This window comes from Varroa destructor, unplaced genomic scaffold (genome assembly GCF_002443255.2).
Source record: "Varroa destructor unplaced genomic scaffold, Vdes_3.0 BEIS01000003.1, whole genome shotgun sequence".
Classification (NCBI taxonomy): domain Eukaryota; kingdom Metazoa; phylum Arthropoda; class Arachnida; order Mesostigmata; family Varroidae; genus Varroa; species Varroa destructor.
Genome location: NW_019211456.1, coordinates 55,604,431 through 55,676,519, shown reverse-complemented (window position 1 = coordinate 55,676,519; position 72,089 = coordinate 55,604,431). Strand labels below are relative to the sequence as shown.

At 37.9% G+C, this 72,089-nt stretch overlaps 3 protein-coding genes and 3 long non-coding RNA genes across 19 annotated transcripts in view; 4 read left to right on the top strand and 2 right to left on the bottom strand.

Moving 5' to 3' along the window:
• Positions 1 to 5,756, top strand: part of Ogdh (oxoglutarate dehydrogenase Nc73EF) — a 13,051-nt gene extending 7,295 nt beyond the window's left edge. For both annotated transcript variants that reach the window (XM_022796929.2, XM_022796928.2), the window contains exons 4-9: positions 690 to 881; positions 1,402 to 2,378; positions 2,537 to 2,702; positions 2,928 to 3,150; positions 3,252 to 4,041; positions 4,368 to 5,756. In XM_022796929.2, coding sequence (XP_022652664.1) covers positions 690 to 881; positions 1,402 to 2,378; positions 2,537 to 2,702; positions 2,928 to 3,150; positions 3,252 to 4,041; positions 4,368 to 4,529 — 2,510 coding nt within the window. In that variant the 3' untranslated portion in view covers positions 4,530 to 5,756. The remainder of the gene's footprint in view (positions 1 to 689; positions 882 to 1,401; positions 2,379 to 2,536; positions 2,703 to 2,927; positions 3,151 to 3,251; positions 4,042 to 4,367) is intronic.
• A 9,175-nt stretch (positions 5,757 to 14,931) lies between these two features.
• Positions 14,932 to 29,970, top strand: LOC111247960 (kelch-like protein 10). Of its 9 annotated transcripts, none has more exons than XM_086984422.1 (12): positions 14,954 to 15,071; positions 17,970 to 18,190; positions 19,912 to 20,112; positions 20,587 to 20,730; positions 21,382 to 21,595; positions 23,356 to 23,506; positions 23,636 to 23,812; positions 25,021 to 25,285; positions 26,237 to 26,394; positions 27,860 to 27,969; positions 28,480 to 28,658; positions 29,585 to 29,970. In XM_086984422.1, exons 2-12 carry the CDS (start codon positions 18,040 to 18,042, stop codon positions 29,758 to 29,760), a joined length of 1,926 nt encoding a protein of 641 aa, XP_086840548.1. In that variant the 5' UTR covers positions 14,954 to 15,071; positions 17,970 to 18,039; the 3' UTR covers positions 29,761 to 29,970. The 9 variants fall into 9 exon arrangements, with proteins under 9 accessions (XP_086840550.1, XP_086840552.1, XP_086840548.1 ...); XM_022799570.2 differs by having other exon boundaries at positions 14,979 to 15,405; XM_086984423.1 differs by lacking the exon at positions 14,954 to 15,071 and adding an exon at positions 15,421 to 15,641.
• A 4,356-nt stretch (positions 29,971 to 34,326) lies between these two features.
• LOC147757160 (uncharacterized) lies at positions 34,327 to 42,939 on the bottom strand. Its single transcript, XR_015324421.1, has 3 exons — positions 42,799 to 42,939; positions 36,431 to 41,923; positions 34,327 to 34,888 (listed from the first exon to the last, which is right to left on the bottom strand). It is a non-coding gene; the product is annotated as an uncharacterized LOC147757160 (long non-coding RNA).
• On the top strand, positions 39,093 to 54,279 carry LOC147757158 (zinc finger protein 219-like). Of its 5 annotated transcripts, none has more exons than XM_086984438.1 (3): positions 39,099 to 39,237; positions 48,673 to 48,848; positions 50,387 to 54,279. In XM_086984438.1, the coding sequence occupies exons 2-3, from the start codon at positions 48,720 to 48,722 to the stop codon at positions 50,534 to 50,536; spliced, it is 279 nt and encodes a 92-aa protein (XP_086840564.1). In that variant the 5' UTR covers positions 39,099 to 39,237; positions 48,673 to 48,719; the 3' UTR covers positions 50,537 to 54,279. The 5 variants fall into 5 exon arrangements, 2 of the variants coding, with proteins under 2 accessions (XP_086840564.1, XP_086840565.1); XM_086984439.1 differs by having other exon boundaries at positions 39,103 to 39,232; XR_015324417.1 differs by lacking the exons at positions 48,673 to 48,848; positions 50,387 to 54,279 and adding an exon at positions 46,914 to 47,059 and having other exon boundaries at positions 39,093 to 39,232.
• On the bottom strand, positions 43,958 to 50,469 carry LOC147757159 (uncharacterized). The gene is made up of 2 exons (XR_015324422.1): positions 50,348 to 50,469; positions 43,958 to 45,028 (listed from the first exon to the last, which is right to left on the bottom strand). It is a non-coding gene; the product is annotated as an uncharacterized LOC147757159 (long non-coding RNA).
• An 8,426-nt stretch (positions 54,280 to 62,705) lies between the features above and the next one.
• LOC147757157 (uncharacterized) lies at positions 62,706 to 63,612 on the top strand. Its single transcript, XR_015324423.1, has 2 exons — positions 62,706 to 63,285; positions 63,534 to 63,612. It is a non-coding gene; the product is annotated as an uncharacterized LOC147757157 (long non-coding RNA).
• Positions 63,613 to 72,089: the final 8,477 nt, after the last annotated feature.

Here is a 72,089-nt window from a genome sequence, read left to right as displayed (position 1 = left end):
CCCAACAATTATTTCCTTGTTGAATCGAGCATTTTTACTCTTAAATTCAAGAACATTTTGTTTGTCAGTCTTGCACAAGATCGAGGCTTTGCTTAAACCGGGCAATGGCGGCGCATCTCCTTAATGAAAGCGTATAAAAACGAAACTAATATCACAGACGAGGAGAATGACATCTGGCAAGATTCCGAAAATCTTCTCGATTCCTCTCGATTCGAAAAATCGTAATTCCGAAAATTTCGAAGTCCAGAAGTTTCGATAAAGATAAAAACCGCCCAGATTTTTAGTAATAAACATGTTAGCTGCTCTATTTTCTTTAGACTCGCTTGGCTTCTAGAGTATCCATTACACTGATTCTTGTGCTCACAGCATGAACGAAATTTAAATAAATCTTAGTTTCTCCTGTGGTGTCGTCCAAAAGTCACCGATTGTATTATTAGCTGCCAAACATAGTTAGTTACCATTAGTAACTAAACAGCTAAATTACTGAGTAATAAGGAAGAGAGCTTTTTCCTTACATTTATTTTTCTTAATATCTTTTGTTTTTCTAAAATTGTTTCCTTAGTGGCTGCGTTTGTTTGAAAATTTGTCATTGATTAAACATTATTTGGTGTAGAAAAGGTACCTGTAGTATACGATAGTTTTCGGATCCAGTACTTATATACTTTACTTTCGGTGTTACAATATTTCAGACGATAAAGACATGGACCGCATGTTTAAGTTACCTTCTACAACGTACATTGGCGGAAGTGAAGGGGTACTACCGCTTCGTGAAATTTTGCGTCGGCTGGAAAATGTCTATTGCGGATCTATCGGTGTCGAGTATATGTTTATTAACGATCTGGATCAGTGTAATTGGATCCGTGAGAAGTTTGAAACTCCTGGTTAGTACGGTTAGAACTTGGTCGTATGTATTGCACGGATAGACCATAAAAGAAACAGTTTGAGGCAAACCAGCCTACATGGCATTTCCTGTAAGGTTAATCATTAAAGTCTATACAGATACTTCAGATCCACTCCAGAAGCCCTAGAGAGTCAAGGTTATTTGATATTAAAAAGGCATTACAACAAATAGCAATTAAATGAGCCTAGATTGCTTTTAGTGTAATGTAATCGGATTATTACATGCGGCTTTATTTGGAAGCGGAACGCGTTAGCGGTGGACGTGACGTGCCTCTTCGAGCAACAAATTAATACGAATAATTTAGTTGAGGTACAATAAAAGCCGGTATGATGAATCGGTTTGCCGCTTCTTAGCTAAAACTTCGTCCGTTTGGCGCATATTTTAAATGTGAGTTTCTTTTCCATAATCACTGATATTTTTCATTCTTCTGGGAATGCGGGCCCATATGTTTGTTATTGTCTACAGTATAATGAGCCTATAACCGTGGGTGTCGTTTCCAGGTGTGATGAACCTGAACGCTGACAAAAAGAAACTTCTAATGAAACGTCTGCTGCGGTCGACGAAGTTTGAAGAGTTTCTTGCTAAGAAGTGGGTGTCTGAAAAGCGTTTCGGTCTTGAAGGCTGCGAGGTACTGATTCCGGCTATGAAAACCGTTATTGACCGTTCCTCGGAACTCGGAGTCGATTCTATCGTTATGGGAATGCCGCATCGTGGCCGCCTTAATGTTCTGGCCAATGTATGCCGTAAACCGCTCGAAATTATTTTCACACAGTTCTCATCTCTCACACCAGCCGACGAGGGTTCCGGAGACGTCAAGTATCACTTGGGCATGAGTCACGAGCGACTCAATCGTCAATCGAACCGCAATATGAAAATGTCGGTTGTAGCCAATCCATCACACTTGGAAGCGGTTGATCCAGTTGTGTTGGGCAAGACTCGCGCTGAACAGTTTTATCGAGGTGACACGCAGGGCAAAAAGGTAATGTCCATGGTACTCCATGGAGACGCAGCTTTTTCGGGTCAGGGTATCGTATACGAGACGATGCACATGTCGGAACTTCCTGATTACCGTACCCATGGTACCATCCATATTGTTGTCAACAACCAAATCGGATTTACGACCGACCCCCGTTCGTCCCGCTCTTCGCCGTACTGTACAGACGTTGCCCGCGTTGTGAATGCACCCGTGTTTCATGTTAACGCTGATGATCCCGAAGCTGTGATGCATGTGTGCAATGTGGCTGCTGAATGGCGTGCGAAATTCGAAAAGGACTGTGTCATTGATCTTGTGTGTTATAGACGTAATGGCCATAACGAAGTGGACGAACCAATGTTTACCCAACCGCTCATGTATCAAAAGATTCGCAAACATAAGGGTACGCTCGACTTGTACACTAAGAAGCTCGTTGACGAAGGCGTCGTTACGGAAAGCGTCCTTGAGGAAGAAAAGCATAGATATGAGGCCATACTTCAGGAGGTGAGGGCAAACATAAAAACGGATTTTCATCTATAACATTGCTTTGTATTTCGGACGGACTTAGCTGTTTAGTATATTTTACATAATGCAAGTGTATAATATTATTGGAAACGAAGCAAGGGGTTTAAAAACTAGACTTTTCATTTTGGTGTCAATAGGCCTATACGAATGCTCAAAAAGAAACACAAACGCGCAACCGTGACTGGCTAGATTCACCTTGGAGCGGCTTTTTCGGCGATCGTTCACCTCTTGTTTGCGATCCAAGCGGTGTCTCCGAAGCTGTTCTCAAGCACATTGGATCCGTGTTTTCTTCACCTCCACCAGGTAGCGCATTGTATACTCAAATAGACACATTACTTATTTGCCCTGTTCAGCTGCTTCATAATGATCACTATCTGCTTTTTACAAACTTAAACACGAGTTGTGGAGCCATTATTTAAACTGGATTGTTCGATATTTGATTTGGTGTTTAATGTTGGATTCAATGTTAGGTATTCGTTAACAATGTTAATCGAGATCAAATAATTATTGTAACCTCCCATATTGCAGGCAATTTTGCTATTCACCCTGGCATCAAGCGTATTCTGAAAGCGCGTTTGGACATGGTAGAACAACGAACGGTCGACTGGGCTTTAGGCGAAGCCCTGGCGTTTGGCTCACTTCTTAAACAAGGCATTCACGTCCGTCTTTCTGGTCAAGATGTGGAACGAGGAACCTTCTCACACCGTCACCACGTGCTCCACCATCAAACACAGGACAAGACTACATACAGGTATGCAGCAGCAGAAGTGACAGGTGTTGTGTACATACTGCATAGTGTTATGAATAAACTTGCCTAATTCATGCATGGGCGTACCTGAACATTATTTTCAGGCCACTATGCCACCTGTGGCCGGACCAAGCTCCATACACTGTGTGCAACTCGTCTCTGTCTGAATATGGCATCCTCGGCTTCGAATTGGGCTTCTCCATGACGAACCCGAACGCCCTTGTCATGTGGGAGGCACAATTTGGCGATTTTATGAACACAGCTCAATGCATTATTGATCAGTTCGTGTCATCCGGCCAGGCCAAGTGGGTACGTCAATCGGGGCTTGTCATGATGTTGCCCCACGGCATGGAAGGAATGGGACCAGAGCATTCTTCAGCCCGTCCTGAACGTTTCCTTCAGCTCTGCTCCGAAGAACCTGATCACTTCCCCGACGACGCTGCTAATGCCGAGTTCTTCATGAAGCAACTCTATGATTGTAACATGATTGTTGTAAATTGTACAACACCGGCAAACTATTTTCATGTATTGCGGCGACAAATCATGCTGCCTTTTCGTAAGCCACTAATTGTCTTTACTCCGAAGAGCCTTTTACGTCATCCCGAGGCTAAGAGCAGTTTTGACGATATGATCGAAGGGACAGAATTCAAGCGAGTTATTCCGGACCAGGGATTAGCTGAGAACAACACTTCGTCTGTGAAAAAGTTACTATTTTGCACGGGTAAGGTATACTACGATTTGAAAAAAGCGCGTGCCGATGCCGACAAAGTTTCTGATGTAGCTCTAGTACGTGTAGAACAATTGTGTCCGTTCCCTTTTGATCTTATCAAGGCCGAGATCGAAAAGTACCCCAACGCTCACATTCAGTGGGTGCAGGAAGAACATAAGAACCAGGTTGGTGTGTTTATTATGTACATGATTATGTAAATCTTAACAATGTAAGGAAAATCATGGTAGAAAAAAAAATATTGAATGAATTGTTATGTTTAGCAGAATCTGTCAGAATCTTTAGGTCTGTAGCAGAAATCTTTAGGTCGATGTTAATGGACTTTTTTTCAATAGGAGGTAGTGGGAACGAAATTTGCTCAAATTGTGTTAAACATATTTAATAGAAGCTAAACGTTGTACGATAGCAAAGCTTCGGCGAACTAATTCGCTTCATCCAGTCAAAATTCCTGGTCAGTACATGTGATTACAATCATTTTTTTTTTAACTTCCAGGGATACTGGGCCTTTGTTCAGCCGCGTATTAACATCTGCACGGGCTACCGACGACCTGCCTATTATGTAGGCCGTGGTGTTTCGCCCTCAACAGCTACTGGCAGCAAATACATCCATAAAAAAGAATTCGAAACTTTCATGGAGGATGCTATGGATTACTAGAGATCTATTAAAAATATGAACACATCTGTGGCACATCTAGCTCGCCTGGTCGAATCATATTTAACAAGCAATGATGTGGAAAAGAGCTGTCTTTTTTTTAGATACACTAGAACGGGGTTCCACCATACCAGCTGTACGGTTGGAATTGAGCTCCCATCTACAAGAGACTCCTGCAACGTCAAATCTTAAAAAGTATCCAAAAACAAGAGTGATTTCTTTGAACGACACGGACATTTTGATGTTGTAAAGCGGGTTTAGGCAAAAAAATTTTGTTAGAGATTTCGTAACTTCAGTAATATGGCTTGTTATTATTCTCATTGCAAATTCATATTCTATTTCTTTAGACTTAAGTGTAGATAAATGTAAGATTTACTGTTGATTCTATTCCTGGTAGCTTTAGCAGCATTTGATCAAGTTGTAGCTGCTGTTGAAGACATTAATGATTTATTAATGATAATTGTAGTAATAATAGCGAATTCTAATAAGGGTAAGACATATTAAAACAATTATATATATAAGCAATGAATGGCCATGCGGACAAGTAGATCCAATTAATGTTAAAAAAAGCAAACAAGTGGAGGGGGTAATGGCGCTAAATACTTTAGACAGTACAAGAATGACAAGCGTTAGTGAGATGGCACAAACGAACTGCCCCGGTGTAACATACGCTTCCTATTTTTTTCCGATCAATAATTCATTACTGAAGGAACTTTGATTAACTGAGTATTCCACGACCTGGATTTACTGCTTCTAGTAATTATAGTTTCACGGACCCTAATGTGAAATTTCTAGAACGGAAGCTTATGGAAGTAGGACCTATTGGTCTTCATTATATTATGTTTAGGAAGCAGAATATTCTTTAAGGCATCGTATTGACTAAAAATTATCGCGTCGCTTATGTGTGAGATGTTACTCTTTACAATGTAACCCCACCGTGATTTTTGCGGACATGAGTAACAGCTAGCCGAACCGTTTAGCCTAATTCTGAGGCTTAAAGCATTACTCCTGCGAGTGATGAGAAACTACTGAACCAGCAAAACCGAGAAGGACCATTTATTATTTAATATATCTCTGCAAATATGTACTTACTCCCATTTACGGTGACACTGGCTCAGTCCACCAATTACGACTTACCGGAGATGTACATTAAACTTGTTGACTGAATTAATAAATTAATTGAAAAAGCTCGGAAATAAAGAGCAGCGAAGGCTATTGCACTTCAGTAAATATTGTATTTGTTTTTTGCCTGTGCAAGACACCACATGTATTTGTTTTACCTGCGCAAGACACTACATGTGTTTACTATTATTATTGTAATTTGTTTAGTATACGTGTTATATAAGTTATTTACATTTTCTAGGTAAAGCCTGTCCATATCTGTGCATAGGGAGTTATTGGGGTCGATGAATTCGCAGCTCGCCAACAACAGCTACGCAAAATAGACGACGATGTTCGACGTTGATTAGCTCGTGGGAGACATGTGGATGCATGCGATGCGGGTGCACTAGAAGCAGGCCCCTCGCACATCACGATAGCTTTACCGTTGGCCCCCAGCCGATCCGCCGCAGCAAAATAATTCAGCGCTAGCCAAACGGACTTTACTGCTGTAAACTGTTAGGAGTGGCCACTACATCAGCTTTTTCGGTAGAACTTTCGGACCCAACGTGAGAGGCGACTTTCGAAGCAATTTGAGCACGGGTGAATAAGCTGAAAGATTCTAAAAAAAAGGTGATTCACAGCCAGTCTGAGTAATAAATCCATAAAAGACGCCAGAAAAAGGTTTTCATGCATTCATTCAAGGCCTTCGAAATCTTATAGGACAACAAATATTTATCACTGGGACTGCTCCAGCTAATTTTGAGGATCCTGCAGAACCCTTCGAGAGTTTTCTCGGACCTTACGTAAGAGTATCTCAAAATCCATGAGTGGTGGCGGATACGGCGCAGCGAAAAGGCCCGGCGATCGTTCAGCAGGTGGCGGGGTCATTTAAAAATGGGTGCGAATTACATAAAAGGGATCGCTAATGACTCACTCCTGTTTGAGGTCACTTTCCTGTAGGAAGGTGATCACAGTAATCGATTCTGGGGCGGTTCTCTTTATAATTGATAGATAAGCCGGATATCCTATGGCATTTGGTCTGTATACCTGTTTGATTTGAAGCCCAGCGCACCCCACTAACGGCTCTGCACGCGGTCAACGACGGCTGGGAGAAGCCATTCATAAACAACCTCGTAAGAAATTTAATCCTTATCAAAGGGCTCTTTATACCCTCTCACGCACGATGCTACTGCTGAATGTGGTTTTGCAGTGCTTTTTTAATAAGCAGCAGGTAAGTGTTGCTCGCGCAATTAGATTATCCCATCAGAGTAAGAGATTGCATCACTTTAGGAGTTAAGCCAGATACTAAAACACCAATGAACCAATACAGCTATTTCTTCTGGCAACCAAATACGCCTTCGGTTTGCAACCAAATACGGTTCTTCGCACATGATTCCGACGGGGCATTTACCTCCGATCACTCCCAGTGATGGGGAGTTGCACTTGCAGCGAAGCAAGTCAGAGGATAAGATTCAAGCTATGCTGTGCAACGGCATTATTTAGCCGTCATACAATTCGTGGTATTTCCCAGTAGTTTCAGTGAAAAATAAACACGGAACGGTACGTTTCTGAGTCGGCAACTGCACATTAAACGTGTATTGGCTTCTATACGTCGACGACGTTGTCACGTCCGCTACTTGAATACCCTGGATCTGATGAGCGTGTACTGGCATATCAACATGTACCCTGCCAAGAGAGAGACGGCTTTCTCAATGCTAGAAAGAGGTTCGGCCAGTGCAAGCGTACGTCGTTCGGTCTCGCCAACGTATCCGCGATGATTCAGGGACTGATAGACAAAATCGTCAGAGCGTTAAACTACTAGATAGCTTTTCCAGCTTGATGTTTTTGCTTACTCATCTGATTTCAACAACCTTATGACCCACCGGCAGAAAATACTGGCGGCTACGAACTCCGCCGGCCTACATTTGAAGACAGGCATATGCCTTTTTTGTGGAAATTTTCACCCAAGAAAGTATGGGTACTGAAAATTTTGTCTATTCTCGTATCTGCCAGGAAGTAGGAGCTTCCGTTGTTGTAGTCCTAAGATCAGAAAGGAGCCTTGTACAGTTTTCGGCAGGATCTAGCAATCGTGCAGCGGGGCAGGGTTAGGGCGATGCTGGTATACCTAAAGGCCGGTTTATGTATATCACTTACACCACCGTTCGAGTTGTGCTGAGGCTAGATGTCATTTATAGAGCCCAAAGCGGCGTGATGCGCATTGCACTGTGTTGACCTCGGGACTTCTTGTCAAAAAAATTGAGGTGCATATTGTGGGCTGGCATTGCCAGACGGTAATAAGTTTCCAAGTCTTCGTATTCTACTAGCAGCAGTTTTGTTCAGCTGGTACCTGTCGAGGACGCTGTCACATGCCGTGATTAGGGCTTAGTAAGCCGCGCAGTGCTCTTTTGAGGACTTCGGCGCGATGACCGTCAACGCAACCTACTTTACAGGGCGCGCGGTCGCGGCTTGCTGCCAGCAAAACTACAAACACACAGGTGCGATAGAGTGATGGAGCGTGGATTCAAACGGTCACACAAGGAAAAGCTGAAGGCCCTGGTGGCCTGAAAACGCAACTTGCTCCTTAAGCTGTTGCTGCGGCTCGCCTTTTCATTTAGCCCATCCACAAACGAGAACCTTTGATACCGCTTTTCGGTCACCAAGTTGTACTGCTTGGAGGGCCTTCCGGCTATGGGAATGCTGGAAATCTGGATGCCGGGGAAGTGCTCTGAAATCAACAGAAGCTCACGAAAGCCGCCATTAAGTTGTGAAGGAATTAGCTAGGTGAGCAGCTGGCTGAACGTGAATCCTCGTGGCTTAATTGCTTGTAAAAGTTCAATCAGGTGTGTGACTTGTGAAGTACATACGGCTACTAGCTTAACGGCGTTAGATCGAGCAGACGGGTATACTTATGTATCTAGTCGTAATTATGTATATAAATATACATAATTTTATATATTGACGTAACTCATGAAGCTTAATAATTCTTAGTGGAAGCTGCGACGACTAGAAGGCAAAACTGGACATCAACAACCAACAGCAAAAAGCGCAGGGGTGAGGCGAACCGATTTACTGCAACTAAGTGGTGAGAAAGAGAGCATCGCAACTAGTTAAAAAATCAATGACATGAAAAAACAAGCACTTGCGACCGAAGTACCAGTTCTTGACAGACGAGACGAGCTAACACGAGGTGCTCAGGCTTGTAAAAGGAAACATCGGTTGTACCGTTCTCTTGCGCTGAATGTTTCGTTTGTTAAAAAAGTGCTTTTGACCTTCGCCTCTTTCACAAAAAATTCTTTAGAGGTTGCAGTACTTTGAAGAGAACAATTTGTTTGACTTGAATATTAGTGGAGTGAGGAAATCAACCCAGCGATGGGCATATATCAGGACACGCTGTGTGAGACATCACGTAGGGATTGCTAAGAAAAGCTAGTCGACTTAGTAACAACATCAAGACTCTGCACGACTCTGGATGCGATCAGGGGTGAGAAGTTTTGTTTTTTTTGTTGTTGAACAGTTTCTCAAAAGAGTTAACAAAGACCAGGAAGGCCATCTGTACACTATGGTCCTTAGGAAAATGAAAACTAAAAGGTTGCGCTCAAAACAGAGAAAAAGAAACGAAAACTATTCCCTAGTCACTAAAAAAGATAGATTTGTCTAAACCCTCTTAAAAATTCTTCCGTTAATGGACTTCGAGAGAGGGAGCTTTCTTCGAAGCCAAAATCGAGCGAAGCAATGATTTCGAGCGGACACGGCTTCTACAAATTTTATTTTCCGGAAATTATAGCTAAAGAAATGTAATCTATCATAGAAAAATGAGGTTTTGCTAAGGAGTTCGGTTATGACTCTTGCACAGTATGGTTTCCAGAAGCACCGCTCCGTTCAAACAAATTTTAAGTCGTATTGTTGCGATCTGAAACGTGTTCGTGGTTATTCTACTACTAGACGCTAAAAGGCTTTCAATAGCCTGATATGGGGCACCACCTGGATATCGTCATATCGACTCTACTAGTTTTCTAAATATCTTGTAAGAGCGAAGTGACGAGACCAACGCGTCGAGCCCCAGCCAAGCAGCAGAGGTTCCTCTGAGTTACATCTTAGGCGCGTTGTTATAGGATCTAGCTTGTGATGTCCTTAGTCTTAGGAGCCGCGTTAGCAGCCGTTTAATTGCTTAGACCATTCACTTGGCTATCTCAATGAGAGCACAAAGACTATTATTTGGAACGCGGGCCAAAGAAGTATTTACGAAGGTTTACATATGGATGACAAAAATGGCCTGGCCCTAGCCACAGCAAAAAGTAAAAAGCTTGCCCTAGTTAGAAGGAAAGTGTAGGAGATTTTGGTCTTTCGGTTAACTAAAATTAAAATGTTAAATGTAGGTATATATTTTGCGGTGCATAAATACTTTGTGCGAAAAAGCGAGACTTCGACGAATATCTGCGTAAAATAAGACAGGCACTGTCGTCAAAATGTATACACGGTTGCCACAGTACTGATGATGCCGTGACACTTTGGTGAATTGCTCCGGGATGGAATTGGCAAAGAGTCGGCCCGCTGACTGTGAGCTCACAGAAGCGATAGGCGTGTCCGCGGCAGCAGTATGTTTGCTCCACGATACAAGAAAAAATAGTAGTGCAGATGGCCTCGCAGGATTTTAAATGATGGGACCTGATGGGACACTGCTACACAGACGTTCCAAACTAAGATCCAAGCATGAAATATTTGGGGTTTAGTGGGTGAACAGAACCGAACAAGCATCTTATTAACAATATTGAAGTTTGCATGCTGCATTAGTCATTAACCTCTGAAAAAAGCACCGGTTGAATGTCGCTAATCAGAACAGAACATGGTCTCCAGTGAAATACTAGAGGACCTGTTATTTGTGCACCCGAGATGGCTACAAAATGGCTCGCTACCCGCAAAGGCCTGCACAATCGACCGACTCGGCCCCTTCGTTCTTGACTACTATATGGTTGGTCTCGACGAGGTCGTAGCAACTCAGGGCGCCTTCAGTGACCCAATACCAGTAGCGAATACAGACAGGGATTTCATCGACCAACAACGATAGTACCTCCATATCAGCGATGGGGCAGTAGCAAATTATGCGGCTGCCAGCGCTTAAAACCACTTAGCACAGACCGTCATCGCTCCACGCGGACTAGGGGCAGACAGCGAACGGGTATGCTTAGAATTACGAGGAGACACGACAACCACGTCGATTTTGTAGTGAAAGCAAAGATCATCAACGGGCTAGAATGCAATGTCAATAAGCACATTGCTACAGACACGTCGCTGTAGAATTACTATATGTATTGTAAACCATATGTAGTACGAGTCAAGCAGTTATATAAAAGTTATATAAACGGAAGCCGAAAGCGTGGAAACGATAGCACGACAGAACAAAAATGCAGTTGAGATCCCTTTATATTTGAAAGTGCCTACTGTAGTGGAATCCTACTAGCCGGGTACGAAACACCGAAGCAGCACGTCAAATACCCACTGATAACTAACCCAATTAAACGAAGGTGACCATCAGGCTAATAAATTCCAAAAACAAATCACAAAGAAAGGAAAGTGACCTGCTAAGAGAGACTAAATATCGGTAACTGAAACCGAAAAAGAGAACGAAGAATTGACTACAAGTATAAACAACAAGTAGATGCTTAGCGAATGACACCAGAATCTAAAAATTAACTCACTTGACAACCTACTGGTGTCACCAAGAACGACCTCACGATTTACAAAAAGTGAGAGATAATAAAAAATGTTAAAAAAAGTCTTTAGATAGAATCAGTTCAAAACTGCATGATCTAATAGTAAGAGTCAGTTGCCGCTGCGCAGAGTAGAGGTTTAGTATTTAGTGCATTCTTCCGGCTTTGAATATGTAACGTCAAACATTTTATCTTATTATCTTTATTTAAAGGCGAGCTGAGATACATAGCAACATCCTGACAAGATGTTATGATATACATTTGCACCTGCGGAATTGCGTCATTATTCTTGATAATGCTATGCAATGCGTTATTGTTAACAATTGTAAGGTGAAGGTCAGTAAGTAGAAGATCGGCCAATAAATCGAGGAAGTATATCAGCTCTAGCTAAGCTTTTAACTTTAGAACTTAAAAGAAAAAAAGTTTTGGAATAACCACTTCATAAACACTTAAAAATTTGGATTCGAACCTAGGTCCAAAACTTTGTAGATCAGCAGTTAAACGATCAGCAGTTAAACTGATTCATAGCCCGAAAAATACCGGCAATTCACCGTGTACCAGAGACAATCAATGCTCGAAGAGCTAATGACAGCCATAGCCCTATGAGAGCACCCTCTATGAAGAAAGTTCGTTCTTTCACATCTAGGTAACGATTTTCCCAAATAGAAGATTTCGTAGGCTTCAAAAGAGAACGAATAATGTCGTCCCAGCTCTGGAGGCAAAGACTGTGGTCCGCATGATCCTTTAAAACTTCGTGTTCGTTACTAAGAATTATATAACAAAATATTTTTATATAAAATTATTTGTATGCTCGTGAAGATAATTTTCAACTGTGCATTCTTCATCAATAACCGGAATCTTCACTACTTGAAATGAGTAGTTCAAAGGTTGTCTATTTCGGTTTTTATGCAAGTAGTTATGACGAGCAAGCGAAATGCAAACTGAGCATCGTAAAAATGTGTTTAGAACGTTTGCATCTATATATCTCACATTATATTCATTTATGTTCGTTTTGTTGACGTATGGAAAAGTTATCGAGGAAGCTGTAACAAAAAGGGGTTTAAAAGTGGGTTTTAGTCCTACCAGGCGTGTTGCCCTCCACATTGTTGACATAGAACCAGGTCGCTTGCAGTTTAAGGGTCGTCAGTCTCATTTGTGTAGGAAAGGGCCATTTTTAATACACATAAGCAACAAATTTTCCTCATGCTTCGAGAGTATTCAAATCGTCGCGTAAGTTGCGGACAGCTGTTAAAATGACTTCTGCAAAGGGCGAATAAAAGTACCAAAACGCTGGCAGACATCAGAAACCAAACAGTTTCAATTCTGCGCAAACAGGAGTCCTCCTTGCACCAATGCGGCTCTCAGCATCCGCGCGTATTTTCATTTACCAGAGTAGTACCACCGTATAGTACCCGTATTAAAGCCTGAGCATAAAGCTGTACCATTATTGTACGCATTGGTTAAATTATATTAGTGTAAATCCCAAAAGACTCACATGCATCATACGTACCGAGGTCTAATGATGAACTGTAAGGTGCTGGAAGTTTACCTCGACAAAGTTCGGGAAGAAGATGCTCAAGTAAACGCACCTTGGTCGTATATATAAGCGAAGCGATCAGATGTTCGATTGTCCTTCAGGAATACGTCGTGAATCGTGTTTTCAATAATCTAGAGGGTGATCCACTTGCTCCATCTATAAAGCAGTATGGTGGGGGTAAGACAGTGTGTCCTAACCCACCATTGTTATTAATCATGTAGATGGTGTTCCAGGAGCTCCTTCATGAAAGCAAAAAGAAGAGTAAAACTGATTGCCTTAAATTAGCAGTGCCATTGGAGATTGAAAAGGCTGCATAGCATAGCCAGGATCCACGATGGACCCAATTTTGCAACTTTGCAAAACAATTGCTGTAGATAGCCGAGACACAATTTGGTTACTTTCTTATACGAGTTCGAATGTGTTCACAGAATGAAATCGTAGATTTTGAGTTCAAGAACTAAGCACGGAAGGCAAAGGGAAGTAAACAAATGGGAAGGATGCCAGTTTTGTTCCTTTCCTCCCCTACGACTATGCCATTAGAATTTTGATGCGCGGGAAGATCTTAAGAAAACCTACGGGGTGTTATTTTTGAATCAAGTAGCTCTGTAATCACAAAATAATTAGTGCGGCAAGCATAATGGTCCCACATGGGAATATGAGTACTTCTGGAATCTTGCGACGTAAGACCTACTCCTGCAGATCATTTTGCCGTTTGACTGAACGACGTCCTTGCGCGACGGATTTCGCGCAGAGTTGTTCAACATAAACAAGATCCTTTGCTACTGACAGCCTACATTCGCAAATGTGATTCGCGATCTAAATGCGAGCGATAAAACTCAATCGAATACAATGGGAAAAAGATTACCTGGAGGAATAACCACTGTACTCTTTGGCACGGGCGACCTGACCTTCAGCAGCTTGTTGCCAGTTAAGGAGGAATCAGGATGGGGCACAGAAATAATTTTTGTATTGTTACGGATCAAAACTGCATTGTTTGATAAGAGGATTGGTTGATTAAGATATACGCCTGGTGCAGCACGTTAAGGAGCCCACCTATATCCTTGTTTTTGCGGAGACGAATTTGGCCAAAACTTTTTTGTGAACTTGCTGAGATATACAATACACAATACAAACAGAAACCAATTTGAGAAAACTAACATTTGATGTGTTTTCTTAAGAACCTTGACCCAGTTACGGCTTGCAATTGAAATATCGCCTGCGGGGCCTTTTTATTTTAAAGATTAATAGTTATTAATTTTATTATATTAATTGACAATGTATTCCGCTGTGGATCCCAATATTAGACTTCAATTTCTCGTGCGACAATGAGCATTCAGTGGCATTGGTTGCATAAATACACCTCCGGAGAGGCGCGTCTATGCAACCAATATGCACCAAAGAGGGTGCGTCGAATATATATACTAGGAATCAATTTTTTCACTTCTGCCTTTCGTCTGATTAGTGTTTGATATACACATTGTTTGCTATACAGCCATTGGTACCATAAAGAACATTTATAATTGTATGGTATATTTATTTTTTATGTATTGCATAAAATAATAATAAGGCGCAGCTGTATCACTTTTACAACGACAGCTTCAATGAAGAAAGTTTCTACCCAGCTAAAGATCTAACTAATTCGTTATTCCCTAACGATGACGCAAGACATATAAAATAATTGTAGGAAGCGAAATTCGGTTGATCGCCTTTAAAGGTAAAAAAAAGTAATGTTTCGCCTCTTATATGTATATATATATGTACGCACTGTTGTTCAGCTGAATTCGGTAGCAGTTGTGTTTCAGTACTCAAGAAGTGGAACTGATATGGCTGAACCACAAGAATTCGAAGGCTTCCACTTTCCTTTATACAGTACGAGAACGAGTAATAAGTAATGACTTGTAGGCGCTAAATGTTTCAGCCAAAAAACTGATGGAATTTTGTTTGTATATATGCCAACTTCTGTTCATAGAATATGCATATAAATTCCATGAAAGTTCGGCCTCCTCCCCTTCGTCTTCACTCCAACCGGGAAGGAAGCAGACTATGAATATCGACTTCTGCAATTCCAAATTTATGCCTACGGCTCTGGTGCACACCACTCTGTTGAATTTGTGCGGAAAATGAGCAGCTTATGATCTGCTGAAGTCAAACTTCGATGGAACGAAGGAGCGATCGTTACGGTTATCGTTCTGTGTCACGGTCTGATTACGCGAGAAAAAACGTAGATTTTAGGAAAATTAGCATTTTTAAGCCAAAACGTGGGTGGTAATTAAAATAAGCACGTACCGGAAAGATATCGCTAGTTATATTGTCTCAGGGTAAAGCTGGTTCTTCCATGCAATTTAACTGGTGCAAAGCAAAAGATATTAGGCTTTGTCGATAGGTCGATCAGGTTACGCGTTTTACGTAAACGTATATATTACAGAAAAATTTTCCGCTTGCGGACCAATGAAAGCAGATAATCGCTTAGTTTTCAAACAAAACATCCCTTCACCAGTTGAATGAGTAGCGAAAGCCTTGCAGTCTAAGATCAGTAAGTTTGTTCGTTTAAGGCAAGTTTATTGTTGACATTTATTAAGAGTTGTTAATGAAACTATAAGGCGCGTATAGAGAAAACGCGGAGTACAGCTTCAATGACAGGTGTTCAGGTAGAATGGCATCAAGATGAGATACCATAACAGATCTTATAATACAATTGTAAGATCTGTTAGTCGATCTTGGACCAAAGCTTTAGAATATCTGTCGCCTAAGATTGGTGTTCTTCGAACTGTGAGTTATAAAATTATTATCAGAGAACTTTAGTTGAGGTTGCATCTTTATGTAATTGTATTTCCACTAGAAGCATGTGTGATTATTAGGAAGTGAGCCATGCCTATAATGCAGATACCATTTGTCTCAAAGATGTAATGTACAATAAAAATAATTAGAGTAAAGCAAATAGTAAGCATACAGCTCGAGATGTTTTCGGCTTAATTTGAAATTTATAAAAAAGACATCTTGCAGTTCTACTAGAAAATAATTGTTTCCATTTGTTTAGTTCAAAGATGATGTAAGTTTAAAGGTGCGCTACTTTTGTCGGTATACCCTCATAGGTAGTACGGTAGTGGCTTGAACTAAATTATTTTTTTGCTTTCCTTTTGGTTTAAGTCAAGGTGTATTACTACTACAACTCTCTATGTGATATGTAGATTATACACATGCATTTGGAGGGTAAATTGAAATTTATTCATGTAACGAAAAAAATTAGGAGGTTTGCCGTAGCGAAAATTTGGAAAATTGGAATATAAACTTCGGGTTCCTTTGTTTGTTTGTATTCAATCGACTCTTCAAACGTTTTTGAACATACATGAACTCGCCATCATAGGGAATTGCTAGGTTTCCGTAGTCACGTAAAATGAGCCTTTGCCTTAATTCGTACAGTTGTTTATTTCAGTTCACCTTACCTTCGCCTTTCTTTATTTTCAAGGAACACAAACCTATATTACTGAGCTTTTATCTTTGAGCGTAAAAGGTATTTTTCGTCCTGAACTTATTTCTAAAAACTCAACCTGGCCTCAGTCACAAGCTTCTAGAAGACTGGAATATTTACCAGCCAGATATTGTCAGTTAGTGCCACATAGTTGAAGTTATTCGCCTGTAACAACCTTACAGATTACTGGATAATTTATAATCGTTAATAGGAGCAATCGTTATTATGCATCATTGCCAGTCTTCACGAATAATTCTCGTGACTTGGCTCCCCTACGCTGGTATCGACCGGCCAACCAGCCGGTTTCAAGTGTGCAGAAATGTTTCAGTGGATGCTGAAGTCTTTAGTTATAACGAGCCCCGTACATTTAAAACTTCTGGGATTACCAATAACGAGAGGTTAATGACAAAAATGTATATAATGACGGACAGAAGAATAAGAATCCAAATAAAGCATAATTCGAGATGCTCTAATAATAACACAGATCCTGCACATTCCTCAAGGTTTTTAGGCAACTGAGAGTTCTGCACTTTTGGTAGCGAGCTTTCTTTGATTTTCCCGAATATCAAAGAAATTTCTTTATTTACAAAGATTTATTATCCTTTTCTATTTCACAAAGGGTGTGTTCATACAAGACCAAGTAGATCGTGTCTGCAGCCAGCAATTCATGGCTTTGTCAACCAGAGATCTAGCCGTCTGAGCTAGCGTGCAGATTCACGCGCATACGATCATGTAATGTTTCTAAAAAAAAAAATCTAAAGAAACCTCTTTGGCCGTCCGTAGGAGTTCACGAGGAAGCAATGTGGAGATTACGTATTTTGATTATTCCCATACTTACTGGCGTTGAAAGGCTTCCAAATCAAGAGCTTACCTTTAACACGTCTTCCCGGCCGCCTCAGCACTGATTAGACGTGTCAAAAACTGAATTGTATTCGTCTGTTCTTTACGTATGTTTGTTCGACTTAGTTTTAAGAACAAATAGAATTTATGATAAAACCTTAATAGTCCTGGTTCTATTTTCAACCCGCTAAAATTAATTGCAAATCAAAACTGTCGATGAGACAGCGTAAAACCGGGTTACTATGTTTTACCAGTACACTGCTCCTACTGTAACCAAACGTTTTTAAAAGCTATTTTTTTCTATAGTTCTGTGGAGAAGATGTGCGTGCTCACATTTTCTATGTGATTTGAGGAGTCTCAAATTACAACATTAAGTTAGGCCTGAAAACGTCCGTGCCGTTGAATATTCTGTGTGCGTTATCATTCATGACAGTCGTAGGTGTATACAGTTTAAAGATTCGATGTTCTACCTTGCGTCTCGTTTCGCCTACGTATACTAGTTTTGATATGATTGCTCGCGAATTAAGTACGCTATTTAACGTAGATTCTGATGATGAATTGAGACGTATAGACACATTTGGTAAATCGACGTTTTGGTTGAGATGTTTTGAATGGGACCAAGACCGTTTGTGGTCTGCAAAGTCTAACATGACGTTCTACCAAGTTTTCTTCATTTCAAATATGTATGTAGTGCTATAGGCGCGTGTTTGTGTCCGATGACGATAGTTGAAATCTAAAATGCCAAGCGCGCGGGATGATAACCATGATTTCTCTGTCGCGGCGCATAGATAACAACGAAGACCGATTGACCGGGGAAAGTTAGGGGAAACAACAGGTATCCCTGTTGCCCAAAAAGTGATGGTTACAACTGCAACAGGACAAAGGCAGGCCATACTACCTCAGATGATCGCTGATGAGGTATCTGATGCCGTCGAATGGCCCGGTAAAGAGGTAGACGATGCTCTTCTTTACGATGCCAGTCTCTCACTGAAGAAGCCTGCCTCCACTGGTTTGTGTCAAACATATTTAAGCCTTTTATGACACCATGACACCACATATATATATATATATATATAGCAAGTGATATGTACTTGCTAGGACATACACATTTGTATGTGTGCGTCAAATATTCTTATTCATGCGAAAATCATGAGAGGTTTTTGCCAATTGTATGGTTTTTGTGCACGAAATGGTCGCATGCGGTAGGATTATCTACTTTGTAAAAACGCCCATTCATTAAGTTGTTCCAGAAAAGAGAACTTGTAAATACATTTTTTGTTTAGCCCATTTTTCAAATTGTTAAAGAATTCTCGCTCCACTGCATACACGAAGTGAGACTGTCCAGGGGGAGAAAAAGGAAAATTAATTGACGAAAATTCTGTATGCATTCTGAATATCTGTATTGATATTCGGCATAAAATACTAGTTATTGTGCGTTATTAAGTACGTCATGCGTCGTGAGTTATTAAGTATGTTTCAGAATACAGATAGGTAGTCATCAATCTAATTGGAAACTTAGTTAAGGTACGAGCACAGCCCGTAGTTATTGTACTGAACCTATCGTGAAAACCGTGTATCGTATACCGTTCATTTCATTTATCTATATATTAAGCGTGTAGCTATACAGGTTAAATATATATAGGACAAGAACTAAGCAGATTTTAACTGCAAAGCAAATAATTGTCTGTCTGCAACGTTTCTTTGGCTCATTTTAAATCAAGCGCTGGACTAAAAACGTTAATCGACTACTTACGGTGACTACAAGTGATTTTTACCGGAACACTTATGGGAACCGTGGCACTAGATTGAATCCCGTTGCAAAACTAGGCACCAAAAATCAGCGTCTCGTCGCAAGGCTCTATACCAAGCTATAATTCGTTTGTGGGTACTTCAGGAAATCACAATACTGCTACACATCTGCCTGTAATTTCGGGCTTAGTCCGGATAAACATAGAACGAAAAAAGCGAGCAGTTGTGCTTAGGTTTGAGCAACGTTCACTGAATTGGCGTTTTAACCACAGAATGATGACACTGTATGAATTTTCAGTGCTGCTCGTACTATACCAGCGTGGCAATAGGGAACCAAAAAAGACGAGTTGGCAATAACACTTGTTTTATGATAACTGCTCGAAGGCCAACCTTACTGTTATGGATGATCATGCCGTTTGATGATAGCTGTCATATTATTATTGATTACTAAAGGCATTAACAAGCGCTACCCTATCAGTCATGATCATTTATTTTAATAAAGGCAACAGATAGTTAATTTTACTACCACTTGATCTGGTCGCTTTATCAATACCAGACTTCCTTTAGCAACAAAAACTGACTAATTAAATACTGCTAGCAGTACAACCAAACGTATCATTATTTCGCAGGCATCGGAGCGATAATTTTCTTAACGAATAAGAAAACGTGTCGATCAACTGACACTTCATGGCATATATCTTGTTGTAGGATTATGTACTTGGCCGTTGTTCGTAAGCGTAGATTATCGGAAGGATTAGAAATCAAGTTGGGCTTAGCCCAAGTAACGTAGTTAATCCGTTCGTATCTTATCCATTTTCAAGAAGAGTGAAGGCTGCATCGGGTCGAAAATACGTCAATAGCTTTGTTAGGTGTGGGTAGAGATGACAGTTTTGGGAAACTGATTTGTTTAATAGGCTTTTGCATAAAAAATGTAATAAACTCATGTAGATTCATTCAAAAAGATTACCTTATTAATTCCAGGGGAAGGAAAACAGCACCGTCTGCCTGTATGGATTCCTGCTCTTCGAGATTGCAGTGCAGTTCAACAGGAACTTACGCATAGGCAAATGTTAGGATTGAATAAAGAAGACATTGAATTGGAGCTGCCAGACTCACTTTCTGTAGACGCAGTCCGCATCTTATGTAAATACCTTCACCGTACCCTCTCAATGGGAAACCCGCGTAAGTGGATATGTCTGTAGTTTTCGTAAAGCTATTGCTGTTCGTCTACTAATTTGAAAAAAATTAACTAAAAACTATTTTTTGTAGAAATTTTCATATTGCCATTTGTCACTAGTGCAGATGATAGTGAGAAACTAGTATGTATGTATAAAATACGGTCTTGCCCGCCGTTCTTGTGCAACGAACCCTCATAAAAGTAGCAAATTAAAAAAGCTTCTGGTTTTCAGTGGGCATTTTATTGCTCAGCACTATTTATAATACGCTTAATTGAATCCAATTCAAAATTAGCACTTCAAGATTACTATAAGGCAGTTATATTGAAGAACTTTGGCTAATTAATTCAATAATTTTTCTCAGACTAGAAGTGGTTTCTTTAACCGGTGTCCCGATTAACGACTGCCAGTGCATTGCCAAGTCAGGTGATAGTTATAGTATTTATAATTACTGTCACTTGACTTTCTAATCTGATTACAGCCTTCACAATCACGCTAAACAATGCGACGGAGCTTCATGATGCAGCCATGTTCTTTGGTTGCAGAGAAGCTGTTGATGCTTGTGTGACATTTTGGCATCGCTGTCTGGACGAGTACAATTGCCTTGAAATGTTGCTGGAAATTGGTACGTGACACTCACATGGTTTGTTCCCCGTAATTTTGCCACATGGAATTGAAGAAAATTGTCATTACCAAAATGAGCAAGTTCTAAGCACATAACGTTTAGGGCATTGATTCCATTCGACAGTTGCCAGGAATGGTCAAAAGGTCGCTCTATAATAGGCATGCTTATTGGCCTCGTGTAGAAATTCAGAATTCAAGATTTTGCATACGCGGCCATTTTTAGATCAAGGCTACCTAAAAAAAAACGCAAATAACCGTTTTATATTGCTTCAGCTTTATTTAAGACAATTTTCGATAAATATGTTAAATCATATGGTACTTGCACCTTTTATTTTTGTTTGCAAAACACCATTTGCAATTTAGACAGCTTCGGTAACGTCTGAACGATGGACCTGGGTGAATAGTGTCACAGTACAACCCACATTTAGGTTGTTCACGAAACCCTGTTCTGTAGTTATATAAGGTTCGTCGGTATTGGTCGACAGAAGCATAGAGCAGTCTTAGCTTTGGTTTTCTTGAGCTTATTTAAGGCAATATGGCAAGCTAGGATAGTGGCTTGTTAAAACTTGATTAATGTACGTGTTTTAATTAGGATTGGCTACGGCAAGAAGTGATCGGGAGAGATTAATAGTGACTGATTTCTACTGGGCAGGTATACGTCGTGAAATCAACCCAATACGTGTACGCGCCATCCACATCCTGAGCACTCATTTTTCTTCCATCGTTTCGCGATCAGTTAGTCAGCTTCTTCAGTTACCTGCATCTATTTTGCTTGAAGTCATACGAAGTGATCTCCTAGATGCCCCTCAAGAGATTACTGTATTCGAAACAGTTTTAACATGGGCTAACCATCAGAAAAACGAAAGGTACTATATCTAGTGTCTGCCAGTTATTACAATAATAGAGGAGGAATTTTATATTTAGAGTTTTCTATATAATAAAAGATGTTAAACATCTACATCCGATTTTGGTTATCTAGTATCATCAACCGTCAGCTACAACTAACTTCACTATATTTTTGAGACTTGCCCCTATTCTTCACCCAAACATTTCCTCCAAAAGTCTAGAGCAGTTTCAGGTATAGTGACGTTTTATTGTTGTTAATTGTTGAAGGTATCGGTCCTCGACTGGTGGAAACTGCCCGCCAGTCGCACTAATCCTTCACCACAAAATACTTACCTCAAACCCGAAATTAAGAACTTCGGAAGATAGCCAGCTTCTTCGGTCATTATAGCTGTTAGAAGCCTATACATAAGATTGTGGTGAGCACACTAGCACTGTATTATTACAAAATAAACTATTCCTTCAATGTTTTCATATCAATCAATATCAACCATATCAATTCAATTGATTTCCTTTAGCAAATTAGTTGTCAGATTCTATATTTATTATAATATTATCGGTTGGATTCCGAGGTGTGTTGCTGGCCCGCGAAGCCGGTAGATGATGACTAAAGCCCCCTATTGCGGCATAATCGAAATTCGAACTTATGCTGAAAGCGTCATATTAAAAAAAAGAACCTAAATAAGTAAAGTGCTGCAGTAACAAACGGTAGCTAGATGGAATCACATGGAATAACTCAATTTCAGACAGATAGGCATTATTGCTGCAAATAACACAAACATTTAGAAATATAGACAATCACGTTTGGTCAAGGGTCCTTAAATCTAGTTTTAATCAATTACCAACACTGATTATTGCTAAAAGCTGTAGTACAAGGTAGCTCGTGGTAAGGGTACAGCGGGCCATTTTTAGGTATATGTATATGACGACTTTTTTCTTTTCAATAGTCTTATAAATACTACAATTATAAAAATTCTTCGTGTGTGATGAGAGAGTTAATGTCTGCAATCTGCGAATCTTGTTTACGGACACTGGGCCTCATATCTAGGTACTTATCACGGTAGTGTTATAATGCATTCTTTTTACAACTATTATTACTACTGTATTAGAAACACTATTTTTCTTATCTTGTCTTCCGTCCCTTGTCTCAAGTTACCACTAATTCGAATATGATCTTCAACTAAACGTTGTACTGATGATGCATTTATATCTAAAAATCCTACATGTTTGTCACACTGGGTATTTAGTTTTGGTTAAAGACAGTTATTGAAAGAAAGGGTTGGAACTATATAGAAATATAAAATAGCAATAGCGAACTTATGATTTGTTTCTGGTAATGCATTCCAGTAACAGTGGGCACGTTATAATATGGGGGATTTGCAGCTTAATGAGTACTGCAGACCAGGCATTTAACACTAACTTCATACTTTTTTATACGTTCCTGACTCTGAAGTTTATCTGATGACTTATTACGTCACTACTATAAGTAAATTATATAAAACAATTTCATAATGCCTTACACCTTTGTTAATAGGCTCTCATGAAGGCCAACATAAAACATGTTGACGGTCAATAAACTTTATACAACGAACTAACTTCGATTCGCATACGAGTTTTGAGCGTAACTTCTTTAGCAAGCAGCAGACACAGGACGAGTGCGCGAAAAAGAATTGATGTTTAGTGGAAGGAACTTGCTTATTCAATACAGGATGGAAGCAATCTGCGTCATCCGTAAGAACATAATGACATGAATTTACTGTCTCTCTTCATTTGAACCCACCAGGTACCGCCACCTTGCTGATATTTTGCAAAAAGTTCGTTTTATATATTGCGGCGAGTCGTATCTGCGGACTAAGGCACTGCCGCAGCTGATAGCGCTTGCATCGCTCCCTGAATGCACCGAGCTTGCTAAGGTCGTAACAAGTATCCAGCAGGTATCGTAATCAACAGCCAAGTGCTTTGATAGAAATTTCTCTGTTGAAGACTTTAATAGTTGCGGATCTGTATTTATGGATAGTTGTTCTATTCTATCAACCAAATAATCTTTCATGCTCTGCAAATAGAACATGCATTACGTTGAGCGGCAGCCGACAACGTTCATGGACGTCGACTTGTACATGCTGCGGCCACGGGTCAGCCGCGAGACACTATTTGCCATAGGCGGGTGGAGTGGTGGTCAAGCTTCCGCATTAGTAGAGGCCTACGATAACCGCGCCCACAGATGGTATGCTTTGTCACAGGTGTGTGAGACAATATTCGATCACTATATAAATGCCAATAGACATCATAATACGTACTCATTAATCCCAAGCAAATTGTGCTTATAACTTAGTACAACCCTGACTAATTTCGCTTATATAGCTATCCATTTTTTTGGCATTATTTTTAAACTGTTCTTATTGGATTAACTGATTTAGACACTTTAGTCGTTACGACCGATTTTGTGACCTTTGGCCATTTAGACCTATACGTTCTGGGATGTTTTAAACACCAGTGCACTTTTGATTCAAAAGTACACACCAGGTTTCATCGTGTTTCCGCCAGTTTGTAACTGAAGCTTTATCTGCGTTTAATTATTTGCCATTTTACAGTGCGCGCTCTCGTATATACATTCCTAAGAGGCGATGTATATATCGCCTCCCGAGGACGTTATACGTATTTCTTGCTAAGCCACAGTAAAGCTTGTGGTTTCGATAATTACAACCTAACTGTTGATAAACACGGCACTTTATTATTAATTCGTTTCCTCACTTATGACCCTTCAGAAAACTGCAGATGAACTGCAGTGCCGCAGGAAGTTTACGTCCGTAAATAGAAAAGATGATTTCGTTAAGAACGAAGACTTTTGCCGTCAAACTGAGTGTAGCCACCGACAAGCAGCCACTTACTCTCATTCGTACTCTAGTTGGGATTTGAAGTTTTAACTTAAAATAATGCGGAAAAAAATACTTTCGAGTGCGCAACCATTTATCGGATGCGACAAGAAATTTCACCTCTAAGCTGTTATAGATAACGCTTCAAACATATTAAAAATTATATATAGTTCAATGTTGTTTAAGTGCACTTTGGGTTTAATTAATAAACAGAAAATGCATAAATTGATAAAGCCCGGACGGTCTCCATGGGTCGTAAAACCTCAACTGCAAATTAACCCCGTTTTACAGGGTATTCTTCAGATGGGCTTCTCCCAGAGACAACGATTGATGACTGTGTGAATCGAGTGCTTCTTCTATAATTCAGTCTGCTCTTTAATTCAAAGGAAACTCAAATAGTGTTTGCAGCAAAAATGATTTAATCGCTGTAAAACTGCTAGAGTTCCTAAAGCTCTAGGCAGGCTGTAGTTGTTCCTATTTTCTAATCTGATAATCTTATGATTCTTACTTAGTAATAGTTGAGAAAGATCTGTGAAATATGGGCCTGTATTATTGAGACCGAAGGTCTGTTTTAGGATAACGATGTCCAACCTCGCGCTTACCACGGCCTTGTGGGCGTAGGACCGCGTTTGTATATGATTGGGGGATTTGATGGCACCAATTGCTTCAACGACGTTCGATGTTATGATAGTGGCGCACACCGCTGGAGCGAACGAGCGCCAATGCACCGAGAAAGGTGCTACGTCTCGACAGCAGTTCTTGACGAAAAGGTCATCTATGCATTAGGCGGGTACGATGGAACATCACGAACAAACACTGCTGAAAAGTACGACATTCAAGGTGAATTATGTCAGCCAAGGTGATCATAGACACGTTAGTCGAGAAGTAAACGATTTTTGGAAATCCAGTGCTTCTATATTAGCGATCCAATGGCCAGAAGCTCAAGGTGTTCATTGAAATATAGACATATAATGCTTGTGACAGCACAGTGGTAGTTGCCAGTTATTAAGAAAACCCACGTACAAGTACGAAAATGACAGTTAAGGCACGTTCGTTTAATTAGACCCAGAATACCTTGCCTTTAGAACTTTGGCAATTGGTTAGTTAGGATCTCCTTTTATTTAAATTAGAATCGTTATAGAAAACAATTCTAATTTTTGTTATTCCTTTATTTCATACGAAAAATGAATGCGTATGTCATTTGAGGCCTTGAATTCGTGAAAACTAGCGTTCTTAATCAGAGAGAAGAAATTGTATGAGTAGCTTTCTTTAGTTCGCCTAAAGCTTTAGCTTATTTTTATATAGATATTCGTTTTCGCCATCGTTTTTGCTCAAACCCTCTGAAACACGTTACAGCTCTGTTCAACAAATTATCAAATCTGGTTAGATGATGTTTCCTCTGCTTAATGTTTTAATGCCTACGAGGGCAGCCTTTAGACAGTTTCGCAAAGAACAAATATATTGAAGTGATCGGACATTCGATAGGTTTACTATAGATTCTTTGTGGTTGTTGTGTAGACCTATCTTGGGCCTATCTCCTCAGCCTATTTGGCCATTCAAGAAGTGTGTAAAAGGTCGAGTAAGCCAATTTCGTGGTTACACCTACGTAAGCACAGCATAGTGTTGTATCTCTAAGATACCGATTCTTCAAAAATTTTACTTCCGCTGTAAAATCTTTAACCCGATCCTTAATGATATTCCTTTTTTTCAAAAGAAACATTACCAAAACTCTAAGGCTCTTCTCTACTTTAGCCTAACAATAATAGCGATTGCAATGGTGTGAACGTGTAGAAAATACGTGGACTATGATCGCACCGATGAACGCGATTCGAAGCGATGCCTGTGCAGCGACCGTCGGTTCGAAAATTTTCATTGTAGGGGGCTTTACTGGTGACGGAGTTTTGCCGTCCGTCGAATTCTATGATCCAAAAACAAATGCCTGGACACTGGTAAGCAATATAAAGTATTTTACCAAAATGTCATAGACAATAAACAAGTAGAATTCGGTTAATTCTGACTTGCCTATAGATATACAAATTGTCTGCTTTTGTTGCTCATTCAAACGTGAATACCAAAACTAAAGGATTTATGATTGCTTACATTTTGAACATACAATGCACGTACAATGCACGCCGTGTGTAGACTCAAAAGATGCATTTTAACGACTTAAGAAAATTTAAATAGTAACTAATGACTGTTTCTAGAAACTGCACAGATAATTCCTACTGACGTTCCCATGAAAAGTCTAGTCAAAAAGCAGAGTTCGTGGTTTTTAATATAGAACAAAAGAATAGACAACGTTGTCATTTAATCACAGGGGATTGCTATAGTATATACGATCTTACATTTCCATACAATGCCACAGTAAACATCACAGTAGCGAAAACTCATTTTATTATTACGAGTTAAACTGATGAGCATCCGGCTTGGTAGGCTCATTTGGATTTGCGCCAAGTGAAAAAATCTTCCGTATCTACGTATACTTTAGGAGTAATGAAATGTTAACGTGTAAAATTTAAATGGTTTACCATGGTATTTTATCATGTCGCGGAAACTTTATATTTTGCTTTTGCAACACCTCAATGACGGCGGACTTACGTCTAGCTATAATGCGTATGCTGCGATTTCTTGCGACAGAGATCCAACGGCATCAACCAATACGTAAGTCAAAGAGCGTCAGTTCCATACAATGCATTTATTGTGTTGTAGCAGCATGCCGTTTTTGACAGATTGTGAACGGTGTTGTCGGCGGCTTTGTGGACAATAGTACGAAATCGAATGGACTAAGCAGCAGTTTTTTCATGTCCTCTGCACACTTATGGTATTTTACCTCTAGTGATATAAATCTGTTTATGTCCAAAGCAGACCGCATGTAACAAAAAGGGTACGCCTGTTTCTTGAGTGATGCTGGATATAATTGTCTCCGTTTTCTACTGGTATTACACGGGAGAATTAGTGGATTAAATAGATAAGATAGCCAAGCAAAATAATGTTATGCAGTAACAATTTGTGCTCCGTTAGGTGAAAGGCATTTTCTTGGCTAAAGCATATTTAGTGAAAATGCATCTCCGAATTTATATATAGACGTAGCTTAAGGGTTGCTTTATGTGATCGTCCGAAAATATCAGATTGGAACGCGGGCAACACGATAAGAAAGGATATGTGCTGCATTATCTTGGATTTCTTCATATGGCCGTGTAGGTCTCAATACCTCTGAGACGCCAGAAGAATTCTACGAATTGCGTGTGTATCTGCTTTATATTCTGGCGTACGCTAAAAAATACGCTTAATTAAACACGCCATTGAGAATTGCAATGTTTATTTCATACTGTTCACTACAATACTGTTACTAAACTTGTAGGTCGAATAGAAATCAATACGTATGCGTTTTGAATTACTTCAATATAATTCCAGGTGCGCAGTATGTCATCTCCTCGAAGTGGCGTCCGCTGCGTGAGTCACGATGGGCGACTTGTAGTGCTTGGCGGATATAACGGAAGAGAAAGACTTTGTTCTGTTGAAAGGTATATACAGAACCGTAAATATTCGGAATATGCTTAGGTTGTCCTGTTTTACTGGTGCGCCCATTTGCACCTCAGAAATAGAATTTGATGAGAACGCCTAGAGTTCATCTTTGAAGTCTGCACACTCGCTGCCCCCCGAATATTTAAAAATTTTTACAAGACTGACGATTTTTCGATTTCTTTTTATTTTTATTTAATTTCATATATTTATTTTTCATATTTTATAGACGTAACGAAAGACAGATTAATAAGAACATGCCGATATTATATAAAAAACGTTTTTTTAGTCGTATTGACACACTTATTTTACCGTTATTGTTACACCGAGCTCTTAAAATGAGCCAATCACAGTGCTGTACCGTTCTTATTGGCTTTCCCCCTTTAAATAAGTTTCCCATGTCGGTTAACATTACAAAATCGCTATCACTTCTTTCTTATGGTGTGAAAGTAGTATATAGACGTGCTAAATTATATATCAACGGTTTTTGATTTTTTTGTAACTTTTATCAGATATGACGAACGTCGCGACCGTTGGGAACGATTGGGTGACATGCCAACTGTTCGAAGCAATTTCGGAGCTGCGTCGTTCGAAGGACGCATTTTTGCCATCGGAGGTTTCAACGGTCAATCGACAATCTCGCAGGTCGATGCGTACGACCCTATCACGGCTAGATGGACGACTCTACAAGGTATAGAAAAATCAGTCATTTGTTTACTGCCTGACAAGCAGTATAGCTACACAGCATTTGCGTCGTTCATATTCTTCTTTATCCTAATTGAAATATGAATACAGCAGTTCTGTTTTGGCCTTCATATTCATCGTTTAGTTCCTTTGGGTTGCGTACTGCTAATTAGCAGAAGTAGAAGAAGGAAGCCTTCTCCATATGCATAATTAATTAGAGATAGTAATCAAATTAGTAATTTAACTTCTCCTTATATGAGCTGGATAATTGCCTTTTGTATAACAGAGAATAAATATTAAAATTGAAGATTTAGTCTAAAGCTTACCTTAGACAAACAGATCTAGGAAATAGCACAAAGGTTAAGCCCCCTTCCTAGGCGGTAAAAACTGTTTATGCAGAGCTGTCGGTCCTCACCCAATTTATTGGATATACCTATATGAAGTTACTACTTAGTGAAGGTTTTATCAACATACAGTTGATCCGAAGAAACGGCGTTTTAAGAATTTAGGAAAATATAGCACCTCCTCAGCGAGAGAGCAAAAAGTTTGGCGAATGGATTCTCGCTCACATAATAGATTAACGATACGTTGTTATTCGAAGCCAGTACTTCACTTTTGTACTTCAGGTGGCGTTCGAAAGTCAGGTTTGAGATGAATGGTAATAGATCATTGATATGTTTATAAGGGTGGAACATGGTATGGCTAGATGGTAAATCGTTGCATTTGGTACTGTATTCCGCTTTATTGTTAGTGACCTTTGCGAAAAAATAAAAGTTATGTGGGTCGTTTGTCATTCTGAATATTCGAGTATACATTCTTATATCTGGCAAGCCTCGATAGTTAGCCATTATATGCCAGATAGGCAAGGTATGCCAGAGTGTGTAACTTGTGTAGAATTAGTCTGTGTTAGTAAAGGAAAAAATTTTGTTGCAGGCATGACTGTGACCCGATCCGCTCTAGGCGCGTGTATCTGTGAAACCGCGGATCCCGAGTACTACTCAATGTTAACAAGGCATTCATCGGCCAGTGCTGCAGCTTTTAATGCACAAATGGCTCTTGATAGATTAGCATTGCCTAGAGCTCCTGCTCCGAGCAGGGCAGCTCAATAAAACTCAACTGGTAAAGCGTCTACTAACTGGTTGAGCCCGGACCTCTTCTTCATTAAGTAAATCCGTCGTACGATAAGCATCGAATCGGGATGATCGTGCGGGAGTAACAAAAATGAAGCTGTAAAGACAAAGTGTATGTGACAAAAACGGAGATAGAGATCATTGACATAGAATAACATGAATAATAACCAAGACAAAAATGGATCACTACGAATCATTGTACTCATTTATTTTATAACTGGAGAAACGCAAAGTCCGCTTTAGTCATTTTCTGGTTCTTAGTGTTTATGGTGATAACCTATAATTTAAATTTAAGTAGACGTAACACAGTAACCGTAAGTGACTTTGATTTTGATTAGAAGGAAAGTCAGCCATACTTTTTAGGATAATGATGACAAAACGTTTACAATGCGGCACTATGCGAAGTCACTTCTGGCGTATGGTATCAAAAGCCAGATATTGCCGAGAACTAAATTACCAGGAGCAAAAAATTAAATTGAGGCCAGTAAATGGATAAAACGTGTTTATATATAAACCATAAGTGTCGAATCAGGTACGTGCGATGCACTTTTAAAATGCCGTCTGTGAACTTTGTTCCATCAACCACTTTGATGACTGTGCGAAGTCCAGTAAAGCGAATTCTGTCAAGCCGACTTGCCATTACAATATAATGCTATGTCATATCCTAAATTAGAATTTAAAGATAAAATACGCATAGAATCTGTATCTCAAATAATAACACAACTATCATAGTTGCACTGCGACTTACGAACAGTATGCACCTTGAACTTCGATCTATGGTCAGCCTTACAGTATAAGAATCGTCCTGCACTAGACTTATTTTACAGGTATGGAGGCTATCTAGAGAATGATTCGCTACGCGAGCTTATGGTTCTGAGTATGTATTCACCTGAGCTTTGGCGATTTTATCAAAATTGCCTAGTTACAAATATGAATGTTCGCTCGATCTTAAATGCCAACGAACAGTTGCTTCGCCACCAGATACTTTTCAGTATTCGCCTGGTTCGCCTGGTAATGATATCGTACTTATTTGAGCCCATTTTTTTGTTAATACAAGGACTAAAACCAGACAGCACGTTTGGACATTACGAAGTATCCAGTTAATAAGCTGTTCTTGCCTTCAAGGTACACAGCAAAAGTAGTGACAATGATTAGGTGACAAACCCTAGTGCTCAACTATGCTAATAAACGAGACAAATCTTTTATCGAACAGCCCTGACGATTACGGTGAGGATGATAGTCTGCTTGCTTAACCACGATCAGCATCTACGGGAGGACCTGTCTTAAGGGTTTCAGCGCATTCTGTGTGCATGATTACTTTTTTTAGTCGTAAGGGGACGCTCTGGTGTGGATAACGACCTCATTGTAATCGTCGAAGTGCTTTGTTTGACTTGTCCAATCAGCAATTATATATAGAGAAAGTCAATCCTCCTCTAGAATCAATTTATAATAAAATATACTTATTAAATTCCATAATTATTGGAATGGCCTTGCGCGAAATTTGTAGATGTCTAGCGAGTTTGCGATTATTAGATGCTGTCCATGATCTTGCCATTGTTGTTGACATGCGTCCAATTAATATGGTCGAAATCGCATCTACCCTTGTAAATGATGTTGAGGCTTATGGTCGTCTTACTAACCACTGCTAATCAGCAATTGTTCTCAACGATAAAAATTTATGGCTCTCTTAAGTTATAAACCTGCCTTTCTTTTGTTTATAAACCTTCACCAACCAGAAACCAGTCGAGTCATGACTATCACACGGACTTTTTTAATTATAAATATACTGTTTTAGTAAAACACTATCCTTAAATTTCGTCTAAATAATGTTTGTATCAAGCTGCAAAAGAAAACACTTAAAGTACCCCATTTCCATCCTTGATATACGCAGGTCACAATATTTACGCAAGCAGAAAAGAAACTATGCTAGCGGGTTTTGAGAAGCACCAAACATCTTGCATACGTGCTTGCTAACTTGCACTTCACCCGTCTTCACTTGACGTCAAGTAGACAGAAATTCATTTTATAGCGGTGCTAAAAATGCTCTCATTGAGATATATGTGTTGTGTAAAATGTGCAATCGATGTTTTTACTCATTTTAGCATATATATATATATTGCACGCTTTAGTTTTCATCCGTTTTAGTGTGTACACATTATAATAAACGGCGCTCCACTGCGTAAATTGTACATGGGCAAACAAGAACAGTGGTGATATACAATTTTGCACCACGTACAAACAACAATGATCGTTACTCGATGGTCAGTATTAAAGTGCCACAACTGTAGAATAATAACACACAGTGACCTTTATCTATCAATATTTTACGATGTGTGATAATTTACAATCTCTATGGTGGAAATACGGAATACACCTCTTGTCTTAGGCTTTGAGGGAATTATTTGCAATTTGAATCGATGCACAAGGTTTTGATGATTAAAGCAAAGGCGTTTTTTTACAAGTAATTAGATAATGCGTTACTTGGTCCATTTGTGCAGTTTCTTAAAATTTGTAGGTTTATCTGGGGGCAAATCATCTAATAAATTGTCAAGAAAATGTAATTAGAAAAAAGACTAACCAACTAGAAAATGCTATTCACTCAGTAGTGTTCAGCATTTTTGATTGCCCGAAGATTGAATTGAAGATCTGCTACAAATGCTTGAAATTTGTCAGAAAATGTAATGTATATAAATGAAATTACAATGTTCCTGCAACTAGTATCATCTCATTTACTGTTGAGCGCACAGCTGGAAACAATAGAGATCGCTCGATTAAAACCTAGCATAAAACATATCTACCTAATGTAATTAGCTTCAGCTTGATAGCTTGTACAAATGATAACTAGGATCTACTACGATCGTTCGGTCATTGCATTATGTTCGAACTCAGGTGTGTGCCAGTGTTAGCAACCGGTTGGCAATATATTTCGACGTTAAAACGCGAAGTGCATGAGCCTATCTCCTCGTTCCTTTTCCTCCGTGAAGTGCTTATGCTGCACCTTGTATATCGCTTCGCAAACGAATAATAAGCATTGAACTTCTGCGTAGCATGTAGGAAACGTTCGCAATTCATTCGATCATTTTCGTCCATCGATTTACTTAGAGTGCGCAATTTAATCAAAATGCCATCAATCAGGTACGCTCGCCGTCTTCATCACCATCAGTTTTTCCCGGAAATTCAAAAAAATCAAAGGGCTTTGCGAATCATTTCACAGTATTTCCTATATTTCCAGATCTACCTTTGAATGACGCACAGTCATTCTAATAAATGCAACATCATTATAGTTTACGCATTTCTTCTAAGCTCAAAACATGTTGACCAGGGTTATCGAAATGAATTAACCCAAAGGAAGATCGCTCTCTAGGCAAAATATTATATCTTGACAAAGACAACGGACTAAGTATCTAGATACTTTATGCTCGAAACTAATGGACATAGATAACTAAAATAATGACAAAAAGTACCCCAATGACATAAATAATGGCAATGGGGTACGGCAGCACATAAACACAAATTATTATTATTATTAGACTTTGAGTATGTAAAATTGTATTCGAATCACGTGTGATAAATTATCGTATTTCTAAAAAAGGTGTATATAGGATTGGATTATGGCTGGAAGAAATAACGGACTATTAGTTTATTTTCGTATTTCATTAAGATGTGGAATAGATCGCAAATAAAAATGTCGCTAGCGATGCCCACAAATATGGTACAGCGCAGCATATGTCACCGGTAAAGAAAACCCCTTAGAGACTGAAAATATCCGCGGCCGAATAACAAACGGTTGTAGTTTCATGGTCATAAAATGTTATTCTACAGGTTTACTACGTGTTCTTTAGGTGATAAAGTACACTTGTACTGACATTAAAAATTCCAACAAATATTCCAACAGAACAACTCGCTTTTTTCGAGTTCAATCTTTTTAAGAATACCTGATATCGTAAAACTGTGTAAAGATAAAAAAAAAGAGTTCAGACTAAATGTAAGTACAAATACAACATGTAGTAAATGTACGGGTCAAACGGTGTTTAAGTTATATACGGTTTTGGTCGTAACTTTCCCAACTTCTATCCGGAAGCATCTTGCAATCTTTTTCAATACCTTCTTGCTCAAATTCACCACAAAGTTTCGATTATTATCGCAAATTAGACGATATTAACAGGCTAAGACTTATTTCTCTTCGAAAATGTTCTTAGCAGAGAAAATAACTCACCTTATTCTGGGCTGTTGCAGGTAAACCTTTTTGGTTGTTCCGGATTCAAACACGCAAGTTACGCTAAGTTACCTAGCATATATTATTATTCCCACTACCGTTTCAATTATTACAGGCATAAATTTGGGTTGTTACAGTGCTCAAGTTTCGAAGACTTAACAAGCGAAAGATGGTACGCATTGAGAAAGACAATAGTTCTCAGAATTGTATTTGGGCGTATCTGAATGGCCTAAAATCCGACCCCTAGACAGACACATCCGTAACAACTGCCTAATTCTAGCTAGTATTTAAAATGCGCCTTGTCCGGTTTAGGCAATAACAACGCCATCTTTGCTGTTGATGGAACAAACTTTTAAAAGTACTACATATTTATTGTGGAACTTCAAATTTACAACCACTTCGTGTAGTAACAGCACTAAAAACACAACATGACATTGGAACTGCGAAAGGTCTTCATATACACCTAAAATACTTTCATAAACAACGTGCCTTATTAAAAGAGCCAAACCTCGACTAAAACTGTCGCTGGACACATAGCGGATGCGCGTTACGCCGAACTACGGAATTATGACTCGATTCTTGCGAAAATGGTTTTTGTATCTCTCTAAGCCGAGGTGCGCGTGGTAGATCGTAGACAACACGTGCTGCGTATCTCGATGATGTCCCGAAAATTTAGCGTTCGCGGTACACACAGTCCTTGAAAAAACAATACCACGACAGGGGCAGGTAGACTAGCAAGCAAATGAGCAGAGACGATTCCTTCGTGAGGCAGCTGATTTCGCGATCTCATATACCGCAATACTAGATATACCGCAATGAATAATAAAACAGTAAATTATTGCCGCTTCCTGCTGGCAATGGGCGGCATATAAAATTATCAAACTTTTTTGCCTGAAATAAATGATCTACATTATTGTGAAATTTCATGATACTTTTAAAAAATACAAAGAAGTTTTTTTATAAAGCAAACGAAAGGTCCTTAATATAATTAGGCTTTAAAGAGTTCGAAGATTCGTAAACCTGGCCCACAAAGCCATTGTTCATATACTTCGCTTTTCTATATCGAGATTAACGACCGTTTTGGATAACAGCATATTAATTGACAATGGGTCATTCAGATTAGCTTCAACTCATAGTTCCTTTGAGCGTTATGAGCCATTGCCTTTTGAAAAATACCAACTTGAGTTATATAAGTTCGTTCAAATTTTCGTAACTTTTTTATGTTTTGTATGCCGCGTATTTAAACAACACTTACACTGGTTTGCACCTACCAATATCGCTTAAGGCAGAATTACTATCAAAGGTTTCCCGTGAACTAAAATAATTGGTACCTTAAGCACCAAATTAAAGCTGTAATCGGAATAGACGAAAGTTACATTGAGTAAACATAACCGTCGGGAATGGCACCTTTAATATATGAAAACATTTTTAATCGGAATGTTTGTTTGCTCGTAAATTGCACGTTTACTTTTTGCGATCCTTTTCTCTGTGGCTTTCTCTTCTACAGAAGAATGGTAGGCAAAAAACTTTAAAATATTATATAATATTCGATCAATGTACACAACAGAAACTCAGAAAGACACCTTTTTGATATCTTTTTTTATCATTTCTTTCACAACGTGTCTGCAATAAAAATTGTATAACGCTTTTGCAGCCCTCACATTAATGTCAGATTCCCCTCAAAGAGGTTAATGCTAAATACAATGTAACGCTCAGCTATCCGGTAATATGGTGATTCAATTTTGAACCTGATTTTGCGGTCTTGACATCTGGACTGTCCCGAACCTGCATATGGAGCCATCCAAGAAACGCAAAAGCTATGTTGTTTGCGTTATGAGTATTCATTTGGGCTAGCTCGTAATAACGGTGGAGAAAAAACGAAGACAATAACTTTTCTAGGTGTTTTGTCTCCTAAAAATGACTTGAAAGAAAAAGCCCCGATATCTATGCCCCACCCTGTGTAGGCATACATGTAAAAGGTGGGAGAGATTTAAAAAAATTGGCTGTTTTCAGTGCACCATTATTTGTTGGTTTATTTAATTACGCCTATTATGTAGTATATTTCGTCGACGCTTAACATAATGGTCTTCGGCTGTTTGAGCTAAAAGTATAACTGTCCTAGCCACCCCGCCAATGGTAATTTAGAATGACCTGATTTAGAATGTGTAAGAAGTTGCCGGCCTACTTTGTCCCTCTTTCCTCGTATATGTAAATAGGCAAAGAAACTAGTAGACTATCGAACGATAAACACAACAGCGCTTGTTGGGCGGCTGGACGTTACAGTTTGACACAACGTTCGTTCTTCGTAAAAGTTTGCTATTGATTAAGTGAATCAGTTACGATGAAAATCTGCAAATGTCACACAGAAAACGCACGACACTTCTCGTTAACACAAGAAACAGCCAGGTAATTAACGAAGGAATTCGAACATACTGGTTTACTCGCGATAGCGGGAGCCCGGGGAGAGCACGAACCAAACAAACAAGTCACTGCAACAACGAGCAGTGTAAATGCCGATCCAGCGACTTCAACAAGTCGTCGTTCTCCACAACCTGGGCTATCGACGAGCACTCTGCGTCTTTCTTTCAAGCAAGAGTCGCATTCTTGTCATACAAGCTACAGTAAACTCAACAATAGTGTGTTCAAAACCATCATAGGAATTATTTTTCTTAATCACATGTTGAAATGTAATGCACATGCTAGCGAGTTCTTTGATTATATCACCTTTTCTGGTAAAACTAATTTTTAGCTGACCGCCCATATAAATACAAAAACTGCCACATTTGGAACACAGAGAACTCAAGGATGAATGTCGAAAAACCATTTTACGTGTTCAAGGCAGCTTGTATGATAAAAGTGTCTCTAGTGCCTATCTTTTCAAAAATTGTGATAGAATCGCAGTAACAGTTAGTACCTAGCTATATCCGATATGTCCTCAAATTTAAACCTTACAAAAAACCTTTTAGTTCCAACAAAATGAAGGAAAGAATCAATCTGTCTGATGCTATGTTCTCAGGTCGGCTAATCTCGACGCGTAGCGATGGCTTTAAATTTTCTCGATTTTTTTCTCTTTTGTGACTAATTGAAAAACAAAGTTCGTAAAAGCAATGTTGAAAACAATCTCACCATATGAATTACAATATTTGCAAAGAGACTGGTGATATTAACAGTCAACTATGCAAAGCTATAGCTCACCATAGTTATACATAATTATATTGCAATACTTCCAATATTACTACTTTACTGTTTCAATTGCATTTTTAATTTGGGGAAATTTTAGTATTGTTAGTTAGATACAGTATTCAGCGAAAGCCATGTAGTGCATAGTAATGCAAGCAATACTAAGGTGCAGCTTCACACTATGGTTAATGTTGCCACTAAATCAAATCTTATGGTGGCCATACATTAGATTTAAATATACTAAAGGTAAATGCTGTAGTCTAGTAGTGCCAAATGCATAGCCGTCAATGCACTGGAGACCCGAATTGATTTTCCTCCTCACAGGAGCACCAGGAGATCCAGTTCAACACTAAATATTAATCAAAAAGTCAGGATAAATTTGACAATGATCGTAAAGTTTGTACGGAAATTCGGTACAACCAACATACCATAATTTCTTTTCTCATTTTTTTCGAACCCAAATACCTATGCAGATAACGTCCACAGAAGGTTACTTCATAGTTTAACTCTTAGTCTCGGTTTTTAATATCAAAAGTTTTACGTAACAGCAATCGCCACTGCATACAGCGAATTCTTTGGTCAAATTGATTTTGTTTTAGGGTTTGACAGCCCACTCTACATCAAGTGCTAGAATAGGCCTGTTTGAAATCGCATGCTACGGTTGATTTTCAACCAGTTAAATCGAACGTTACAAATTTTCCTAATTTCTTGTACTGTAATAGCTCAAAATTGTCTTGTAATTCAAACTTAGTTTCTTGAAAAAATAAGTGTTATATTGAAGATCTGTGTGCAAATTCGTTCGAACAAACAATCAGTTAGCTTACAGCTGATTACGATATTGTTTGTCTGATACTCTTTCTAATTCTTCCTTAGGCTCATAGTTGCTTATAACTGTTTTCGCTTCTAATGTGCGCGATGTGATGTTTGCAAACAGAAATTAATATTAAATAATGACTGAATATTTTCCTGCAGATCTTGAATTTTGTTAGTTGTTCAGCAGATCCCCGTAGTTAGCCAGCTTTAGATGGTATGCTATAATATCGTAGTTGATGAAGTCCGATGCCAAGCACAAAGGGATACTACCATTGAAAATCTAGCTCAATCTAATCTGAATCTAGCTGAAAACTAACGCTAATTGGTAGGCGCAATAAGGCATTAATGAATGCTTTTTCGTCGGATGTCTGCGCTAGCTTGGAGCACCATCCCAGATACGCGCCACATCTCGTATGTACTGAATGTTTACATCGAACGGCCGTGCGTCTGGATAGCCGGGAGAGGGAGTCGGTGTCTTCGGCTTGAATGCCACCGAAAGCATGGGGTAGTAGCGAATAAATATCTGTATATACCGACATGCGATACGCTTCTGATCGTCATGCTAAGACATGTACTTCGAAGGGGATCTGTGCTTTCGTTCTGTTGGGTAAATCAACATTGTTTTAGTCTGCTGATACCAAATGCCTTTCTGTTTCCCTCCTGAAGCTAATCAAAAGTGGGAACGGGTGAACAGGTTGTAACGACCACATCAAGTGCTAAGTGCGTATCCGATGTGTGAGGGTTTATACAAAATGGTAGACTACAGCCTGTGCTGATTCTATGCGAATTCGTTTTCCCCAAGAAACTTGTGTTCGCTGCGAAGATGTGCGAAGGTTATAGTATGTGAAAGACGCCGAAGTTCGTTATTGCTGGTACCGAAGTACGTCCTGTTTATTGAAAATGGTTCACATGGGAAGATTGGGCACCTTCGTAAGATGGAAGCTGCTTCAGTAAAACAGGCGTTTTAAGGGATTCGCAGAAATAAACGCTATGACCCTATCGTTCTCCGATTCGACGTCTTTTCTGTTTATACAGAATATTTTAGTGAGCAAACTGAAGCAGCAGACAACAGCAACTGCCGTTTTGACTCTTTTATAAAGCGCAAATTGTTTCTTGCGAATCCGGACTGTACAACAAGTGTTCGTGTATACATCTTTATCAATTTTCAAGCTATATATTTCGTCTTACATTAACAAGCGGTGCTTCTAAAAACTTTAATAAGTCTACATAGCGATAATTCAGGTCAGGTAATTGAAAATGAGTTAAATTACGACCTCGTAGATAGCCTTGATTCGAATACATTTGTACATACATTTTTACTGTGGTTTACCTCTTGGTAAGATGGTTCTGATGATATTACGTACTCAATTAATCCCATTAAACTCTAATAAGTGTGCATTCGGCTTTGACAGGGCTTAATAGTTGTGCTTATTCATCGATCATCTCGTTCAGCCACTGAAGGATACTTAAAACCAGCTATGCTCATCGATACGTAGTGTGAATCATAGACCTGTATGAGAATAGTTTTTGAGTAAACATCGACAGTGATTTACCTAGAGAAGAGACCGTGTTTGCGTTATACGTTTCTCTCTCCTTTCCGGCAGTAAAGCCTGGGCTAACTGCTTGCAACTGTAATTTATTTTTTAAACATTTTGGGTTCCATAGTAATTTGTACCTAGTACCTCTGAGACCTAAGTTTGAACTCGGAAGCATAGAACAATAACATGATCTAAACTATTTATCATGACGTGTTTTTGTTACCAGGTCGCTAAATCTAAAAATTATGTTTTACTAGTCTGCAAGTGACCACTGCAAATGACATCAATAATTTAAAGTAGAACATGATACCTCAGTGACATCTTTTTGAATATTATGTAACAATTCGTTGTCGATATTACTTATCAGCATTTAGTATGATATCACAGCTTTGGCACGGCTGATAAACCTAATGGAGAAATATATGAACACGAGCGAATAGGGAACCTAACAAATGGCGAAACTTTGGGCGAATAGGGATACCGGGACTAAGTATAAAGGATCGTGTGGTAAACATCCGAAACATCTGTATACATTTATAGTAATAATCTTTGTTGCAGATTAGCCAATTCACCAAATTGTTGAAGGGGTGTCCAACACGGTCCTAATTGTGGGCCCATCCGCAAACCTGTCACGATATCGTTATCACAAGTAATTTGAGTAAAGTACATTATGGGTCACGAAATGCGATTTACACATGGGTAATCACCTAAAAAGTAAACACACTTAACGACAAAGTCTTTGTATGGCATGCTACAAATATTTTGCAGAAATTGAGTACTAAGCTTTTAGTACCGTAAACATGATTATTCCAATTTAAAGTAAATAAGACGCAAGCGGAAGGCGGCGAATCAACTCACAAGTTATTAAGCTATTGGCCGGCTTTTTTTTACAAAACCTGACCTCTGTTGTTAAGAATACATTTAAATTATTACGCAGGCGCAGCATGGCGATACTTATTTAAATGAGAATCATTTACTGAACAACTTTAGAATTGATCGGATGATCGCTGGGCTTAACAAAAACGACACATGCATTATTGAATTGCGCAATATCCATGAATTAACTGTAAAATCCAGTCAAAGAGACTTGATATACTTAGTCTTGGCACGCATAAAGTGGGCATCAAGAACGCATTGGGCATGTCAGTGATTCTAAAATTACTCCAGTTTAATTTCTATTTCTTCATGAAAATACTAATACACCATATTGAAACGTTTAGACCAACTTGAATACTGAATCCGATCCTTCCCTTTTACAGACCATCACTAAACATTATCTAGAATTCAGATGTTATCCTGACAGAAGTTGGAATCTTGTGACATAAATCGAATACACTAGAGAGCTTTTTATTTATTGTCATATAAGCAGTAATAAAATTCCACTACCTAGCAGCAGGGTCCCAATCAGTGGTGCATGTCGTTAGCTGTCATCGCTGAGCATCGTTATATTTGTATATCTCAAATCTGTACTAAAGTACCGTAATACTTCATCCGAAAATGTGCAATTTATGTCCACGTCCACCATCTGGCACAGTATATGTTTAAGGAACTATGTGATAGCTTTTATGACACCATTATTTTAAAAAAGATAACGCGACTTTACCAATTCTAGTTTGACGGTGCACTTTGAGATGTTTTTCGTCTAAGATATGTTTTAGGTTTGGCGGAGACACCTGTAATTTCTTGCGTAGAGGTCTGTATAGCTTTACCGCCACATTAACAGCTTATAAACATCATTTTTTCTAAAGAGTATTCGATAAAAAATCCATGATTGGTTCGAGTTATTTAAATGTGAATAATTTACTGAACAACTTTAGAATTGATCAGATGAACCAGGAAGTAATATATGTATTGCTGGGCTTAACAAAAATGACACATGCATTATTGAGTTACGTAATATCTATGAATTGACTGTAAAATCCAGTCAAAGAGACCTGATATACCTGGTCTTGGCACACATAAAGTCAGGCATCAAGAACGCATTGGGCACATCAATGATTCTAAAATTACTCCAATTTAATTTCTATTTCTTCATGAAAACACTAATACACCATATTGAAACGTCTGCTAATGAGTACAATATTTTATTGATTCATGTCGGATACCCCCCCCCCTCCCCCCCGATCTGAACCGTAATGTATTAGAAGTGGGTCATCCAAGACAGGGTTTACAGCATAGTTGTGTGCACTTTAGTCCCCTGCCGATACTCGAGAAGAGCAGGCTTACATTGAGAAGTGTCAGTCTGTAGGTGAAGTACTATGTATCATGTTTCTTTTTATGGGTTCCTGGCTTTCTAGTCTCTTGATGATTTCATCAGACCCTTGATGATTTCGTTTGCTGTTGATGAAGAGACACGCTAGACGTGTTGTTTCTTGCAATGGGCACAACCGTCACCCTATCCACATAAAAAAAACATATCAAATATATGCCAATTTTTTAATTATTATTTTAAGTTTGGAAGGAGAACCTGAAGGTCTACAAAAATTTTTTTCTAGGAACGCTTGATTTGTTTGAATTAGATGGAAACTGTATTAGCGTAACTGTCTTGGCTAATTAATTAATTATGTACATAAATAGGCAATGGCTACTGCTATTATAATAAAGAAATGCGATTTATAGAATAGAAAAAAAAAAGCAGTTATTTACAGTAAGTCCCAACAGTATTCGACTGCTCTCTTACTTTGGACGAATTCATTTTAACCAAGACATCTATGATTGAAATGAAACGAATAGTTCTCAAATAAACAATTATTTCATATTACCTGTAAATATTTAATTGGACGGAATTATTTCATGGTTAAAGGACCAAAAAAATCACTATCACATCGTTTCAAAGAGATTGGACGATATGAAAAATATCAGTAAACTAAATATTTCGAAGGACACCTCAAGCCTTGATGATTATCTGAAGCATTCCGGACATTGATTGGACCAAATTAGCGGTGACCGAGGATGACTAACAAAGCGGTCGGCAATCATATATATAAATACACCGTGAATGGGATTTTTTCGTACTTCTCTGCTCCAGTGGCTAAAAATGTGTGCTAAAAATGATGATATAATTCATTACTACTTTTGGAGTACAACTAAATTACCGCATCTTTACCTCCAAAAATATTTTTGCAGCCATTGATTTCACGTCTGAAAGTCATTTCAGTAAGGACTAAACTACTAAATAAGTGTACTAAAATAATTTAGCGTCTGTCAGAGATGGCGTTTCCAAAGGATGCCTGTTGTTGTAGTAACATAATGCAGAATTATGGAACTTACTTGTTATAACACGTTATCCTCGTAAGTTTACAAACAATAACACTCATCGTAGATCACACTTAATTTCATCTAAGTTTCTTTGAATATTAGTCATTACTGCAGGTTACTCATGATTCCTTTCTTAGCGCACGCTAATGTAAGCAACAACGTACGAATGCCAAAGCGTCATCATAGCATCTCAGCAAGGGCAACAGGTGTCTCTTGCGTCTACTGTAATAGTAAGGGCCGCACTGAGCAAAGCCCTGCGGAAAATAGACATGTTTACGACAAGTACAATTTAATACCTTTAAGGCTTATGCGGATCTGAGCTGTAAAACGTTTGTCTTTGTTTAGTTGTGGTGTTTCTTTTTAGATTTTATAACGCATGAACTGTATTTTGATGGTTGCCCACTTTAATGCGAAGTTATGTGGCTTAAGCAAATAGCAATACTCAAAAAATAACAGAGATGTATAAAAAAATGTTCGATGCAACTTGCAGTTTCTAGCTTGATAGTCCAATTTGGGTTTGTAATACACTAAAAGCGTTAGGCAGAACATCATTACACATCTGCTCGCAATTCATTTTTATGGAAACAGACAATATTCATTTTCAGCTAATTAGTTGCTGTGAGTAATCAGTCATACCCATTATTTTTAAAAAATCTTAATATTTTATTGTTGATATTTTATATCAAAGCAAGTATCTCAAGTCTGGTTACTAGAAAGCTGTTTTTCTTTGAACTGAAGTGAAGGTGATTCAAGTAAAATCGCATATATACATTGTACGTATGTTTGTACACGATGCGCCAAATCTAGTTTCCAATCGTGAATGAAAAATTGAGTCCTGCTATCTACTACGGATTAGAAGTGAACACATGATTTCTCAATATGCTATGGAATGCTATATTTATAGCATGAATCACAGTGATGCGAAACCTTTTTCGACGAACAACCGGTCATGAAATTTCACGGAATGAGTCAATAAAAACCGTTCCTTGGGCTATAAACACAAGCTTCTTGTTTACTTAGTAAGAAGCTAACGGTTATAGGAAGCTAGTTTATTGTTGCTTAATTGTCTTTTTTCATAAATTTTTCTCTAACTAAAAGTTCTTTGTCACCCGGCTTCTGAGATCTCGAGCAGATCGCTAGATCCAATACTCAAATAAGATTGTTCGAAGAGTCCGAGTGTATCATATAGTTAAACATTTTATTCAAAAGCTGTTTACAATGCTGGACGTATGCACAAAGCAAGTATGATATCCACTGTTTTAAGATTGCACAGTGCGCGAAAGACTGTGTAAAGGTAGGTCATTTACAAGCCACTTTTTAAAAACAAGATTTGATTAAACGTTGCTGTGGGACCTGATACCTGTCCCGATTGTGCCGAATACTGCTTTCGGTCTTGGAAGATGCTTTTTGATACGTTCGAACGTGTTCTGCGTACTTTAGAGTAATACTCACGACGAACATTAAGTCGTGGATATTTCTTATTATTATATTATATTTATATTATTGGTTGAGTTCACCGATTTAATATAAATTATTATTGGAAATTCTGCGCTCAAAATGCAGAACGACACATTTTCTAACCAATGGTTTTAATCCACTGATGATCTAAAAACTTTTCTAGAGGAAGCATTTATTGCCGCTATTGACCCCTGCACGTATTTATACATCATCTGAACATTTTTACAAATACAAAAGAGAGTAATATATAGATTATCAAATTTACATACAAATTATACAGAAAACGTATCAGTATTATGGCTTGAGAGCAACCCGAGGTGGTTCTGACTAGATCTATGTATGTCTTAATGACTCTTAACACAGAAGGTCATAGTCACTGAGAAAAATTTAGATTCGCTTTACCAATCATTTGTTGACGCCGAAGCTTTGAGAAAGCATCTTGACAACCATGAGATAAGTAACTGATTCAAACGCTGACTTGAGGTCGAGGCACACCACGTCGAAACGCTGACACGTATTGATGAACTTTGCCCACTCAAAATGTATTCCAGTACCTGCAGAGCGTTACTTCGTCCTTGTTTTTAGGCATCAGATATAAATTTTCGCTCGTTAGCGTTCTTGTATATAGCTGCACAGATGACGCATTCAAGTAGTTTGTATACTAGCACAGGTAGCGATGCTGGCCTTTTCTTGGCAGGCCCAACCTTAGTTTCCTTCTTGTACACCAGGCACTCCATTCAGCTATTCGGAATACGTCCGGCATTGAGCACTGTCGGTAGATCACCTTAAAATTTGTGAAAGGGAACACAGAATGAGATTCTGATTTTCAGATAAATATGACGAAAGTTTGTCTTGAGTTTCACTAGTTCTAAACTGCAGTTTCATTAGATGCTGCATTATTTCCTTTTGCTTAGTCGACTCTTTGTAAATAGTTTAGCTCATTGTGGATTAAATAAACTCGGTAATACAGAATTTTACCAAAAAGTGGTCTGAACTAACCAAGTTGGGAAGCACTTCAGTGTCTAGTTGCTAGTTGTCGTTGCATAGAATAATGTCAAAAATAAACGTTGCGCTTGTAGTGCATCAAACGGGATGTGCAGCAAACTCTTCTGACCTATGGTTAGTACCGAAATTAACGAGTATTATTGCCTTGGAATTCTCTGTACTTACTCTTGGTATGCTTAGTGTGTCCCAGACAATGCGAGACAGGTTTAAATCACCTTTAACTATAGTGTTTTAATATTTCATTAACGTTTTCGGTTCTTCAGTTGGTGTCAGTGCGCAATCTGTGGGTGAGTTGTGCCCCTGGCCGAGAAGAAGTATGAAGCAAGCTGTATCACTCTACGCAGGAGTGTCATACTACGATAAAGATATTATATCAATTTCGGATCACAGAACTTCAATTCTTACAAGTATAACAACCCTTTCGCTACGCGACATTCTGTCCTTTCTAAAAACTTTGAACAAGTCATTGCTTAGCTTGACGTACCTGTTCCTCAAAGAGCCATCTTTCAGTTATTAGAGCAACGGTTATTCTCCTCATGTTTAGGTATTACTAAAGAGTATCTATAGCTCAGTTCTTACGAAGTGAACGAGCATTTAAATAAATGCAATTTACATTCATGGTTATAGAAGATATGTAATAGTTTGGTCCGTGGTTTCCCACAATAGTGCAAAACTTCAGTATCGTCATGTATGAGATACACTAAACCGAAGAACAAGAGACGCTATTGCAGCTATGTAGGTGCTTAATACAATGGATATTTTATTAAAATGTTTCTTGCAAGTAAATATTATTGCTTAGATATTGTAGTCCTTTAAGGATCACGCAAACAGAATAAATTACTTATTTGCTTAAAGAAGAAGTATATTAGAAAGGGCATCCACTCATATTAGAAAAGACTTTTTCGGGGTATTTTATTTGGATTATGGAATTTGAATATGTGCGTATTCATTATGATTCTAATGTACATATGTTTATTTACAAAACTAGCTCATTTTTGAATCGACTATAGGTTTTAACTGTAGCAGTGTTACTCTCTTCTGTGTGTCGTGGACGTACGTCATACCCCAGCTCCTCATGTCTACATAACATTATGGAATTCTTTTTTGTCAGATAACTTAAGTGGTTCTATTTGTTGTTTGTAATAGCATTTGTCCTTAGATCCCGTCACCCTTATTCAGGGCGTTTTTTATGCAACCTGTCAACTTTTGAGTCCAAATCCCTGCCTGTAGCATCTGATTCATCGGTTTCACTACTTTCATCGGCACAAACTTCGGGAAAAGCATTAGCTTATTACAGACGAATAATTACGTCATTTTATTTATGCGATTCAATTAATTTTTCAAGGAAAATAGTGATCAAATCACATTTGGTATAAGTGGCTTACTTATGCTTATGACCGCTCCCACTCCACATGTTATGGAAATGAATTGATAATGAACACTGTATAGAAAACTTCACTACGTGATTATACGGCACAAAAAGGGAGCGTTATGTGACCGTCTCGCTCTTAGAGTAGTTTACGTAAAAGCACGCCTCCTTGGTGATAAGTACAGTGACACTGAAATGAAAAAAAGCGAAGTGAAGTTTGCACAAATATGCATTCATTGCAGCATAAAGCAAGCTTTATTTTTGTATAATAATAATAAAGTTCTTGTACTTACAGGTTGTCCTAGCGTTAATGTACGTCATAGCGCGACTGCGGCAACTTTGCTTTGAATTCCAAAACCGTCACCTGCACGGCGCATATCCGTATATCATCGAAATAAATGCATATTCTAATAAATCAGCTACCACAGGCATCTTAACGATGTTATTTGTATTTTGCGAACACACTAACTTAATAAGTGAGAAAACCTAATCATTTTCACTATTAATGAGCATGTTATTATTATTAATAGTGAGTAACAAAACATATAGTATGTATAAATGATAAATATAAGTGAACCGCACTATCTCTGGCTGGCTCAATGATTTTGTTTATGTACAGATCTTATGTAGCGAGTTAGCCAGGCCTATTCATATGTGCCCTTGAAATAAACTCTTTGTATAGTACATATTACTGAGCTTGAAAATAAATCACATTTTCAAAAAAATCGGCTATGTTATCAGTGACTATAGAGCTTATCGCACCAATATATGATTAGTTTAAAAATTTATTTTGCTAATAACTCCATTATCTTTTCAGATCTTTGGTACCTGATATTAATATTGAACATACGTAGATTAGCAGCAGCTAACGCAACACATTCTACCGTATGCTAGATGAAAAATCTATCATCAAATAAATCTTTTTTCGTCATTATACCTGGGTGATTTTCTTACTTCTTTAATGAAACAGATTTTATTAGCAAGCGAAAGATAAATATTGACATGCCAATTTTTTTGTTTCAACTGACATGTTATTATTGTAATGGCTTGCTTCGGCTATAGGCCGCTTGTTTGAGAGATCCTCATTTTACTTCCGGCTGTCATTCGTTGATCTTGAACCATAGAAGTTAATTGATACCAGGAAATTATGTAGTTACTGCATGCCGTAATAATCACTTGTCCTCCAGAAGACATAAAATTGGCTCGAAATATGCTACATACAGTGTATCGTGACAACAATGTTTTTAAGTAAGTGACCGGTAAACTACAACCAATGTCGATTTTAGTTTAACTATTGGTAGTTATATCGCCTTCGATTCATATCTACATTGCTAACTGCACAATCGTGGGAGAATGGACGGTTTATTGTCAAAATAGTACACAAAAACTAACAAAGAAATTTAAAATATCAATAAAATATGACTTTCTTTGTGCACAGTAAAGACTCTTTAAGACGAGTACTTGCACTGTATACTATCGGTGCAGCTTATGCTACCAGTTTTTATCAAGCTTTCTGTTATTCGAAGATTATAAACACTTTTGAACACCAGAAGCAAGCTCGCTCTTCTGTTAAGTGATGATGAATATTCGGAAATATCGTTAATGTTTGTGCTGTGAGAGATTACCTTACAAGCAGAAACGAAATATTCGCACAATCTAATGCCTGTTCGGTACCCACTTAATATTTGTGCAGGGTTATATTTCAATGATCGTATATATAACTAACAAAGGTGAACATTTTTAGAGATGTATATCTTGATCGCTAGCGCTCTTAGCATAACAAGTAATTTATTACAAATGATCTCTAATTGACATTAATTCTTTGCTACTAGATTTGATGGCAAAGGATTAACGTTAACTGAATTTTTAAAAGTAATATCTGGCAGTTATTATTTCTAATGAGTAACAGAGCGCTACTTAAATGTTTAAGCCAATCAGGGCTCAATTCTCATGCAATATTCTGCTAGACAAAAGTTAACTTAGCAAACATTGATGGATAGAATCTTGTTCGATGACGCTCTCATCTGGTTTGCTGTTATTCTTCACGTAAACAGGCCCGACTGCTGGTAGCGATGTGTGGTTTCCGGAGTCGTTCGAAGTGATGCCGACACCATTCGATACTCTTTCAGCTGGGCCTTCATCCCTTTTGACATTAACTTCACGTCAACAGTCCTCACTCGATCGTCGCACCTGTCCCATCTGCTTCAAGAGATTCTACAATGCCCACAAGGTTGGATCTAAGAACTAAATTGTGCTGAAATAAGCGACTGATGACAACTTGATGATGATGATGATGATGATGATTTGCCACTTGAAGGGTGCATTTAATTAAATTTCATAGACAATCATTTAGTTGAAATTTTTTTATATCCATCCTACTAATCAGCTAAAGAGCTATTGTTAGACTTTCCGGTACGAACCTTTAAACATGCGATACTTAACCTAAGAGCTTTTTTGAACATTGTTCAGCATTAATACCCAATATCGTTTTATTTACACGGTTTTATAGATCCATACACGTACCAAAAAGTATATGGTATGTTTTTGAAGTACTATAGCATCACTGTAAATACAAAAATTATTTTTTCTAAACAATTTTGTTTCACTGCATTTTTGATAGGTTCCATACATTATTTTGTGTGTATGTATGCAATGATTTCCATGATAAACAGATACGAAGCTAAGTTGCCGTACTAGGCTTCTAAAAAGGTAGCATTTTTCAACCTGTCTGTTGAAAAAAGCTCTTAGAACCGTGTTAACCAACTCAGTACAAAGAATTAGGTAAAAGACTCCATTGCATGTTGTTTTTAGTTGGAAAAAAATCGAGATATTACAAGCCTAGCTGTGCGTATCCCAGTTCGAGCATCTTTAATTTATTATTGTTCCGCCAAAACATTTTGTTATCGACCGTTTTTTCTACCAATGAATAGACCGAGCAAAAGACAATACACTGAAGCTCATTAAAATAAATGAATTATGACCAATGTGGCTTCAAAAACGTAAAGGTATTTATCCTGTTGAGTACGAATCATTACGATCTGAAGCATTTTAGTGCAAAGTATTTGGCATGGGCTTTATATTATTTTTAAACATCTTTCTTCAAAGGAAAAACCTAAGAAGCGAAGAGAGAGATAACCCAATAGAATTTACATTCGTACGCCTATAATATAAACGAGAGCTGAAGATTTTTGCTTAATCAGTGTCATCAGTGGTATGAGTCAAATCTATTTTGATTAAAATAGAAGAATATTCTACAATGTAGTAAAATACTTTTGGGTAATGGCAGACTATAGCTCATCAAAGGCTCTTTGTGTTCTGAAAAATAAAGAAGCGCCGATCCGCAGAATTTTTAAGGTGTATAAGTGCCAAAAACGAACAAATTATAACCTAAGAAACCCATATCTTTATTTAATTAATTTGCATGATTCTTAAATTTGACAGATTTTTATGAAGTTGAATCACGTTAGCGTGACCAATGTACTAATTATGTGGTAACAAAAAAGCGCGCATTTGGTCATCGTGCTATAGATAATTTCAATTTTGTGCATTCATTATGAAGTTTTTTTGCATGGCTGTGCTTTCTTTAGTTTTTCTGCCACAACAATTGTATTAATCTGACTATTTCCAGTTATTTACTTAAACGTCTAGTTTCGCTAGAATAATATTAATAAATATAAAATATGCTTTCACCCCAACATAAGCAACTCTTGTTCTTATCTATATACAAACTACGTCTTGCTGAGAAGAATGCCGTTAATTTTTGTTCAGGTAACTGTCCACCTGCGGACTCATACCAACGAACGACCATTTCAATGTCCACTCTGTGACTATCGAGCTGCGCAAAAGGTCACCTTGCAAACGCACATGAAGAGACACAATCGACAACTTCAATTACAACAACATCGACATCCCCTTTAGAAGCAGTCTAATCTAAAACCTAAAATGAGGACGAAAGATAGAAACAGGCAAAGACGAAGATGAAGAGCGAATGTAGGAACAGGCGGCAGATGGCAACGATAAATACAACAGAAGGAACAGCAGTACAGGTTAATGATGACTCAAGAACAAAAATCGGCCAAACGTATGATTACGATCGATGTTATTATTGTGAGTATGTAGCAACTATGAAGTAATTATACTTTATATTTTGACCTCTCATCTCATAATGGTATGTTTATACTATTATATATGTTCAGTGTACTAGCACAAAATATTGATACACCACTTGTTCTGTCACCAGACACAATCTAAAGCAGGTCACTCGTGTACGAAGCCAAACGCAATAAGCACACAACAATTTACAATCGATATATGTATGAAATTGTCATGAAAATCTTTGCCTTTCTAAATAATCAAAGGGAATTTTTTAGATTAAATTTTAAACTGTAGAAATAGCGTAACCAGAAGGGGCAAATCGTTTGCCACGAAAGCTTTTTAAACAAGTTCACTCTATAATTCCGATCAAAGAGAATATGGAGGAACTAGAGAAACACAGACATGAAGTTAAAAGTCGCAGATACACTTGCAATAGTTAATAATAGTTGCTGCTCTCTTGGCCTTATGCAATTAATCTACTCGATTACTTGATGCTCCAGTGTTTTCGATACGACGTGCTTGAAATGGTGAGTGTAAAAATGTCATCATCAAATCTGAAGGATCTTCCTTCAGTATTAAACGTTAAGACAAATTATACTTATACACTTGATAAATGCCTGTCCTTGTAGAATGATGATGATTAACACTGATTACCAACTATTGGGGATTCTTGATAGATTTTCCTATTCTAGCTGACATTATCAACTATTCTCTAGTTAATACAATTTTATCTTGTTAAAGTTACAATTATGTATGGCTGAGTGATGGTAAGCCTGCATACATAATTGCTCGTAAAAGTTATGCTTATTTAAAAAGTTCTCTTTTGGCAAGCATCAGACTTCGAAAGATGAACTTTCGAGTGGTTGCGTTTGCGAATGTTGACTGCTTTCCCTAAAGGCTCTTCTCCAGAAATAATAAAGTTACTGAAACATGAGGTGAGCAGCGGCATCTTGTACTGTAATATTCATGAGTACTTACGAGCTTGTGTTGACGCGCTTGCTTCCGGCCGCATTTCGAAATAAAACGGAAGAAATCAACTCCGAAAAGAATTTGAGTGAAATTAGTATGCATTGTTTCTTAAAGTGAGCTTTCTTCCTTTTTAAATTATATCATTATTTAGAAATTTAGAAAAATTTCTAAATCATTCATATTTAAAAGGCGGTCGAAAGTAGCCCCTAGACTTAGTCTTATAAGTCATATTAAATAAAAGTAAGTTTCACAAATTAAGCATATGTGGAAGAGTGTCGAAGGGTAGCGCCAACAATCGCATCTATTTAGCAATCTATCACGCAGCAGAATAAAACACGGCAGAATACAGAATCTAGTAAAGATTTCTTTTAAGTCTAAAAGTTTTATGTCACTCTGCGTCATAAGGTTGCAAACTAGGCTCTGATTACATTGACTCAGACAAGAACATCAAGCTCTTTCAAATTCAAGTCTATGCACTGAAGAACCGTGCGCTAATTGAGGTATTAGGCGAAATTCCTGACAGAGATTTTCTATTGTTCAAGCTTAGGCTCAACGAAAAAAGTGATACTGAAATATTATTCTTTAATGTGCGGCTTCTCCAATCTTAATTTTCCGTAAGTGCAATGTTTTATCATAGCGAGATGAAAAATATATAAAATTACATTCGAGGAATACTGTCCCGAAACGAAAACACACGTTTATAGTAAGAAACATGTATATATATATATACATATATATATATATATATATAGGGCACGGCACCTAAATGGGGACCTCTTAAATTTTATTTCTAAGACAGTATTTAAATACGAACACATATTTTATTATGAATTATTTTACATGTGCTAGAAGACGTTCTAAAGTTTTGTTTGTTTACTGTAACCACCAAACATCGTGATTACAGCTTCGATTCGGAACCCAAGTCATTCACTAGTCATTGTCAAAATATTACTTTTTTGATCGGCAAGTAACTTTTATTAAAAAGTTAGCTAAAAAAATTATATTAGTAGGTATCGACTCATAAAAGTGTTGTTTAAGTACGCTACGTACAAGAAATTCCGGCGAAATTAGATTTTGGGTAGAGGGCCAAAAGTCCCAAAAATACAAGGGCTCACAAAGGCCAAAAAGTTTAAAAAGTGCAAACAAGCGCTAAGGATCTCAATCGTTGGAGTTCGCTAGGGATACCAATTTGACAACTAATATTTTTCTAGTTTCTGTATCAAAAATGGCTTCTTGAGCCACTCTGATGAATTTTTGAGCCCTTCAAATCTGCAACTTGTTAGAGATACTTCGGTTTGTCTCAAAGGATTTCGGACCTTTCTAGAATTTGCATGCAAACTGAGAATAATGTGGATCATATTTTTTGTACGGAAAAGAAGGTTGTTGATTTTAGTGAAATTCGTCAAGTGTAAAGAGAGTGGATAGCAGCTAATTTTAACTCAATTTAAGTTACGAAAACGACGCACTGTTTTCCGCTATGACAAGTTTATTGTTATTTTTTTTGAAAAGAACATACGGATGGCGGATTAATAAATGCGTTTATGGCAAGTAGCTCGCCAAGGTATGTCTCAGTTTAGGTGCCGCACCCTATGGATAACGTTGGTGGAGGGATATAAAAATATATAGCTATTATACATATAAGAAAAGAAGGATAGATGGCGTTGTTATACATAACACAAAAGCCTATTTATATATTATAGCAACAAGTAGATTTATTATATTTTTATGATCATATATTATTTAGTGGGGCAACGGCTCGGTGACACCTTCAAGCTTTTCGTACGAATAGACATTTCCTAATGTAACACCACAAAATTCTTGTATAATACTCATATACGCTAGCGTTTGATGTAAAACATGTACAATTGCTCTATGACCGCATAAAGTTTATAAACACATTCCTCTTTTTCCACATAGTTCACTTTACGTCAGCCCTCTTTGTATGTACATCATATGTACTTCATATATATTGGGAAAAACGGAATAAAGACGCATTTAGTACTACTCATCCGATTACCAATTGAGGGACACATTGACTTTACCTATATCTTAATTCTTTCAGTGTCGACCTATTTGCACCTGGGGGCATTTCGGTGCTCCTGACGTTTGTTAAGTATCATATAATGAATATAGCCATAGGTAAGACGGAGCAGCAATCTCATCTAACAAACATTTCCCTCTCTCGAAAGCACAAAGCTTTCACGATTTATCGTGTACAGGTTGCGTTTATCGGTACTTTCTTATGACTGTCATTTTGTATTTTTACTGGCTGACTTTATTTTACATATGATCCTCAAGTTTTCATCATAATTCAGCGTTGTATGATGCCACATGCTGGTTCCTATAGCCATAATCGATTCATGAAATTATCTTTGTAGATTTTTGCAATAAAAGAATCCTACTCATTTTCGGCCTCCAATTTGCCGAGGTTAACTCTCTAGGGCATAACCAGCGAATAAAAATCATGTTATTGGTGTCGGCATCAAACGAACGTCCGCATTTAATAAAAATAGGCAATTAACAAAGTTCCGAATTCGTATGTATAGTCAAAATCCTTTGTAAATAATAAATATGATGATTTCAAATATCCCTTTTAAGGCATGTCTTCAGTCAGGTATTGTATTTTATGTACTACTTATTAAAGTATAGGTATTATTGAAGAACTATTTAAAAAGAAGCTCTGAAATGGAGGAATAGCCGATACATTTATACGGTACGCCTGAAAAGTTTGATGCAAAAAAGTTAACGACTCATATGTAATAAAAGACATGAATATTGTGGTGTAATTCGGGTATAGAAATCGAGTGTTCGTTATCGAGGTCGCATCTATCTACTTATTAGGCATTCAAAATTGGTTTTTATTTAGATATATTGTTTGCATTTTAATTTGGGTTTAATTTTTTTTTTTATTTCTCAGTCAATGAAAGAGTAACCTATTTAAAACATAATTGTTAAGTTATGTAATTCATTTAAAATTTGAAGAATTGTCTAGAAGTGACCAATAATAATAATAATAATAATGATTAAAAAGCTAACTTTTAATATGGTCTTTATTTTAGATATTTTAGCAGCCAAGAAAGAGTATAGCTATTTTTAGCATGTTCTAGATTTGGTTGATATATCATTTGCTCCTAACGATAAAAAAGCAACAGGGTCGTAATTGGGGTCGAGTATCATAAATGATTAGCTAACAAGGATCTAAGTTAGTGCTACTTCATGCTAAAAAATAATACCACTGGCGAAAGCTTGCATGCATCTTGCTGAGGGCGACTAATGTGTGTGGTGGGAGTGACTTGTTTTGATTGTTAGATAGTTTATATAAAGCCTAGGATATGTGCGTAAGCCCGTGCCGAGTTTAGTGTGACCTGTTTGGCTTGCTTCAAGAGAGAGAACCAATGTTGGTATCCGATTTGTTTACTCAATAAGGAAGTCGTGCATATCTGTTAACTTCGACTGAATGTGAGTTGTGGTTGTAGAGTTGTGATGAAAAAAATGGCAAACCCGAATGAGGATTTTTAAGGTATCAACTGTGTGCTTTTCGAAAGGGAAAAGTTTTCGCCGATTACCAATAAGATATGCGCTGTTTAGGAGTCTTTGACATTAGTCATGCGCGTAGTTCAAAAGTGGCAACTTTATAAGTAGAAGACAGACGTTAAGCTTGGTGATCAGATACAACCAAGTCGACCTGTAAGAGGACCTTTGCGACGTCGACAATGACGCCTGCTGATGGAAGCGCTATACACCTAATGTAATTTCCCAACTATTATATACGTGAATTAATATATATATTACCATCGTCATTAAGCTGGAGCAATTCTGCAACACCCTCAGGGAGTACCCATGTTTGTTTCCATTTTTATCAAAATATCTAGATCATACTAATTCTGTGTAATCAATAAATATAATTTAAGCATATATTCTATTAGTAGAAATCTGAATATTTGACCTGAACCGAGTTCTACTAATGAAAATTTTTTGAGCAGATGCCGTTTTTCCCCGCTAAAAAAATTATTTAAAAAATCCATAGTAAACGTCAAGAAAATGTTGAGCTGTTGGCGTTTTAAGATATACATTTTTGACTTGGTGTGGCCCTTTTAAACAGGAAATGTGATTTGTACAGGTACTTTGGCTTTTGGCGCTTCAAATGCTTTCAAAACAAGTTGAACATTAACAGCCGAAAGTTACGGCGTTTTGGAAAAAATGTGCAAAAAAAAGCAAGCCCAAGATCAGTAGTTAAATTGCCCTAGTTTAACCTGGATCTAAGACAAATATCAACAGAATTTTTTTTTAGCTATGGTTTCGGTGTTAGTGAATAAAGTAAACAATCGATGGAACGTTGGTGCATTGGCACCCAATATTTTCCATAGAGGTTTGTCACAATACTTGTTCTAAAAAAAAAAACGTAAAGCTAACCAACAGAGGGTGTCCTTTAATTAGCAGAATGCCAACTAATCTGCATTATAGTTAGTTCACTTTATTTGTTCTTATATGTTGAAAGGTTCAGTCGTTCTTTTGGAGCCTTTTTAAATGTCATGTCATTATCAGAATATTGTTTGTACCATTGGGAAAGCTTGCGGAAGAATTCCTTTAAAGCAAGCATAAGTACTGAAAGGTCTAGTCTTACATGACGACTAATTTCAAAAGGGAACTAATTGTTTCCGCGAGAGCACAGTTACACGAGGAAGCTCAGTCGAGGAAAATTTTGTATCTAGATTATTCTATTTATAAACCGGAATGCACAAATAGAGGATTTCGTTCAAAACCGAATTTTGGCAGTACAAGCTAGTTGTTCTCAGACTGCAAACGCTTTCAATTTTATGGGTATTGGTTGCACTTACTATAGATATTTTGCTAGTCTTTTGTCTTTGAATTCAAAATTCCCATCGAGCTCTATCTAATGGTATGACCTCTGGTATGCCTTTATGTTGAACACAGTTGGCAGCTTGAACAAGCCGCTTTTGTACGATAAAAGTATTGATAACGACTTTTTAATCGTCTCGCAGTCTTGATTCTTATTGTAAACTTCGTTTATCGTTCCTAAATAATTTATACGTAAATAATGTGATACTATGTGTCGGTATATCTACGCATACTGGGTCAAATTCTCGTCTAGAATTGTTCTCATTGGGTATACTTTCGTCCCGTTTCACAGTTAAAATGTTCGGCTGGTTGAATGCAACTGCAAACCTCAAGGTTTATTTGATGACCCTTAAACACTCCGTCGCGGTCATATATGAACGTCACATGATCCTCGTAAAGCCCGAAAGTCTCGAAAAATTGCGTAAAACCAAATCGAGGGTTGTTGTCGAAGCGCGTATTATAACACGAAGTTCTCAATACATGTTTTACGTTCAGCCTAGATGGCGTTTACTTCAGAACTGAGCGTTAATTTCATTACACTCAGCGTATTTTAATAATAGCTTAGCGTCATACTTCAGCGGATGCAGATAATCTGTGCATGAATTAACTAATTTTTTTTATGAATCGAGGAAATCGTCTCTAGCCTACGAATTGACGGATCGTTTTGACGTTGGACCACACCTGTTTTAGTCATAACTAATATTTTGATATGTGCGACGGAGATATGGAGCGGAGCTGAATGTTTTGCTGACCCGAACCGACTTCTATTTGCTTCTGTATCGCCATAGGTGTACATAATAATAGTGCACCGGTAATATCGAAAGCTCGTGCCCGATATTTGAGCGAACTTCTTTTCGAATCGTTTTCGGTCATCCGCCAATTTTGCTTGCCGATTATAAGTCGAAGTGAAGCGGCCACTTGGTAAAGTACACCAATTCGCATAAATTATGGGGTTTACCATAAATAACTATTTCATAAGATTTTTGTTATTGATTTTGTTAAACGAGATTGTTTTTAACCCTGTCATACTTCAGGCCGTAGTTATATTTGCACCTTCTGGCGTTGACGCGACAAAATTCATAACCAACCTCATCAAAAATCAATATACTAACAGCATTTATGAATCACGTATTCTCTTACTGCTATGTCAATTACTTGCCAAGACAATTTGGTTTCATTCCGATTGTACACTGTTTAATTATAGCATTGTAATGATAAATGCCAAGGTTCTCGATTATGTCTTGCAAAGAATCTGCTGATAGAGATGTCGCCTAGAGACAAATATATGTGCGTTGCATGTACGAAGACATTTCAGCTGTACGATAAACCGTTACCTAAAATTATCAAAGTTACGCACAGACATTTGTCTTAAAATAATTGATTTTGCATATATTCTGCTTAGTTTCTTTCGGTAATTCGTATGTGAAAGGCGGCTATAGGTGACAGATCCTTTTTGTCTTCCTACCATATAATTCGAGGCTACATTGCGCTAACAAGTATGCTTTCAACATATCAGTCACACTTCAGGTTGAAAACAAAAATTCGTGATGGGATTGAAACAGCATAGGTGCGTGTCAAATTCAATTTTTCTAATTATCTAATCGCAAACATTATTCAATTAGAATGCGCTCATATGCAATCTGTTCGACCAACATTCGATGTCTCATCCACCAGACCTCCATGTTTACGAAGGGAAGTGATATTTAAAAATCAAAGAGGATTATGGAACTACCACTTTCCAAAAGGGAGACACGACTTGACCAAACTAGCACAATTTCGGCTGACCTGAAAAATTTCATTAAAATTAGATAGAAAAATAGATTACCTGTCTACAGGTATCACGAAAAGGATTTATGGCTTTGACCGTTTCCTTTAGCGCTATTTTCAGTTGAAAAGTAATTAGCAAAAATGCTAATCGTAACCGAATAATATATATTGTAATGGAAGTTTTTATTCGCTTCACTTTTGACCTGAAACTCGTTCACATTACGCATCTTGTGTACGGCATTTATATAGATATGAACATTCAAATCCCAGTACTATTCACCTCAAATAGGATATACGTAGAGCACGCGAAGGGACCGCTTAAGATATTCAACAATGCCTTGACCCTCACTATTCATGAAAGGTTTCTGGACAATTTTAGCTTGTTTTCTACTTAGATCGCACTGCACAGTAGCGAGCAACTACTACGTGTTCTTCCCAAACTATCAAGGCCGCAGGGAAGTTCTTTGCTTTCTTTCCAACCTACGATTATCAGCCTAATCATCTATATTAAAGGCGAAAGGGATTCGTCTCCGACAAGATAAGTCTATATACCGATCAACCAAAAAAAGTGCTTCGGAACAGCTAGTTAGCATGTTGGCAAATACAACTTTTTCTATTTCTACTACTGTTTCGGAAAGTAAATGGATATCTATGGACGGTGAAGAAGTTCAGATCGTTACAAATTGTTAATAACCACTCCTAAATTTTCATTTGTCAACGATCGAAAAATTTCACTGTGCAGACTTACAAAACAAATCTACCGGAGATTATACACAAATATCCTCAGTTAAAGCTGAGATATCACGAAAATATTTATTAACCAAGTCTATAGATGCATACAATTGATATCACCCGAATGGTCAAGCGAGCTAGATCGAGTCCGTCAACACGCGTATATGTTGAACGTAAAGCAAGATCATAATCAGAGAAAATGCTGTAACCTGTTACGACTGTGCAGTTTCTATTCCAACATCATTTTGAGCCCAATTGAAAGATAAAAAACAAATTGTCGGACATGAACTCCAATATGTAAATGAAATCAAGGGGACCATTAAAACGCCTCGAACAGAAGAGGAAATGCTAAAAGCGCTTTAGCAACTGTGGCTTCTAATTAAAAACAAATAGAATATCCTCTGAATTAGGAAGGCATAGTTACTATAATGAACCAGTTAGAGCAGGGTAACGAATTGATGTTATGATAGGGTCTAAGGAGAATCGCAGCTGTAAACGTATATGAGCAAAAATATAGTAATATTAACGAGAATCAGATTTGTTCGTGCTGCAATCGACTAATGAAGTAACTATAAAAAGGTCTGATGGAGCAACGTTATTGTACACTATAGTTCACACTTTGTTATGCGATTAGTATGTTAAGTCAATTAATATGTTAAATTACGTTTTTCGTTGGAATTCTAAATTTTCTTTCGGTGCACTGCCAAAGACGGTCCTCGAAAATCAACAAAAATACACGACACCGTTTTATAAATGCGTTTGAACTCAGGGCATCGGGAGAAAAAGAAACACAAACAAACAAAACAATTTTACAGCCGGCTTTCGAACTAGTCAATCGCGAACATTTATTACAATTCATGTGTCACACATCAGTTAAACGTGATACTATAGAAAATACTATATCGAAAATTTAGCATTAAGTCATGCTCTAAGAGAGGTGTCAGTATATTTTTGTGAAGCATAAGAAAGTATTATCGACACTACTATGACCGCATTCGTAGGACAATAGATATACTCGTCAGTTCGCGTCATCCTAATAATAGAATGACAGCGGGATGCTTCTGTACTGGCTTTAACAAGTATAGCAAGTACCTTCGATATTTTTGTTGATTGTTCTTCTAAGCGCAAAAATAGTTGGCTAGCCGTCCAAAATTAATACAATGACAAAGATCATCACATGAATCCATCGAACAGAAAGTTAGTTCTAATTTTGTAAGCTATAGTGTTTACAGATAAAGGGTCATATGTGGGTACAATTAAAAGAGTAGAACATAATATTCATATTTTTTACTTCATCTAATTACGAAGGCGAAATTCGGAAGAATATGGGCGATTATTTAAGCCAAAAGACACGATTTCTTCAACTTAGTTGATATCGTGCGCTGAGCGCTTTCCTTCATATAACTTATCTAAGCCTGAGCCATATGTATCTTCAGTTCTCATTGTATTTTCACTCTCAGTTTTATAAGCATGATTTGTATATCTAAAACATCGCGTTTTTGATGCACAAACATAAACACTGCAACTTTATTACAATTGTACGAAGAAATGAATAGGTGTTCTTTTTAATCGGTTTGATACGGACTATATATATAAACTTAGGAACCTTTTTTTAAATATCTCCAATGTATTTCCTAACCTTAGACCGTTCAACAAAAAACGAGCATTTACCAAGCCGCTCTCGCATCGCTGATTCCACGGTGCACCAATTTTTAGGCGATTTGATATCATGCAATAGACGCAATTATATACGTCAAAAAACTATTTTGTTTGTTTCTAAACTTTCGCCCAAAAAACTCCAGTACAGGTTGTCCTAGATATATTTTGGGTGCGTATTCAGTTAATTTGTAACCTAAATAATCGTTTAGGTCATTTGTTCGTCATAATTTATATTATTGTAAACATTGGCTGTCTGATGCTGAAGCAAGCGTTCTCTCGATCACTTTTTGTGACTTTTTTTTTGTAGGTCAACCTGGTTTGATGACAATTTTTTGTAGTCTCACTCCGGTGGTGCAGCCTCCGCCCAGAGCGGCCTTCAGTTTCACTTGCTTAAGCATCTAGCTAAGTTATATTTCGTTCTAAGATATATTTGGGCTAACTCTCGCGACTAGCGGTAAGTAACCTATTCAGGCCGTTCGATAACATAGTTGCGATAAATGCAGCTAACCTCTTGAACATGATTTTAGGTTTAACTCGAAGTTAGTTGTAGACTGTAGAAAAATGTATACGCAAAAGACACTTCTTAGAAGAATATCTGACCAAATAAAAAAACCTGTTATTTCCAGAAGCTACAAGATAAGAATAGTTCAGAGCGGTACAAAGTCAGTGTCGGAAGTAGAGTGTAACACAAGATATTATCTCCTATTTGGTTCAAGAGAGAGCCAATTAATGAGTAAAGTGTAAGTGACTGGAAGATATTTCGTCATCACCCTCTTAAGTAACAAAAAAATTTTTCTCTAAAAACTAGCACAGTATGCATACACACGCATCGACGAGAGGCTTCTGTATATGGACACGCCATTTCATATGCGCCCAACAGATGCATACCCAAAAACATAACATAATCGGCAGAGCTCTAAGAGTAGCTGAAGTTCTGTTTGTTAAACATTTATTATCAGTACTATTTTACTTTTTTGAAAAGCTGTGTAATATCAATAACAGTTAGCCCAAACTAGATGGCAACTAACACAAATTAGTCCTCCAAGTTCAATTGCGGGATTCGTTTGTGTCTCGAAGTCTCACTATTCTTGAAGGAAAACTTTGATACATGTGCTTTAGCTGCAGCATGGTACTGTATTGTAAAGAAAACAAATGAAAACAATCAAAGACTTACAAAAGAATCCAGTAATTGTTTAAAAAGGTTTTTGGATATTTTTTTTTAAGAAAAAAATTCAATTCAAGCTGTACGTATATAGAGCCCTCAGGTAGCCATACGTATGAGCCGGAGACATTAGTTTACTTTTAACATTGACCAATAAACAACATTGTCTTAAACCATAACCTTCATTTTGGCTTGAGACCGCGCACGTCTTTGGTATGTCTTCAAATTGCGGACTTCAGGTAAATACCAAACTATATTTTTATTCGTTTACTTGTTTTAACTTATCTTGCAAGAAAGTTTAACTGGGAATACTTCGATATCCAAAATGTCTTGATTAAGTTGAATATATTTTTCGATTAGGTCTTGATTAAGATTAATATATATTCAGTAAGCAACACGCGTCTCTAAACGTGCAGAAATAAAACGCGTAAAACAGCCAATTACTCTACTAAGAAGTAAATGATGCTGCAAATACGGCATAGTGGGCCCGAGTTCGTTGACAAATCTTTCAAAGATTTCCATTCCCACTGGATACAATGCCATCCCATGATAAACAAGGGGACAGCACTTACAGAAGATAATTTACTACCAGGTGTCGCTTCTTGATTTCTCTCGCTAGGTACAATGATGGATCAGTCGAGGAAGGCCATCTAGAGATCTCACACATTATCCAGTTTCAACCAAAGTGGCTGAGCGTCCGGATTAAATATCTGTGTGCAGATACCTTTCTTATGTTCTTAAAATTACCCCCTACTGGTTCCTGATGATAGCAAATGTGCCACCGCTGTTGCTGAAGAAGCATTGTTAAATTGCTGTGGAAAAGAAGGTACTTACTGATACCAATATTTGGTTCTCCCAGTCCTGGCTACGATCACTGCTAATACTAGACTCGGCATATTCCGAATGCATTTCTCCTGCATCTTTGTCATGCATGTAGCGTGCATCCCACACTAGTAGCTGTTGTGAGATGTCCGTAATCCCTTATCCGACCGTTTGACATAATGCTGCACGTTTTCGATCGGACTCATGTCGTGTGAATTGCCAGACCATGGCAGAACTTCAGCACCAATTAATGCTTCTGAGACACATTTTGTCACATGACACAATAACTTGTTATGCATTAATTTGAAGCTTCTATCAACGAAGCACTGTCGTACCCGGGGTATTTTCATTTTAACTACCCAACGGTATCATCGTTTTTCATCTTTCCTTTGGCGAAATGCTGGGCTCCTGCACCGTGGTTCGACATCACGACTTACACCGTTATTGTGCTTGCATATGTGGATTGCATATGGCTTGTCGAATCTTCTCCGAAGACCCTGTAGACATGTTAAGGGTAGCAATCTTAAAATTGGTTCAGCTGTATGACAAACCCCGTCGTAATTCTGAAATTGTTTAGTCTACTTGAAACGAGTGTACCTTTGTACGTAGCTTAGCCAGACTTTTTGGGCTGATTTATTATAGTGAAATTCATTTCTTTCGACACGATACTGGACAGTTTTACGGTGACTCTGCGTTCTACTACCCTCTGATGCAGTTAAGAATATTTTCGAGAAAGATACTGTCTCTTTGATGCTTTATATACCATTTTCGTTTCGGTATATCCAGTTTTTCTTGATGAAAGTAACGTTAATTACTGTATTACATTTCGAATCCTCTGTGTCTCTGTAGGAACGGATGAAGACGAAATCGAATGCCTGAATTGTACATAATGGCTCGCATGCTGTAATAAAAACCATTGCAGCATACATCTTAGTGCCTTTTCTTTTACAGCAGCTCAAAAATTGCTTTCTAGCGAGAGTATTGTCACGTGATTAGAAAGTAGATAGAGGCAGCTTTTAGGTAAAAAAGCCCCAGGCAGATATTTTGTTCGTGTATGAAAGTGTCTTTGATTCAACTTGACAATATGTGGAATTTTTAGATGGTCTTATTGGCCAATAACCGTAGATCGCTGACGATCACTGTAAACAGAAGCGGATTTAGGCCATCCTTTAGATGTGCCTAATAGGGTCGAACTCGATAGCCTTATAGTAAAAAAGAACTTGGTTAACTTGAAAAATGCCCGTGAGCAGCGTCACGACGTTTCAGGGCATACCGGCCTGTGCCATCTTAAAAAGAGTGACATTTCCTAGGGCATTTTCATATCTTGTGATCTAAGGGTCATGTTAAAGCGCATTGTTAATCACAAATAAATATAGGTTGTTATAAAACGATTCTCTAATAAAAATCTAATACGAGTGTATATATTTGATATTCCTTTTTTTGAAAGGTGTAGATATGTATTGACTAGCAACCGGGTTTGATTTCGCCTATTTTAAATAGCTTTCGAACTTTTTATAGTAGTTTGTAATCTTTTCATACATACTCGATTATGTAACTAAGACGTTGTAACTCTAAAGTATTGATCTTCATTGAATGCTTCGGTGACTATTAATTGAAGTCATAGTCGAAGACGCACACTTCAAGGCACAGTTATGAAAAGATATAGTCCTGAGACCTAAGCAATTTAGATACCATGAGACGGTCTTGAGAAATGTAATTTATAGCCCTCAGCGTTGCTGCACTATAACAACTTCATGAACATGATAAAAAAAAACTCTTAAAAAAATACAATTTCAGTACTTTGAGCTGAAATAATCTATATAAGTAACTGAACCACCTGGTATTTCCAATTTAAGACATTAAACACATAAAGTTCCCAAGTGATACTAAGGCCACAAAGGATCATGCTTACTATAGGGGTAAAAAGATGACCCATAGGCAACCTCTAGAATTTGGATGACGAAACATGTGGGACAGATTTATCTGCAGTTCGCTTCAGCGTTGAAAAGAGTGCTTGATTAGGCAATTGCTAGCGGTCTTCGTATCAGTGGTCAAATGCCCGTATTTTTTTAGGAGTTAATTGACTGCGACTGCGTAATTTCTGACTTTAGGGTCTTGAAATGAATTTTGTCTTGCTAGAATTGTATCTACTGATTAATTAAGAAACGCTAAGAGAAAACCTCTCTGACGCTGTACCGGCCCTGACTTATCCTGGTACCGGACCTGATGGCCCTGGTTAGACGTTGTCCTTGGCCTCCATTTGAAGTGCATCTCACTTCAGTCGCTTGAAAAAAGCGGTCAAGGGTGTGTTTCGAATGTTAGTCGACTTAGAAGCTTCATAGAAAAAGTTCAGACGAATGTCGTTTATTACTAGTTACCTAGCTAGTCTCAACAGTACAAGCTTGTTACGCGGTTGCAATTCGTTCTGTTAAAGAGATTGTTTAGAATCTCGTACTAGACGATGCTTAATTTTAGGCAGTCCTTGTACGTATTTGCAGGCTTTATGTCGTCGAGAAGGTCATTTCCAACAGGGTTACATAGCTATCGACTGACCTGACCACTGACGGGACCTAGTGTAAAATTCTCTTCTAGGAAAAATACGTTACCGTATTGGAAAACTCTACCGGGGGTTGCAGTCTGACAAGACTGTAACTGATACGTGTATCGTGCAGGAATAGGAGTCTGGCTACACGTTGTCGCGTCAACTTCTACCGGCTTTTGGCTCGACGACGCAAGTATGCGTATTGATGCGGGTCTGCTATTAAACTTTCGCCCAGTTGCGTACCACACTTAGCACTGCGGTGCTCACTATGATCTCTGTTTAAGTATAGATGATTTTCTTCTGCAATCAGTGTCTAATGTGGCGATAGAGGGGGCATTCTGCGCAGTGCTCGGGTTTTCTGAGCTCGGAAGTCAACTGGCCCCCTTTCAGAAGAAGCGTGCTTAAACGATTCACTGTCGGCGAAAAAATTTTGAAATATTAGCATGGCTGGCATCATCGGGCAGTCTTATTTAAATCACGGCAACTATACTGTGCTCTGTCGTTTTACCAGAGAAATGTATGACTGGTATACTTTAAAAATAAGTAAAATGCAACAGAAGTATTCTAAAAATGTCTGTTTTCCCTTGCCTTCTCATTCACATATAACTTATGACAAATTTACCGACGTGCCCTTGTATCTTGAATGGAGTGCAGCTAACAATTTCCCGACTTAGACCACTGTTCCAGAAATTCTCATTTGAAATGATCATTTGACTACTTAAAATCTTTAACTTACTCCCACTAATTTATTTATTCCGGTGTGATCAAGCCACTTTGTATGATTTGTGATGCCTCCTGGTAGTTATCTCAAGTTTATGAAAATCTTATCGCATGAAACACTCCTGAAATCGGGTAAATAGTAATTAATTCTGTTGCCTCCTGTGACCGGTCATCTTTGAAGCATTTGCTTGCCACTTATAATTGCATTAATAGAGATATTTTTGCGTTTCTCCGGTTGTCGTATACGCCGTTACTTGCAGCAGCTTGATTGAACCAATCGGCCTTGTTGGTTAGAACGTTAATTGTTAAGTGTAAGCTTACATAAAGGGAGTTTTTGTGAGTTTAGGCAAATTATATTTGTGTTTCGAGACGTAACCGACAGAATAGAATGCTGGGCGGCTCTTGGATGGATGCACATCTTCCAAATTCAAAGAAATAGTGCATAATGTACCGTTTCGGAGACCAGTCTAGGAAATTAAAACTCAGCCAGATTAGATTTAAACTTAAGAATGTCTCAGAAATTATGTATCCAGATAAATGAATTGTGCAATCCATGCACAGAGAGAGAAAGCTGGCACCTTAGAATCGCCTGTCACAAAAAAGGACAAGCTTTTGCTGGACTTTGCGACATCGGAATAAGAGCGCCGCTTTCATTACGATATCGTCATATCAACGATTGGGGCAAACATATGACATACTTAAAATGTATCTCTATCTTGTGAATCAATGGCACATGAGAAAGTCAAGTACAAGTACGAATGGGGTTCGGTGGTATGAAAACAGCTCTTAACTGCGAATAAACATTGTTTTAAATACATATGAAACAGCAGCCATATCAAATTCGGTCACCAATTGATTGAATCATATTTCATTTTCTCTTTGTTTGTTAGCTCAACTGTCCAAATGACATGTTCCGAGTATTTGGGCCAGAAAATCGCTGTGATTCTAATTCGTCTTTATGGGTGTTTACTTTGGGGGTTACTCGTAGCAGTTGTCGAAAACATTTCAAAGTTCATAAATATTTGTCTCTATATGTGACCCTTCTGTGTATTTCAATGTTGCCTGCCTTGGTTTAAAAAAATATGATCAATCTGCAGACAGCACCTTGATAGGATTAGCATATACAAAACACCATTGAAAAATTGATATAGGTTGAAATAAGCTTGTATTTAATTAAAACAGTAAATATTTTTAGTTTTTTTTTTTAAGTATTTCCTTCTATCAAGTTTGAGGCTTTAAAAAAAAATGTATTATATCATTTAATGCAAATTGAAGATTGGCTTTTCATCTCATGTCGACTGCAACACCACAATTTTTTATACAAGCGGTACACTTACTAATTCAGAAAAAAAGTTATTCGAAAAATATATTCATCGACAAAAAAAGTACACTAGCATATACATTAGCAGACGTATGCACGTACTAGTTAAAGTCACATGACTAGCAGGCCGGAATTGCTTCATAACAATCACGTTTCTTCTCAAGATCACGGAACAAAGACGTATGTGTACTTATATTGCAAATATCTTACTGGAAGACAGGGCTGAATGGGGAACTTTGTCTATCTCAGAAATATTTTAAGCTTTACATTCGGTACTCCCGTCGTTAAATGGATCTTTTTCGTCGTTAAAAAGGATTAGCTGAACAAATGGAGACTAATTCGAGCCAATTTATGCTGCCGTTCAAGGCACAGGAATCTACGTAATGAAACATAGAGAAGGTGATGCATGTGCATAGTAGCTAGAAAGCCATAGGATGGACCACTAATGGGATGCATAGCTAATCTATTTATACTAACGAAATTGCAGATCAGAATAAACACCATATGATTTTCAGAAGCATACCATACATATGTTACACTATGACTTAAGAAAGGAGACCGCAGAGAAAACTGCAAACCGTTGCAGGGCCCTAACCGAAACCATTTCTTACTGGTGGAAGCCTTTTTCTGAAACAGTGCTCGCTTGCTGTCGGTAAGCAGTTTACAGGATAGCTGTCAAGTTTTTCGACCTCTTACGGTTTGAACAATTCAGTGTCCATAAAAGAGTTTGCGTACAAATCAGTAAGCAAACAGGCTGTTATAACTGATCAGTATAGGCTGCTATTCGAATGCATTTTAAGACGATTGTTAACATGCAGTTTCACGCCATCACATTTCCTGGTTTTCCTTGGCCAATCAGACTGTTCCATGCGAGCATTGAGAAGGTTAGATCGTAACTCTAGAAATTTGTCGAGGCGAGACCTCGTCTCGCAGTGGTAGACAAATACAAGGGCCACATACAGGATAGCCTAGTGGGAGTATCATACGTACGTATACGCATCTATGCAGATCGCATTACTTCATTCATAGATAAGAACATAATGTGAACGCAGTTTGCCAAAACTGTAAGTTAACACTCCGATGTTCCCTTTTCCCCATTATTTATTGAACGCACCAGAAATTATGTTATTATTTTTCTTTATCGTATCGCGAAAATCAAAATGGCCCCTTTTTTTTTGGATCCGTTAACATTATGCTGCGTTATTGCAACAGCAAGTATTTGCGAATCTACGAAAGTTTTTTTCTGCTTTTTCGTTACTTGTCCTTTTTTAGGCACTTTCAGGCCTTACACGTGGACCAAAGTTGAACACCGAATAATATAAATCAAAAACAGGCCTAGCATTTATCTCCCTCGAAAGAGTCTCGAACTAGCTGACTTAAAAATCCCACGAAAGATTCTAACATCGCAAGCAGCTGTCCATTTGTGCGTTAGTAGAGTGATCGTGGGCTGCGCTACGCGTGAGATGAAACTTTTTTTGTTTTGCAACAGCTAAGAACTTTTTAAAGGCTTAGTTCGGAGAGTTATTTTTTCAGACTTTACAAGATAGATACAGTCTTGACATTTTTACACTTAATGATTGAAGGTTGCATAAGTTAATGGAGTAATCATGCAGTAACGAATCGAAAACAGTATCATAACGTGAACTACAAAAATAGGTGTAACAAGAAGTTAAGTTTAATGTGTTAAAGTAAAGAAATGAAGTAAAATTTTTTAGAGGATATTTTCGTAATTTTGAATTCGAGATCAATTATTTCTTCTTTGAATAGTAGAGCCTATGTCCCGTTGGCAACTAAAGCAATAAAACAACCGACATTTCGCACAACAGAGAGTATAATATAGTATAGCTTAAATGAAACGACCGTAATAGGGGAACTGACAGAAAGTTATGAAAGACCGAATCGGGGAAACAGAATCGCTCTCATTGGGTACTAAAATGCAACCGGCCCTAAAATTAATATAACGGGCTCTCGGTAATCGGACAACTATGAAGGCATAGCTCTGTGAGAAGGTTATTTTTGATTCAAAATTGTGTGGAACGTATTCACACGTCAGAACGAGCTGATGTGACAAGGTAACAGAACTGTTTTAACACTGCAGGATGCAGACTAGGTAACAACTGTAATAGATCTGTAGCCGTCCTGACAGAATACAAGCACACTGAGAAAAACAGGACTGTTGAACGAGGGCAACTGTAGTCGATATATAGGTGGTGTGAAAAAGGATAAATACACCAAATTAACGGGCTCCTTGAGATACGTTAACTGAGCGTTTAAATCAGGGACTGCAACGAGATGTTATGAACATATTAACCTAAACGTGCAATATTTAAGTTGTGTGGGAATCGGATGTAAACTTCGTTGATATTGAAATCAGATTAAAGAAAAAAAACAATATGATTGGATTGTCAGAAGATTGCCACAAAAGTATAAAATGGATGCAAACAAGATAACTGCTAAGGCGCATCCGAGTTGTATTTTACGTTACGTTGGATGGAACAACTCAGATTGCTTAATTAACGCGAAGCGAGTCATGTTGATCTATCTATTATATTATTAAAACGGATCAAATTATCTCCCGAAGAACTGATTTTTCAGGAGTACTCAATCAAGAGCACTCAAGGATTCGTTTCGCGTGGGATGAAACCAAGGTGACAAACACCTTTCTGTAAAAAAACGTTATCTTCTCAAAAGCTTAATGTTGATTTGATCACGTTGGTAACTTCATTCGATTAGCCATTGAAAGTTTTATATTACAAAGGTTCATATTGGGAATTTAATTTCATTTCAATCTCGACAAGATAATTATTGATATAGAAAAAACCTTTCGATGTTTGACTTTTCTGAGGTTCAATTGATAATTGATGAAGCATGAACTATAGTAACGTATGTTTCATGTTCTTCAAGTGTGTGAATATTTTTCCGGAATAACAGTACTTTCGTTCAATCGTGGGCGTAATGCTAATTTGGTTAGTGATCGAAGTAGCTTGGTTTATAATAGAAATTCCTCGATTGAATGAATTTTTCCGTAAGAAAGCTTTTTTTCATTAATACTATAACATAATACTAATTTAGGTTCGTTGGTCCCTTTTTGGCGACTTCGAGGATCATTGAATTGATTTCTGAAAGGCTTTTACTAAAAAGTGGTCAACTTTTTGCAGCTGTACAGAAGAGCCACGAGATGTCGAACGACTTAGTAGCAACGGCGTGGGCGAGAAAAGTGTCGCGATGTACCGGACTTATTGCCGTCATAGTGATTCAACAAGAAAACAGGATGCCCCTGTAAACAACAGCAATAACCCCCAGTTGATCTAAATCTTAATTATTCGCTTTCAAACAACCCCCACCGTATTAAATACAATCACGCCACAATTTTTTACTATCCTCAAAACAGTGAACTGATGTACAAAACAGAATCTCGAGAACATTCTTGGGTACATTTTGTAACCTGTAATATTAATTTGTAACTGTGGATTAAAATAACGAAATGCGATGTGCAGCAAGGTTATAATAACATTTAAATACGAACGGGAAATAACTGCAACCGGGTGGATGTTTGGGAATAGTTAAGGTTTCAGTCTAGCTATTCGTGCACGGCCTAAAGTTTGTTTTATGTATTTATATATAAAAGTGAAGTAAAACTAATTGGAGTTTGATGACTTGTTTCTTCAAGTAGTAGATGTAATAACAAATGAGTGCAATAGTGGCAATAAGTGCAGGTAGGTAAGATATATGGCTGTGATCAGTAGAGCGGAAGCTAGGATAATCGCACCCATGTGAATGCGTTATTAAAGCAGGGTAATTTATGGATTAAATCAGAGGAACTGAACTATTGGAATTAAACGGCGAACTTGATGCTGAAGTATCTTAATAGATCTGCTGTGGAGAGTATCTTGGAAAAATCTGAAGCAATTCTTAACTACGTAAACTTCAAAGCAATTCGTATCCTAAGAGAATTACAATCAGATGTAGGTCTATCGAATGATTTATATTAGCTTACATGTGTAGCGAATCATATTAGAACATAGAAAGGGTTACGGGTTAGGCGGGCTGCAACGGGATAACTGTAGTTCGTGTTAGACTAAATACAAGTTAAATTAAGTACTAAATAAACACGCAACAAGGCCCGCAGATCTGTCTACTTAGTACATGGCTAAAGCCTACGTGACTAAAACCACTCATGTCGGTTTAAGTGGGTGGGTGGGAAAAGGTATTGAAGTTGCATTTTGAAGTAGATAACGTGTGAGATTCTAATGCTTGGTGAGATATCTTTTTTTTTCAGAGCCTAATGTTGATTTGGCCAGGTTTAATCTTCTTTGGGCTAGTTGGTCAAGTCCTGACAAATACTCAAACAGTTATGTTGGAAATATATTTGTTTTTAAGTTCAACGGAGTAGACACAAAATTGAAATCTCGAATGAATAGTTATTCTTTTTCTGCAATTGAACAACAATATATTGATTTCCGCGAGCATTTTTGAGATTTTGCAAATCTCTTTGTGAAAGTTGGAAAATTAATTAAATTCAATGGGGGAATATACAAAGAATACGGTAATGTATAGGGATAAAAAGATTCCAGGAGAAGCAAAGAGATATTTAAGCGTAACAGGTCTTGGTTTAAGAATAAGTTAATGTTTGGGTTGATTAACTTAATGAAATATTGGCGTTACTTTTACACAGGAAGAGTAAAATTTGTTTTGATTTATATTGGCGTTTCGAAATCCGGGCCAGTTACCTTTTCAACCTACGGGGCTGGTCATGGTATGGCTAAACCGTCCAACAGAGAGATAATGAAGCTACTTTCATAGAGCAATTGGCATGAAGATA

Bases quoted from the DNA above. Each gene is read 5' to 3' on its own strand.
- LOC111247960 (XM_086984422.1), top strand. From the start codon at position 18,040: ATGGTTACAACTGCAACAGGACAAAGGCAGGCCATACTACCTCAGATG. The intron at 23,507-23,635 runs GTATCGTAATCA...CTCTGCAAATAG, and splicing joins TCGTAACAAGTATCCAGCAG to AACATGCATTACGTTGAGCG. The intron at 23,813-25,020 runs GTGTGTGAGACA...GGTCTGTTTTAG, and splicing joins GATGGTATGCTTTGTCACAG to GATAACGATGTCCAACCTCG.
- LOC147757158 (XM_086984438.1), top strand. From the start codon at position 48,720: ATGCCGACACCATTCGATACTCTTTCAGCTGGGCCTTCATCCCTTTTG. The intron at 48,849-50,386 runs GTTGGATCTAAG...ATTTTTGTTCAG, and splicing joins GATTCTACAATGCCCACAAG to GTAACTGTCCACCTGCGGAC.